This window comes from Pinus tabuliformis, chromosome 5_1 (assembly GCF_031772625.1).
Source record: "Pinus tabuliformis cultivar Carrire ecotype Pingquan chromosome 5_1, CPIR1, whole genome shotgun sequence".
NCBI lineage: Eukaryota > Viridiplantae > Streptophyta > Pinopsida > Pinales > Pinaceae > Pinus > Pinus tabuliformis.
In genome coordinates, this window is record NC_142305.1 from 254,438,877 (window position 1) to 254,510,965 (window position 72,089).

Sequence of the window (72,089 nt, forward strand, 5' to 3'; positions counted from 1 at the left end):
CACTGTTATTGATGGGTGCAACAGTTCTGTGGTTCCTGAAAATGGAGCAGAAAATCTAGTGGTCTCTGGAGAGAAGACCATGTTGTGGCATCAAAGGCTTTGACATATTGGAGAGAAGGGCCTTAGAATACTTCATGGTAAAGGTATGGTAGAAGGTATGAGTAATAGCTCTCTGAATTTTGATTTCTATGAAAATTGTGTATATGGGAAGCAGAATCGAGTGAGTTTCCCCTATGGTAGTAAGAGGGCGAAACAGATATTAGAACTTGTGCACAGTGATGTGTTTGGACCTGTGAAGGTTCCATCACTAGGTAAGTCTATGTACTATGTATCATTTATAGATGACTTCTCAAGGAATACATGGATATATTTCCTTAAGAAGAAATCTAAAGCCTTTGACAGGTTTAAAGAATTTAAGGCGCTTGTGGAAAATTAGACAGAGAAGAAGATAAAGGTGCTGAGGACAGATAATGGTGGAGAGTTTTGCAGCAAGGAATTTGAAGAATTCTGTAAGAAGTATGGTATAGCACGACAGAAGACTACTCCATATAAACCTCAGCAAAATGGAGTTGCAAAAAGAATGAATAAGACGTTGATGGAAAGGGCAAGAATCATGCTCAGTGGTGTCGAGTTAGGATAGGAATTCTGTGCAAAGGCAGTGGATACTGCATGTTACCTGGTCAACAAGTCACCTTCATCAGCGTTGGAGGATAAGACTCCACAAGAGGTATGGACTGGTAAGAAACCCTCTCTTTCACATCTGAGGGTATTTGAATGTGATGCATATGTACATTTTCCAAAGGAGAAACGAACCAAAGTGGATAGTAAATCTGAAAAGTGCATCTTTATTGGGTATAAGGATGGTTTCAAGGGTTATAAGCTTTGGAACCCAGTCACACGGAAGGTTGTGTAAAGCCAAGATGTGGTGTTCAAAGAGGTAAAAGATGCTATTAAACATGAATTCCAACCAAAGGAACCTGAGAAGATATAGTTTGAGCTTAAGGAGGAAGAATCAGACTCTACAGCAGAGGAGGAATCAAAAGATGAAGAGCCACAAACTCTGGGTGTGAGAAGATCAGTTCGAGAAAGAAGGCAGCTAGAAAGGTATAGTCCATCTACTTTGTGTTCAAATTTTTCTTTATCTATTACTAACGATAATCCCAGAACTGTGAAGGAAGCAGTAGATTCATAGGATGGCAAACTCTGGAAAGAGGCCATGGTTGATGAAATGGCATCTTTGCACAAAAATGAGGCTCGGGATCTGGTGGAGTTGTCGACTGGAAGGAAACCCATTGGTAGGAAATGGGTGTTCAAGAAGACAAATGCAGAAGGAAAGGTGGAGAAATACAAAGCTCGGTTGGTAGAAAAAGGTTATTCCTAGGTGTCGAGAATTGATTTTGGTGATATTTTTTCTCCTATTGCCAAGGTAACTTCTATTAGATTACTTTTATCTGTTGTTTCTACTTTTGATTTTGAGGTAGAATATATGGATGTGAAGATAGCATTTCTTCACAGGGATCTAGAAGAGTAAATATACATAAAGCAGCCTGAAGGATTTGCGATGAAGGGTAAGAAAGAACTGGTATGCAAGTTAAAGAAGTATATGTATGGGTTAAAATAGTCACCAAGGCTGTGGTATCAGAAATTTGATACATTTATATGGGGACTTGGCTTCAACAGAAGCAAAGCAGATCACTGTGTGTATTTTAAATTAATTGGTGACCGTGTTATTTATCTGGTCTTATATGTGGATGATATGTTGCTAGTTGGAAATGACAAAGAAATTATCCAGGATTTTAAGACCCAATTGTCCTCCAAATTCGACATGAAAGATCTTGGTGTTGAAAACTATATTTTGGGCATGGAAATTAAAAAAGATCGGGCAAAGAGGAAGCTCTGGTTAAACCAGAGGAAGTATGTTGAGACAATACTGTAGAGGTTTAATAGGCAGGATAATAAATCGATGAAGGTTCCTATTCTTGTAGGTGTGAGGTTATCTGTTGAACAGTGTCCCAAGACACAAGAAGAGGAAGAGGACATGTCATGTGTTCCATATGCAAGTGCAGTTGGTAGCCTGATGTATGCAATGGTCTGTACTAGACCAAACATTGCACATGTAGTGGGAGTATTGAGCAGGTTTATGTCAAAACCAAGGAAGGAGCACTGGACAGCAGTGAAGCAAGTTTTCAAGGACTTGCTTGGCACTAGTGATTATGGTTTGTGCTACCAAGGAAGATCAAGATTGGACAGAATGTTGGATATTCGTGGTTTTTTTTATGCAGACTGGGATGGAAATTTGGATCAGAGAAGATCTACAAGTGGGTATGTGTTTAACCTATTTTGAGGTGCAGTCAGTTGGATGAGTAAGAAACAATCTGTAGTGGCACTATCAACTACAGAGGCAGAATACATGGCAGCCACTCATGCAAGCAAGGAAGCAGTTTGGTTGCAGAGATTGTGTTCAAGTATGGGGTTAGTACTGGGAGCTATAAGGATAGACTATGACAGCCAAAGTGCAATTTTCTTGGCAAAGAACCCCGCATATCATTCAAAGACGAAGCACATTGATGTTCAGTATCACTTTGTGAGGGATATGATAGAAGACAAAAAGGTGTTGCTAGTAAAGGTGGACACTTTGAAGAATACTATAGATGCATTGACAAAATCTGTGAGCTCTGAGAAGTTCTCTTGGTGTAGAGAGACAATGGGCATTTCAGGGCTGGAAAAATGACTAAGCTTTCGTGCGTCCCCCTGTGGAAAGAAAACAACAAGTGGGAGAATGTTGGGTTGTGTTATATTCTTTCCATGAGTAGCCACGTAGTTAACCGCGAGGTTAGGGGGGGCGGAGCCCCCCTTCGTTGCGCCAATTGTGTAGGGGGGGGGGGGGGGGTCACAGGGGGTTTGAGGTGTACCCGTAACCTCACTTTATGGGTTCCGGGGCAACGCCCTAGAAAATTTTGGTTTTGGACCATATGTTAGGATGGGCGGACCCACCTATGGTTTTGTGCACGATTTTCGCACATGTTTTTGGACGCGGTGGTTTTCAGTCCATGGTATTGGATGCTTCGGCATGTATAAATATGTATTATAACATTGAAAGGAACATAATGAAAGATCAAGCTGGTAGTCCCGGTTTTGGGATCCATGGGAAAATCTTTGTGTATATGTGTTTTATGTGTTATGCTCTTGCATTGTTTATTTTATGTGTTTCAGAATTGGCATGCAAGTAATTTCTGTACAGGGTCAAAACCTACACTATGGCCACTATTATTCTAGAATAGATATGTCAATGCTTTCTACATTACATACAGAGTATCTTTCTCGTGGATATTTGAGACAATATGGTCACTCCCTCTAATATGATTCTCTTCACCTTGGCTACACACTTCTTCCATTCTACTAGATCCTTAGCATCAGATGTTACTAGTTTCAGGATATCATTATCAATGAATTCCTTCAGTCAATTATCTTCTAGCACTGTCTCCATTTGGTCCTTCCAAGCAACATATTCGAGCTTCCCTTAAGGAAATAGTTGATCCTTAGCCCATAGAAATACATCCTTCTAGCTCTAAAGAATTGATCCTGCAAATCTGATCCTCCTACAATAACAACTTTGAAATCTCTACTCTATAGTGAATCTGACTCTGATACCATGTAGAAATTAATGTGTAATTTTAAAACTTCTCATGAAATTTACTAAACCACAAGACTTGAAGCTATTCTATTGATCTGCGAAAGTTAATTCACCATCTAGAACACATATAACAGACATGCAAAAGGAAAAATCACTCATGCACAAATATTTATCTAGGGGAAAACAACTGCTCAAAACCCCTTCCTATCTATATTGCATTAATCAGAGAATAGAGAAGAAATTAATATGCTTGCTCAAGCCTGAGCACACCCTGAAAGTGTATAGTTTATCCCTTTGCCTGACTGACTGACTCTGGCCAACACTTAGCCAATTTTCAATCCCTCTAAGCTCCTACTTCCTTGTGTTGTTCCTCCAGGAAAGCAGCCCCTATTATTTAGGAATTTCCCACTATTTAATTACGCAATTCCTCTAGGTCCTTCCTCTCACTGCATGCACCACCTATACACATGGTAATATGCTACAATTGATAGTACACTACCTTGGAATCTCCATCTCAACTGGGTAACTTGAATTCTCTGCATGAAAAAATTATTTTGGGTTTATTGATCAGTTAACTGGTTGATCACTAAGTGTAATTGAAGTTCCACTTCCACAACTTGACCTCCACTAGTTCTTCTAACAGTTAGAACTAGTTTAACTAAAATAGATTGCTACAAATTAGCAATCAATCATATTGAGTTGAACCAAGTTTCCCCAACTCAATATAACGGAGTTAATTGAGTGACAATTTCCATGTCACCTCATTTAACTACCTCCAGGATTTCTGTTGAAATGGAAATTTGAATTTTCTCTCGTTTGACCAAGGTAAATTCAAACTGAGATTTTCTTGTTGCATTTTCAACAGGGGGAATTTCCTTATTAAATTATGGTTTAGGAGGAAAATTTTGTCGAGCTCCTCTTTCCTTTTCCAACATTGAGATTTTTCTCATTGTGGCCATTTTCCCTTACATTAGCTTAGTGGTAACTTTATCAATTTTTTAGGCAAAGTGCTGCAAAGAAAAAGTTAATCTAGGTGCCAAGATTAGCTTTGACCTTGACTTTAGCCCTTAGATACGCAAGCATGTCAATCTTTTATGAGCTTATATTATGTTCATTTTTTATAGCTAGGACCTTGGCTTCATCCATGGTTTGAGGTCCCTTATCTTTTAAAGTGTAATACAAGTTTCCAGAGAATGATTTTATGTATCTCTCAAGGATGGTCTAATCAGTTGGCCTATATAGGAGAGGGACTTCCTTAAGTAATTTATTAAATATTTGTGTAAATTCTCTAACAATTATGATTCTTGTTTTATTTGATCATTGGAAATTATCCAGAGGTCGTATTCCTTATTTTACCATGGCCCATATTTTTTCAAATGCTTAATGGAAATGGTCCTAGTTTTTAAGACTCCCTACATGTAAATCTAGGTACCAATCCCTAAAACTTCCTTATAAGGACACGGAAAACAATATCATCACTATATATTCTCTTCAACTAAATTTCCACTCACAGCCCAGTAAAATTCATGCATATGTTTTTCAGTTTTGATAACATCAATTCCATTGAATTTGGGTTACCACTCTTCATACTTGTCAAGAAATTTACGAGGAGCATCAAGGAATCCACTCATATCCAATGGTTTAAATGTTGTAGTGAGTCATGGCCTAGCCATGGTGTCAGATGTGGATGAAGTGTCGAAGAGGCTCCTAACCACAAAAATTTTAGGAACTATAGGGGAAGTGGAAGTATTAATAGTTGTATTACATGTAGTTCTTTCCTTCCTTGGATCTATGGCTTTGTCAAATGAGCTATTAGGGAAATGAGTGCTTCATATTTTGGAGTCGCCAATGTTGGCATTGATGTTGTGGTGTAGTGTTATTTGTTGGCATTGATGTCAACCTACTTGTAGTGGCTCTCATGATGCATATTTTTGATATTCTACTAGAGTTGAGTTCATGCAGAGGTGGTTGGTCCACTAATTCCTCATGATTCATGCAGTGGTTTGCTCATCTGGTTGATTATAGAGATATTGATGTTCTTGGTACTTGTAGGTGTATGGAACAATGTTTCAATTTTATTATCCGAATCTGAGTTGTAATGAAGCTTCATAATGAGTTGAAGAAGCCCGTGTTATGAGATGCCATAGATGTCTAGTTGAAGAAGGTTTGTTGAGGTGAACAATTATTGTTGAGGTGTTTTTGAAACTTGTCATGGTTTGAACAGATCTTAAGTCTAATGAGTCTAATGATGATTAAACAATGGGAGAAGATTGGGTAGGTTCTGATCAAGAAAAAATTGATTTTTCCCATCCTTTGCCCCAACTGTACCCATGCATGTTTGTGCATGCGGTTAAAAGGCTCCAACCGCATGGAGACAAGCTTGTGCGTGTGGTTTTAGCCCTGATCAGGAAAAAAAATTCATGCATTTGTGGATTGAAATTGAAATACCTATGGATTCCTTGTACATCTTAGTAATTCTCCATGTTTGACACCAAAGTACTTTCTTGTGGTTTTGTAAAGAAGTTTATATTGACTTAATCAACAGCAAAAATAAGTGTTTAAGGTGTGAATGCTTTGATGGAGTGAGTAGTGAAGATGACAAATTGATATGTTTAAATAGGGGAGAAAGAGAATAGTTTGGTGTCAAATAGTAATCCCAGTGACATGCAGAGGTAATGTGGAAGTTACAGGTCGAGCTTCTAAAAGGGTATAAACTCACATAAGCATATAGCAAAAATCATGGAGTGAGGAGACTCATTGAGAGGGCAACTATTGTTTTAGTGAGAAGGAATTTATTTTTCTAATTGTGATAGAGTTTCCAGATCCTACAGTAGAGGATCTTCAAAGGGAAAATATTCATTTGATTGTGTTGGTGCAGCAAAATTATTAGTGTAAATTTATAAGTGATGGCCTATTCTATGTAGTAGCTAACATGTTGTGATCGCAGAAACTCAAAGCTTGATGGAAGAGGAGATGAGAAGAGTGTAGCTTCTTGGTTATATGGTTGACTTACTTGTATTTGCAGGGAAGAGAATTTAGATGTATGGTTGCAGCGATGTTTCATGTTTCATATGGCTATTTCAGATTGCATGATTGAGTTTTTGCATCTAGATTATTTGCAGCTAATGTATTGAGGCAGTGTGAGTTGAGGATGGTGTGTGGTGTTGAGAATTGTAGCAAACAAGGCTCAATTTGGCTTAGCCTTGGTCAAATTGAGAAAATTCAAAATTTCCACATCAATGAAAAACTTGGAGGCAGTTAACTGAGGTGACATGGCTCTTGTCACTTAGTTAGCTCAGTAAATTCGAGTTAGAGGGCTCGGAGTTCAGTTATGCATGTGTGGTTGCTAATTTATAGCAATCCAATTTAGCTATTTCCAATAGTACTCAGTTAAACTAGTTCTGACAGTCAATAGAATTAGATGGAGGTCAGTTGTGCAATGGGAAAATAGCCTAACTCAAAGATCATCTAGTTAACTGATCAATCAACCAAAAATAGCTCATGCATGAAAGGAATTTGAATTTCTCAGTTGTGGTAGAGATTCCAAAGTAGTGTAACATCAATTGTAAACTAGTGTTGAGTGTACAAGTGTTCCATGCAATCAATGATCAATCCTTGGGAATTGCACAATCATTTTGGAGGAAGTTACTAAAAAATAGGGTCTAATTTCCTCAAGATTTGTGCAAGGAAATAGGAGGTTGATAGAGAAATAAAGTGGCTAAGTGTTGGCCAAAGGTCCTCAGTCAGTGAGAACAATTATTCTTTTGCAAGTTGAGATACGAGCTGAAGCTAGCAATTCTAATAGTTTATCTATTCAATTGATTAATGCAAATAGGCTTGAGGGGTTTTTCCCAATTAGGTTCCCCTAGAAATAACTGTGTATTTTTTGTTTGTCTTATTGCATGTCTATGCATGTTGTTCTAAATTGTGAATTTCATTCCGCAAATCAATAGAGTGGAATTGTGTCTCTTGATTTTAGATTAAATTTCTTGAGCAGTTGCAATTTCTCACCAAATTTCTACATGGTATCAAAGAAGGATTCACATTAGAACAAGAATTTTTAAGATGTTCCGCAGGAGGTTCGAATTTGTAGCTTCAGTGTAGTAGGATTTCCTCATAGTTGGGAGAATGGACTTCAATGGACTGAGATTAGAGTATGCCTTGGAAGGCAGCTTGAATTTCATTTCTTAGAAGGATCTCATGGAGGAAGTTCTTGATGACAATGGATTTCTAGATTATGTCAAGACAGAAATTCCAAAACCATGATCAGTTGGTGCCTAGAACCTAGCCTAATGGAAGAAATATGTAGCCAAGGCGAGGAGAATAATCCTGAAGGGAGTGAGAGACCATGTAGTCTCAAGTCTCCATGGGAAAGAAAATGCTTTCGAAATGTGGACATTAACTAAGATATTCGAGAATATAAGTGGCCATAGAAAATTGGCCCTAAAAGACAAACTTTGAAGCATTAAGATGCAGAAGAATGATACTATTCCGTAATATCTCTCTAGATTTACACAATTTCGGGATGAGTTTGGAGAGGTTGGTGTGAATTTTACAGAAGATGACTTGGTGATCCTATCTCTTCTAGGCCTTCCAAAATCTTGGCACTCTGTAAATGGAAGGGAGAAATTATCGAATTGGAACGGTTGGGGTTTGATTTGGTACAAGAAGAAATCATGAGAAATACCAGAGATGGAGTAACATCCATAGAAGAGGAAGAGGAATTTTCTCTAGTTGGAAAAGGATTGAAGGCCAAGGGCAAGAAGTCCCAAGGTGAGGTTGAATCCAGCCAAGGGGGAAAGAAGACAGACTTGTCCAAAAAATAACATTCTTCAATTATCATGAATTCGGGCATAATGCTACAATGTGTACACACAAGGAGCCTGCAATAGGAGCAACAAGTGAAGCATTAGCTTCACAATTTGAGTTATACTTCACCTTAATCGCATACATGACCAACACTCTAATGGGGAGTGTGTGGTACTTGGACTCAAGTGCCTCGTTTCATATGACAGGGTATAGAGACTTTTTCAGTGACCTGGAGGAGAAAGATCTCCATATGCATATTGAATTTGGGGACGACGAAAGGTATAGTGCTACCAGGATTGGTACAGTAACCTTTAAGAGGGAGTCAGACTCCCCTCTTCACCTCAAAGATGTTATATTTGTACCAGTCCTGAAGAAGAACACCATCTCTATAGAAATTTTGGAAGACCGTGCCTATGATGTGATCTTCAGTATAGGGAAAGCCTTTCTGAGACACATAGCTACCGGACAGGTGAAGCAAATAGGTGTTCAAGTCAAGAACCGGTATAAACTTGAGGTGGGAGAATGTGAAACCTTGAGGAGAAAGGCATAGATTAGAAATGTGGTGGTTGAGAGGGAGTAGGATAGACCTCTCAAAATGGATCCTCAACTAGTTGGCAGTTAGACTGGCCAACAGGATGGGAGTTAGGCGAGGCTTGTTGGACATGGAGGCTTCCAGCAGATGGTAGTCCGTAGAGTCGTGATGAATATCAGAGTTGCTTATAGATAGTTGCTATTTGTATACTATGTAATTATTTCTTGAAAAATAATAAAATATATTGAGCAACGCAGTAGTAGCAAGGGTGGTTTTTTTACCCAAAGGGGGTTTTCCATCAGATATCCTAGACATATGTGATGAGATTATTTTTTTTCATTATGCATGTTTAATTTATATGTTATGGATCTTATGTGTTGATCCTTATTGAATTTGAATGTTCATATCTATTGCTTATATGATAGGTTATGAATTGTTTATAATATTGGAGAAATAGTTTTAAAGTTTAGTAATTGATATCACTATTGATTCACCGCCCCTCTCAAATAGTGACCCTAGTTTCCAACAGCCAAGTGCAAATATATGTTGTCGTTTTATAAGTTATTCTCACTGAGATTTTATTGAAGCTTAAACTTCATTTTTCGAGGAGGTTGACTCAACTCTTCCCCCACAATAGTGTCAGAAATGTTGCTACAAAATCTAGCAAGTCTTGTGAGGGGACTCGAGAGACAAGGGAAAGACCTTGTAGCAACAATGAGGGGCTACTATCACCCCAATAATCTTTCTCTTACTCTTTAGTGGAATATCACCACAAGGGAGGCTTCCTAGTACTCACCTATAAGGATATCCTAAGTTTTATGGTTCAAGTTGATGAAAATATAGGTTAGGTGAAGATGGAAAAAGGCCCAATTGTTCGTGATAAAGAAGCAACATACCATGCATCGAGGCTAGATAGAGACTTATATAATCTAGAGTTCCTTGATATGGAACAACAAAGGAATAACTAGACATAAAATTCAAACACATTAGGGGAATTTTGAGGTCTAAAATGGGCCTCCTAAGGAAATTATAAAAGAATAGTGGAAATAATAAAGTAAGATTATATGACATCATCAAATTTTAAAGGGAAAAAATAAAAAACTATTTTTTCAACTTGTATTTTCAACTTATCTCCCTATGGTTTTACTCAAATTTTGAGCAGAAACACTCGTTCGATGCAAACTTTGATTCATCATCCAAGGAGTACCCATGTTCCATGCTTTCGATGGATACTACTACACGAAAAATGAGAAATACATGAAAAATGTTATTGCAATCACGTTTTTTCATGTATTTCTCATTTTTCGCGTAGCAGGATCTATCAAAGGCATGCAACATGGGTACTCCTTGGATGAGGAATTAAATTTTGCATCCAATGAATAATCCCACTTGAAATTTGAGTAAAACCTTAGGGAGATAAGTTGAAAAAGTAGTTTTATTATTTTATTATTTTTTAATCTTTTTACTTCTTTTCTCCAAAAATGGTCAATCATCCCCCATGGTTGACATCATCATATTGAATCTTATTGGTTCTTATAAATTTTATTTTTGTTGTACATTTTTCTTAGGAGGCCCATTTTAGACCTCAAAATTCCCCTAATGAAAGGTTTTCTAAAAGATTAGGTCCACAAAACAATAGAGAAAACCATCAAATTAAGCCTCGAGTTGAATTTAAGCTAAGGTAAGGGTTTCTAAGGCACAAAATTGTCTCAACAAGGATGGTGTTAGCCCTCACAGGGGAAGATTTACCATCAATAAAATTAGACTTTGTGTTCAAAAGGATTATGGAGTTAAACCTTAGGTTTTTTATTCCACAAACATACATCCACAATGCTCTAAATCAATTCGACCCAAGGAAAAATCCCTAGCGTCTTACCTTAAAGGCCTGGGAAAAATAAAGAGAAGAGAAATATTTTATATTTTGGAGGTTTTTGACCAACATGAAATTTACCATTGCCTAATCCTACTTGGGTAATGGATTGTTAGGGTACGTTTTAGAGATAAATACCAACAAATGATTGGAGTAAGGGGGGGATTTGGTTTCCAATTTATAAAATCATGAATATATTTTTTGTGAGGGGAGAAATTAAATAGGAGATGCACAATAGGAGTTCCCTTATAGATTTCAAGGAAGTACTTTAACATGCAAAATCAACCAAGATTTCCCACAAAATATTATGATTTAATCATGGATCATAGAACAAACCCTAGCATTAATTCAATTACATGTAAAACAATGAAAAAATCAGCAATAAACTTACAATTCTTCCATGAAAATAGCTTCTTTCAATCCCAAATAGACATCTCCAATGCAAAAGAAAATCTCCAATAGAAAATACAAAAGTCACATCTCCATAAGTAGCGATTTAGATAAATGTTAAATCATGCCCTGGAAGAGGGGTCGAATCTTAAGTGTGATGATGAATAGAAAGAATGAAGGGATCCTCTATTTATATGAGGTCCATCCCTTCATTTTACTACAAAATATTAGCCTACAAGCCCCTACACAAGTTTAATTTTGAGTATTTTCCAAGCTAAGGGGTTACAAGCCAACCCCATAGCTCAAAATAACAAAATAATGCCATAAAATCCCACACATGTGGATCGAGATCCTCTAAAAGCATGATATCATGCACTTTTTGGACCATAAATGTTGTGAAAGTGCATGGATGGATTGGTAGGATGTTCCATGATCATAATCAACTTCAATCCTTGAGGGGAAACCCTCAAGAAGTGTAAATGTCTCCAAGTGTCAACATCATGCTCTAGGTGCCTTACATCACCCTCTCAAGGCTCGATGGGTGTCATGGCATCCACTCTTTCCAATGTTGGGGCTCCAAGTGCAAGTACAATCTCTCCCTTGTCATCCTGGGGATGAAAATCAGCATCTGGACTATGGATCAAGCAATGACCATCAAGTAGTTTCAAGGCCAGCCTAAGGGCATGTTGGATCTGTTGGGTACAACATCAAGAATATCCAACACCAAGAAAGAGGAGCTCAACATTTCAGCCTATGGGGCTACTCTGAGGTGTCAATCATCTGCTGAAGTCATCAAAGTGCCCAACACTCTACTCTGGAGGGGCAACAATGCATTTGCAAGGTCATCACTGCTCTCTAGAAGTGTAAAATGGCCTAGGCATGATGTGTAGTGGAGACATATAATGTGCCATCAAAGGCCTATGTTATTATGTGAAAGGCCACCTAGAATAACCATCACAAAATCAAGTGTTTCCTTCCTAGTTTTCTCTCTTTCACTTGGACGCAATGGTTAACTAGGGTACGTGACTAGTCTTGGGTAAGATACATTTTGCATTGGGAGACTTCTTTGGTTTGATGAAGTGATGATTGATTGAACGGTGTAAGATTAATGTTATTTTACTTCCATTTTGCATTGATTGTTGATCTTAGAGTTTATCTTGTGCCATATTAAAAATTGCAATATCTTTTACAAACCCTTGTTTCTTATTATGCAAAATGTATCATCAAGTATCTATCAAAAGAACTAGATTGCATCCTTTGACCTTAAATCTCCCTGAATTGAAAGTAGCTAAGGTTTGGTAGAGAAAATTGTCTCTACTCCCTCTCTATCCAAGAGACTCTTCCTTTGACCTCGTCCTATGACTCCAATGCCCCATTTGATTGAAGGCACTAGTCATTGTGTGTTGATCATCTTAAATTTTCCATTTTTCTTTTATTTTATGATAAACTAAGGTTAGGGTTAGGTAAAAATTGTAGTTTATAGTTTGACTTCACCCATATGATGTTGTCCAAAAATTAGGCATTGAATTTACAAATGTTAAAAAGGAAAACTCTTTTATGCATTTTGCACCCCTAATTTTAAGGCTAACATCTAGGGTTTGTATGTTGTTTTGTGCATTTTCAGTGATTAAAAACCTAGTGTTTAGCTACCTCTTGTTTACCTCTTCAATAACCTTGGACCTATTGTTGATAATGCCCTTAATAGGCTACTTTAAATTGTTGTTGTAAGTTTTGCATGATGTAAAAGTGCACTCCTCTAAAACCCTAATTTATAACAACAATTTATAAATTGATGGTGGTTAGTGGGATACCTAACTTGAAAATCTACATAACTTATCTCAACCTCCTAGGCTTAGCCAGTAGTTTCCTTCAATCCACCATCTCTTTGTCTTACCCTGAGCCTTTCTTCATTTAAGACCTCTCTATGGTGTATAATTTAACAAGGTTCTTAGAGAGTCATTTCGCTTAGGACTCCTTATTCATCTAACCTAAGTCTTATTGGGGAAACCTCCCTTGTGGAGATAGTATCCAACCACAAAACAAGAAGGAAGAGGCCACTAAAGTGACAATGGTGGTTGATCTCATTGTTGCCCTAGAACTAGAATGCCTAGTGAAACTTTGCACTAGGGTGCTAGATTTTGTGGTAACAATCCCTAAAGGAGTTTTGGAGCAAATAAGGAGAGTTGTTTTAGGTTTTTTTGGTCATGGGGTAATGAAAAGAGAGTGATCCCTTTGGTGAAGTGGTAGAAGATATCCCTACCAAAGGAAAAGGGTGGATGGAGTTTAAAAAATATTTTATCCTTCTCAAAAGCTTTGGCAACTAAGAGTCTAAGGAGATTGTGTGGAAATACATTTTCACTGGGATAATGAAGGAGTGGCTCAAGAGGCCTGTGAAGAAAACACGTAATGTTTCCCTTACATGGAAAGTTGTCATGTTGTCATTTCCATGATAGGGAGATGATTAGTGTCGAAGGTTGGTGATGGAAGCATAGTCAAATTAGAGGAAGATCTATGGATAGGATGTAATGACATTTTACAATTGCCTAAATACATGATAGCTTTCTTGAAGGGTAGGGGACATTTCAAGCTCAATCATTTTGCCAACCCTAAACTTATTAACCCTACAAAAGCAAGAGTGGAGGTCTATTGGATGGATTGGATTTTGGGTAAATGATGCCAAGGTATGGAAAGTATTTATTAGGAGTCTTAAGGTGAGTTGTGTAAGGATAGAAGAGGAAGACTACCTCATCTAAGTCAAGAATCCCACTAGTGAATATACACCAATAATGGGATATAAGGCTATTTGTTACCAGGAAGACTTCTTTTTTGATAGTGGAAGGAAGCATGGAAACTTAAATGTCCATCTAAAGCTAGCATTTTTATATGACTTCTTCTATATAACTAAGCTATCACTCGGGAAAACTTGCAAGGAAAAAAATTCCCAAGGCCTTGGTAAAGGCCCTGACAAATTCTTGTCTAATAATGTCTTGTATGTATACAAGGCAGTTCTAAAAGGAAGTGGAAGGACTGGATGGGTTGTTAAGTAGATTAAAGTCCGGGGTTGTAGTGTGAGAACATGGAAGTAAAGACAATTAGGGCCCTACTTTGGATTCTTAAATGGGGAATGTATCTTGCAACCAATGCTAACCTATTTAAATAGATCATTATTTATTTAATATGCTTCCCAAAGGTTCAATATACTAAACCATTAAAGGCAAATCAAATAACAAAAACCAAGGACAAGTTGGTGAAGAGATCATACATGTAAATTTATAGTCTACGCTTGCTTTGTTGGAGCTGCACAAAATAACCCACCAGATTTGTCGTTGAGGGGTTATCTTTCTAGAAGAAGCCCACTCTTTGAAGTTTAAAGCTAGACTAGGTCAAGGAAAAATAACTACACAGAGCAAATGGCCTTAAAGCTGCTGGGAGTCACTGCAAATTTTTGAAAAAATTATTATTGTGATTAATGTTAGGTAAGTTTGTTTTATCAAATTACTTCAGAACTTATACTCGATGAAATCAAACACATATTAGATAGTTTAAAAATTCTTCTTTCCATCCTGTCTACAAGGAAAAAGTTACAGATGCTTTGTCAAAAGAATGTTTTCAATTGGCTTCTGGACAGTGGATTATCCAGGAGCATGGACAAGACGAGGAATATTAACATCCTTTTCATGAATCTTTTCTAGTTGCTCAAAATGTTGGACCTATTTGATTTTAGTCTTTGAACTTAATTTTCTATATGATCTGATCTTTTCCTGAATATTTCAAAAAATATATATATACATATATAAAAGGATGTGTAGAGGCTACTACCTGTCAAATAATTTTTTGGACCTGTTATCTTTGGTAGATAGAAAGTATGGACTTTATATTTCCTATTTTTGAGGAATATAATCCCTTGGTTGATAAGGATATGAAAACGTATCAAACAGTGATGTAACTTTTGCCATGCAACCATGCTATCGGCTTATAAACAATGTAATTTTGTTTCGTAAAAGGGAAAAAATTCAAATTATTCATTTCTTATCAAAAATACTTTCACCGAACAAAAATAAAAATAAGAAAGAAAATAAAATCCATTCACTCTTCATATATAAACACCCCTTAATGTGCGAATAGGGATGGTACTGAAATGAGACCCACAGCATTGATCACCACAGGTTATCCATCCGCATACTTCGATGGAGCTGCACAACATGGAATATGCTCATGTGGCGTATATATTAAAATAGCAGGGGACCAGGCCATTGAAATTTATTGGAGCGCTGGTCCGGGGTCTAATAATAGAGCCGAGGCAGTGGCATTAGCAGGGCTCCTATTTTTCTGCAACTTTCTTGACATTTCGTTTTTGCAAATCTATGGGGACTTGAGGATAATAATTGATAATGTTTTATCAAAACACAACATAAAAAATATACATCTTGCTGGATGGCTGGACAGGATTGCAGCTATATGGAAAAACAAGAAGGCCTATAAGATCTCACACATTGACAGGAACAAAAACAAAAAAACAGATGCATTATCCAAAAAGGGCTTTACTTCTCCCCAAGGCGTTTGGCGGATGCAGATCAAAATGGACAACAACTACATCCAAATACAGGACTTTTGTTTTCCGGGTATATAATCTATTAACTATGGAAAAATTTCTGGTATGTTTTCCAACTCATGCTCATATCTATGGCTACCTCATAAGCAATGGTATGCATATACTGCCTCGCAGCCCTGGTTATCCTTTTGCTTCCCTATATCGGTAGATCATAATATCTATAATCTTCTCGAATCTTTGTATGGTATATATAGGACTGCTATCAAATGTTTCTTTTTGCTTTATAGATGGGGCATCATCTCATGGAATTATTATCCGCATTATGTATTGTCTATACTGGAAAATAATAGAAATATACAGCATTTTTTTCATGCTGAAAAAAAAAGTCATGGGACAATAGTATCTTAAAAGAAAAGTGGTTAATAATAGAGAATATGAAAAAAGGAAAAGGCAAAACATTAATGTGTAATGAAATCCTCTCATAGAGATAAGAATAATTTATATTTACAAAGATCTTACAAATAAGGATTATAAACTAAAAAGAGGGCTCAGAAAACTTGAAGTCTATTCTAAATTTTACAAAACCATGTACATTGCATTATCCAATAGAGAACAAGTGAAAATTTAGCAGAAAGGAACAAACTCACATAATATTCATGATACAAGAGGACTTCCACAAATATAACAAAATAACTTTCCCATTTAGCTTTGAAATAATCGAAGCAATACCATCATAGCTTTGAAATTAACGCATCTACATAAAAATCATGTAAGGACCATGTTCCTTCTAACATAAATGCAACAACATAGGAACAAGATCCTTCTTACAATTTCCCAAGGGGGAAAGGAATAGAAGTTCAAGTGCAAGAAATTGACTCAGTTCAAATGACAAGAAGCCATCGAATATATTTTAATAAATCGGGAAACAAATAACATTCTGAAATGGCATGCCACATTTGCCTAATAGCCTGTAAGGGATTGAACCACATACTTTCCAGAGCTTCAAAAACAAAAAAAGGTCCGTGTTGCTTACTTATTCACAAGACTTGGCATAAAAGACTTAGGCAGCAGATCTTTTGATCTTCTATCTCAACTTACCATCAGCAAAATTTCAAATTTTCATACTAATTTAGCTTCTAACCCATTAAACTTAGGATACAGCTCCCATTTGATAGATGACTATGAACTGAATTGATTGAGAGCATGACAGATAACATTAGACTTAGCAATTCAAAGCCCAATCATAATTCTGGTATGTGATCTTCAGCTGATTACTATTCAATAATTCCAATAGCTGTTCTGACTTGGAGGGCTCCAGATAGTTTGCAACAAATTTCAAGACTTCTGTTTCGTTTTTACCAAAGTCCACACTGTACCTGCAAAATTTGAGATTCAGGTAAAAATTGAGAATCATATTATAAAAGCTAGTAGAAGACAATGAAACTGTTTTAAAGCTTTTACCAATTCAAAATCTTGCTAACTGAAGCAAGCTTGTTCTCCCCATCGATCAAAAAACCACCATCATCAAAAAATATCCTTCCAGCTAGCCTTAATTCTTCATCAATACTTCCTGGTGAATAGCATCTGATGGCAGGGCTTGATCTTGAACCAGACACTAAGGAAAAATGAACCAAAGGTTCTGGATCTCGCAAAGCAACCTGATTCAGCAAGTAGACCACCATTGCATCAAAACATTATTCGCAGGACTCAAACATAGTTATAAAACTTGGCTCGGCAAAAACCCTGGCAAGAAAAGAGTAAGAGTTCGACTTAGACCAAAAAAAACTTCAATTTTACAAAATTTAAAAGAAGAAACGTGTTATAAGCCTGGCAAATACACAGCTGACCCTTGTGTACCTACGAGTCAAACAAGAAGATGGCAAGCCAGAGTGGCCGGTAATCAGTTTGACTTACCACAAAAGGTGAATTTGGACTGTTTAATGGGCCAAGGCATGTTTGGCTTGCAGTCTGAATCAAACCCAACGAACTTTGTAACACAAGTCTCAAACAATAAATTAATTGTTAAGCCTACCAACGAATATACTTCCTTTTCCAAAAAATGGAAGTTCTAATACATAACAAACAGTTAATGCTAATAAGATATTTTTATTCAGTATATCGATGTGCAGCAACATATACATATGCAGGAAAACGTATAATCTGATTTCTAATTTCACGGTTTGTTTTAAAATAATGTGAAGACTTATGTATAGCAGTGCTTCCCTTCATAAATAATGCTAGAGCTATGGTCGTTAGATTTTCACATTCCTTATAGAAAGCATCCTTAAAATCAAGTTGCTTTTGGTTTACAGGGAAACTAATGGCCATTAAATAATGCAAGAACTGGCTATATAAGTTAGATTTTCACATTGCTTATAGAAGACATCATTAAAATCAAGTTGTCGTTTTTGGTTTGCAGGGAATCTAATGGCCTTTAACAAACATGAAGTCTTCAATTCATTCCATAGCAGGAAGTTTATCCCCTGATGAGTATTCTTTCACTTCTGTCTTGCCTTGAGAATGATACCCCACATTAGTCATGTTAACAGTTAGAACTTCTTGAGGAGATCTTAGGATGGGGAGTAAGGGGTTGGATGGTAAAGCAATTGAGATGAGATGAGATGAGATAATTTGATGAATGTCCACAAAGGTAGGCCAATGGCACAAGGAAGTACAATCAATGATACCAACCTGTACGCTATAGAGATTGGAGTTTCCAACCTGTTAAAAAGATCTTAAATATAGTACACAAAACCGCAGTGTAACGAGTTGGTACATGTATTTTATCGGCTGCAAGTCGCACTCAATAGCAGTCAGTTTGAAGTGACCATCAACTTGTTTTGCATAGGAATCAGATTACCATCATAAGGTACAGGACAAATTCAATATACAGATATATATATATATGGCAGAGTACATAAGCAAACAGAATGTGGTGATATTTCAGATTATTAAAGTTTTTTGGCTCCAGAATACCACACTTACTTGCTAATGTTTTTAAGGTCTATATTGTTTGGCTCCAGAAGACCACACTTGTTCATATTTGCTAATGTTGTTAAGGTCTACGTTGTTTAGTAAGGCTATGTGACAATACGAAAGAACATGTGATTACTTGTTGGCAATTGCCAACCCCTCCACCACAAGAAAATAACATCCACATCAAAAAAAATCAAGCCTGAAGAGGGCAGCACATGTCAGTTTCCAAAAGGAAACAACTTAACAAGCGTGACTAATTGGAAGAACTTGTGATTACTTGTTGGCAATTGCCAACCCCTCCACCACAAGAAAATAACATCCACAACAATTATTAAAACCTGAAGAAGGCTGCACATGTCATTTTCCATAAGGAAACAAGAAGTTAAAACAAATTCCAGAATTATTAACTGGAGCAGGAAGAAATAAAAACTTTACCTCGATGCGCTTGTCTTTTAACCCAAAAGGCTTTATCAAATTGTAAGGAGGTCTTTTGTTGCCACGCAAAACCCCATTTTGAATGGCCGAGAGTGAATAAGAATAGCCACCAATGAGATATTTAAAATCACCAAAAAATCTTCTCCGCTCGAGAGGTCCATCAGGGTAACCCCACAGCACAATTGCATGAATTGCCATCATATTATATAAATTGATGAAGAATGCAAGTTTTTCTTCTCTGGATAAGTCATGCAAATCAATTCTGTGAAGTTCCTCAATCACTTTCAAGTACCTGCAGTGGAGTAAAAACACCGATATAAAGAAATTAAGTATGAAAGTTTTACTTCAAGATATATTATAACATTGTAGAATGGTACAGTGCATAGGTCATCAAAATACATATGGCAGGACCATAAATATCACCTTATAAACTCCTCACTGCCACGAATGCTTCTGTAATCTACATGCTTGCCATCATCAGAGATATAAGCTTCATAAATTGCTTGGGTCAAGCTCCGCAGTCTAGCTGCAATTTCAGTTGGGGGTTTGGGCTTCATGTCATTTGTACATCCTGTAAAATTATAGCACTTGGCGGTAACAACTGGATCGTGTTCCATGAAACGATAAGGATGATTTCCATCTTCGAAGACATTCTCACTGGGATGGGAAACACCACATGATATCAGCAAAGAAAAAGGCATTTAGCCACCATATATAGGTCAAACATAAAACATTGCCATAAAAATTGAGCAGTCATTTAAACAGTTTTACGCTCATTAAAAGCTTTCAAATCGCTCTTTAGAATTTTTGGGTGAAGCAATAAAAGACATACTCTAGAACATGGTGGAAAAAGTGCTTTGAGGCAAGTTTTCTTCCGAATTCGACTGCCTGCATTGTCAAAGGAAAAAAAAAAGGGTTAACATGGTTATTATAATTTATGAAATTTTAATAGGAACTAATACAATTTTAATTTGTTCTACTGTTATTTTTAATTTAAGATAAATATATATATATATATATATATGCTTAAAATATTTTTATTAAATAATTTAAAAATAAATTTAATATCTATATAATCAAAAAAAATGTGTTTTAAAAATTACATTTAATATTGATATAACCAAAAATAATAATAAAGAAAAATATTTTCACTTTTCATCAACTAAAAAATAAGTTATAAAAGGAAATTGGGCCTGGAGTATGCCTAAAATTGCTTCTGTTTGGCAAAGAGGTAGTTTTCTGGGAAGCAAGGAAACAGAGTAATGTCTCAACCCAGAGACATCTGGCAAGAGTGAAAATCTGCCAGTTATAAGACATCTGGCAAGAGTAAAAGTCTACCAGTTATGGACTACCAACAAGTTACAACTACCAGCAAGTAATTCCAAATTGCATGATTTTTTTGAATAACAATAAAGCAACCAAATTTTACATCTATTTAGGCAATAATAACTGTCCCACTACTAATTTAACAAATGAATTATAATAAAACTTCCCGTGGAGAGAGAAAAAAAATCATCATCTCTATCATATAATACCATTTCAAATACCCAAGATTTTAATTTCGAAACATCATAAATATACCTAGATCATTATATATTAAAATATCATTAAAATAAAAACTGAGAAACGATTCCTACAGCTTCCAAAGTGATAGTAAAAAATCATTAGAACGGATCCACACTATTAAGGGGGAGTGGTAGGAGTCCACGCTATTTAGGGACAGTGGTACTCTCAAAGAAAGAATAAGACTGCAGTTACTGACACCCATGGTAGCAAATCTAAATCTGGATCACAAGTATATATATATATATATATATATATATATATATATATATATATATGTGGAGAAATTCAGAAGACGCATATATAGAAATTCAGAAGACGACCATACATGATGGACTGATCTCCATGTTCGGCAGCTGGGGAGTTCAATTCCATCAGGTTCCAGATCGCAATAACGAAGCTGGGAAAGAAGGTAACCTTTGGTCACCAGTGGGTATAGGGTACTCAAATTGTTCCATCTTTATCAGAATTCGGTGGATGCAAATTGTTGAGATGCCATTTAATTTTTATGGTTAAATTGCAATTTTAATATTTGGGTAGATCTAAAGCTCGCAGTTTTTAAGTCCTGAAATCATAGTTCTACATCGAATTAAAATTTCTGACTAGATTTTGATCAGAATGGAAAGGAAATACCAAGCAATGACCTTATATCCCATGCTTTGGTCACCATCAGATAAGCGTCGCCACAAATTTGATGGGGCTGTAAAAAACAGCTGTGGAAAAGCAGGTGGACAGCAACTATACAAATTGTAAATGGCAAAATTATTTTGATTTATCTTATGGGATTAGGAGAAATGTCTAACAAGAAGGCTGAATTGAGATCATCATGACTGGATTATATATCTGCTTCCAAAACGGTATGGATCAGCTGGGAGTTGAAGAGGATTCCAGCCTGGTCATTAACATATGTAAAGTTAATTGTTTAGTGGCCAAAGGCTACAACATTTCCACTAGTGCAAGGGCTTAGATTACATTCTACAGATTGAAGATGTTGAAAGAGATTTGAACTAACTCAAAGATGTTGCAACAAATATAGAATCAACTACCTTGATCACTGGTCAAAACGAAGAAAGAATGAAGGAACAAGAATTGCATTTAAAGAATTTAAACTACTAATTTATTTGGAATACAGAACTCTGTTCTCAATTGATATTTGGTTTTCTGATTGTACTTTCTCTGTAATAGTATCGGTTTTGATTCAGATCGATCTCCGAGTAGCAATAACCCCTTGGTATTTTTTCACTTTGCCCAGCTTCTTTCAAAATGTAATCGAAATTCTATTTTAAATAAGCAAAATAGTAAGGTTCAATGGCTTTTAAACTAAAAGAAATTCACAAAACAGCACCATAGGGAAAAAACGCACAAACCTCATCCCTCTCCAGTAACTGATCCTCTGACAAGAAATCCACTGCTTCCGATCCAACAAAGCACTTGGAGAACATCCGCATTTTATAAAACCTATCCTTGACAACCACTGCCTCCCTGAGTTTTGTGACAACATTAGCAAACTCATCCACCATCCCATTGTTTCCGAAATCATCTTCCCCTGCAGATGGTGGCAAAGGGGCCGTAGGAGGAGCCTCGGTTTCAATCAATACTTTGATCTTCTGATCGAATTCGCCAGACTCTTCCATGGCCCTAACCTCATTCATCCCTCCCAAGCACGATTCATTGAAGAAAATCTTAGGAACAGATGAAGAACCTGTTATTCTTTCTAGCTCTGCCTTCCTGCCAGGATAAACGTCAATGTTGATTTCGATAAATTTGAGGCCCTTTTGTCTCAAGAAAGATCTAGCTGCTCGGCACTGCTGACTCTCCGAAGATGAAAACAAAATGATCCTACCCTTAAAGGCGGGCTCTACAACTAAATCTTGTAATTGTTCACCCTGGCTCTGACTATTTTGTCTCTCTAAACTGTTCTTAACCAAAGTCAAGGGATTCCACGCACTCCAGTCCTTGAGAATTTTCCCGTCATTACTTTCTTTCTTATCTTCTGCTGAGATTTTGCCTTCTCCGGTGGCATTTTTACCCTCGGCGACTGCTGCGTTTAGATCGGCTTCATCTTTCTTCGTAAGGGAAAGACGACGTATAACATCCGGAATACCGCTTTTCTCGGAAAACTTCCGGATCATGACGCCGCGCTCCATGAAGAAGTTCTTTAGAGCCGTAGCCTTTTCCGGCCAAGCAGCGCCTCTCACGCCGAAATCAGATTCTGGAGATCGTCCAATCTCGGCTTCAGGATTTTCAGTTCCGTAGAAAACAGGCTCGTTTTCTTTTTCTTCGCCTGGAACATCGCATACATATAAGGTTCGATCGACGGTGGCTCCATCCTCTTTATCAGCTTCATTCTTCTCTACATCAGTGCTCTCTTTTTCAATATTTGAACTCTTTTCTTCGACACTGTTTTTCTTATGGTCTTCACTATCAACATGTTTTTCGGAAGTCAATTTCTCATCTGGAACTGAAACGTTTCCCTGAGATTGCACCTCCTTTAAATCCTTGTTTTCCATTTTGATTTCTACGAAGAAAGTAACAATGAAAGATTAATATATATAGTTCAAAATTCTATAATGCCAAGCTTGATTTCCTCAGCAGAAATTGTTTTTTCTGCAAATCCAGAACGAAATACCAAGACTTCTCTTAATAAACACGCCTTCTACCAAAATAGATCCTCACTGAATCATTCTTCCTCTGAAAACGCATAAATCTAATACCAATGAAGGAATTTAACAACGACTGTAGCTTTTACTAAACTAAAAACAGACCGAAACAAAACTGAATCAAAAGGATAATGAAAGAAACAATCAAATGGAATCCTAAAAACAATAAATCGATCCTTCTGTCAACTGATTACATGTTTCAAACCTAAAAATCGAGCCAGGTCTAGATATTACACTAGTAAAACCTAAATGGATTCTCCACCTGGATAAACTATTTTTTCCATGGAGCAAAATAAAACAAAAATGTCTAGAAAGGAAATTAAGATAAAAACTACCCCAGATCAATCGGGATGTTTAAAAATGACTTACACGTTTTAGCTGCCGCGATTTGTAGAATCCGAAGCTGTTGCAGGAATGACAATTCGTTTCGAGATAGTCCGTTAAATGGCCGCTGGCGGTCCGCAAGTCTTGCGCGACTAAGTCGTATTTATACAAATTTGGCACAAAATGATGCACACGGACCGGGACAAAGTCTTCCAGGCGGGAAAAGTTCATGCCATCCGCTTAGAATTCCGCGGGATCCGAACCTTGGACCTCAACAAAGCAACACCTATTTTTAAATAAATGAATCAATGATTCATCGGAGATTGTGAAACATAATCTCCGGAAGTGCATCTTCTAATTTGGTTGTCATAAGGCTTAGGCTTATTGACTGTACCCATGTTCTAACTAAATTCCTGGTGGTTACGTTTGCTTCCTGAATTCCTTTTACCATGTTCTGGATCATGGAATTAATGAAGTGTTTTGAAATTCAGAGTAATTATTAAAAATTAAGAATTTCCCTCTTTTTATAAAATTTACAAGGTATTTTATTTATTTAAAATAAATATTAAAATTATTAACAAATTTACAAGGTATTTTATTTATTTAAAATGAATATTAAAATTATTAACAAATTTACAAGGTATTTTTTTATTTAAAATAAATATTAAAATTATTAACCCGAAATAGTTTTAAGCAAAGAGAAAAATTGCCAAATGAGGAAGAGGGATCAGTCATCACTAATTACAATTCCTAAATACAAGCTGTTATTAATTGAAATTGTTTTTACTTTTACCATATGTCTTTCTAGTATTCTAATTAAATTATTAAAATTGCTTTTATTTTTATTTTGTGTTTTCAATTAATTTAATTAAAATTATTTTACTGTAAAAAAAATTTAACATTATGGGAAAACCTATTATTACTCAGTGGTCAAACTAGCAATGAGGACAACCATCAACGTTATTTAAGGGAACCAGCAATGAGGACAATCATCACCGTTATTCAAGGAAACCAGCGATGAGGACAACCATCACCCTTATTCAAGGAAACCCACACCGCTCAGTTGTCAAACCAGCGATGAGGACAACCATCACGGTTATTCAAGGAAACCCACGCCACCTCGAATAACTCATTTGTGGTCCATAAGAGGACATGTTTTCACTCCTACCATATGCCTATGAGTCTTGAGTGGTTAGCATGTTTTCTTACGTCCCAAAAAGACAAACACAAACAGTTTTAAGACATATTTAAGGACCATATTTTACTAAAATCATTTAATAAACCATTAACTTATTATTTTATATAAAAATAAACTTTGATTTAAGACATATTTAAGGACCATATTTTCCTAAAATCATTTAATAAACTATTAACTTATTATTTTATATAAAAATAAACTTTCAAAATATTATTTAAGTTTCAAAATTATTTAAAAATAATAAAATATTATTTAAATTTTAAAACTATTTAAAAATAATAATAATAAACTATTCCCCGGATGCGGGTGATGACTTGTCAAGGGGGGGCGTGCCACATGCCCAGCATGTGCCGCCCCGTGGTAACCTTAATACGCCTAGTTAAACCGCCGTCAAGGTATAATGGCTCAGCAGCGAAGCGATGGGTATTCAATGCAAGGCAGAGGTTCTCGATGGTGGCGCAGAATGCAGTTAATGCTCGACTGCAGAGAAGGAATGGAACACGATATCAACGAAGGATGTGGGTGCATAGGCATATTGAGGTTCGAAGGGTGCAAGAGCAGAGAAACTGCGAGACGGTGGATGTTGCGGCCTCTTGCTGCTGCAATTCAAGCCGTGGATGTAGGAAGGGGGGGCAATTCGAGGGATTTCTGGTTCAATTGGAGGCGAGAAGGGTTAACTCTAGTGCAGGAGGAGGGTGCTCAGAAATCGTCTCACCAGTGTGGGGATTGGGGCAAAATCTGCACAGTGCCTATTCCTACCTATTCTCTCAGGCATACGCGGGTGGCAGCGAAGAAGACATGGCCAAATTACGGGAGCGACAGCCTAGCAGACGAGGACCAGGGAGAGGTTCCTCTTCTAGAACCCCTGCAGCAGATGAACACCACCATTGTTGTTGCTGCTACTGTCATAGGCGAGCAAGAGCCACACAACTCCCAGTCGGGCAATTCGTGGAGGTCGGTAGCTCTAGCGAGGGAGGACCATTGCTTCCGGCATTCGGCTCCGTGGTGTTCACTCTGGGTAGCTCAATGGACAATGCAGGAGTCAATGCCCACATTTCAGTTCTTTTCACCAAAATCCCTGAAGAATTTGGAGCCGGAAATCCTCTGGGCACGTCGGAGAAACCTCCAGAAGGCTCTGGTGTGGACGCGCTGGAGAAGCCTCCAGGAAGCTCTGGTAAGGACAGCCCTGATAAGGAAAGCCCTGAGGTGTTGCCACCGAACGAGGCAGGCAATTCGGGGAAGGAGACGGTGCATGGCACCTCACACCCAATGGGGCCGGCACCTCAGGGCATTGATGAGAAAAAGTGGAAGGCGATGTGGGAAGGAGTCCCAGAGGGACGGGGGTGGTGCTACGTGGTGGAAGACAAAAGCCTCTGCGAGGACCAGGACACTGAACCCCGGCTCAACGCATGTCCTCCTCTCCCAGCCCAAAACCAGGATTAAAGCTTCTGCGGGTATGTCGGTTCTGGATTTCACTATGCTTGTTGGCTGGCAATGTATGCGTCTGTCTGTCTGGTCTATGTATGTCAGGTCTATTGTCAATTTTCTATTGTCTGTCGGGTTTATGTATGTCGAAAGCCCCTGCGTGGGCAGTCATGGGTCTGATCAACACAATGAGGCCCCTTAGCAAGCTGATTCTCACGTCTTTTGGGCCTCCAGCAGCAATTAGATTTTGGAGGGACTCTGTCAGTCTGGAAGGTGATTTTGGAAGTTATGTAGGTGCTGCCCCTGCGAGGGAGCTTTTTGTTTCAAAGTTAAGCTATCCAAGGTGCAACTGCTGGCCCTGGAAAGCCTGTCTCACTGTTTGTAAAGTTTACTTGTAAATATAATACAATAGTCTAGATAGTCTTTTAACGATAAAAAAAAAATAATAATAAACTATTAATTCATTTCTATTTATTTAAAAAGGTGAAATACTAATTACTAATTAAAGGCATTCCCTCAAAATTAAATTGAGTAGTTGGGAATCACGTGACCCATTTCGATTCAAATCCTAAATAGTCCTGGCATATGGTAGGCTTTGTGAGAAAAAGATTGTATTATCAAAATATGGTAGGCTTTGTGAGAAAAAGATTGTATTATCAAAACTAAAAATTAATTTTGGATATAATAAATAAAATATATATATATTAATTAATTTTGATTTTAATATTTTAATATTATTTATTGTGTATAGAGTTGATGATTAAAAAGTGTTATGTTAAAATATTTTGTGGTGAAAAATTCAACCATATTAAGAGTTGGGTCACTATACTAAAAGTTAGGATGATCCAAACCAAGATTTCATTATCGAAATCATATATTATGCATGTTAATCATCTCAAAATCTACATTACCTAGTAAACAAAAAAATATTCATATATTCCCTCAAAAATAAATTGGAACTCACATGTTAATGTGACCACTTTGATTCAAATATTAAAGAGTTCAATGTGGCTCATTTTCATTCAAACCCTAATAGTCTCCGCATGTAATGATAAGCTTTGTGTAAAAAGAATTAGATGTTATAATGTAATCCATTTTGATTCAAATCCTAAATAGTCCCCACATGTGATGGCAGGTTTTGTGAAAAAAAATGAGCATTAATGACAATCTAATACTTAATCATGTTTTAAAAAATAAATTTTTTTTATTTTTTATTTTAATTTTAATTTACAATTAAAAAAGTTACTCGTTAAAAATTTAGTGGCCAAAAATATAATCATGCTAAAAATAGTAATAGCCCAAACTGTTTATGATAATTAAATGATTTTAATAACTTAAATACCTTAACTCTCAACAACACATTATCTTAAAAAATATATATATTCCCTCAAAATGAATGGACAAGTTCACGCTCACGTGTTAGTATGACCATTTTAATTAAAAACTAAAAATCTCAATATAACCTATTACCATTAAATCCGAAGTAGTCTCCATGTCTGATTAAGCTTTGTGCAAAAAAAGATAGATGTTATAATACAACTCATTTCGATTTAAATCCTGAAGAGTCAGGTTTTGTGCCCCAAAAAAAAAATTGAACGCTATAATGACAATCCAATAATTAACCATGTTTAACAAAACCAACATTTAATTTTAATGTAAAAAATATTAATTTTAATTTTAGCTTAAAAATTATCTTGATATCTTTGAATATTTAATATCAATTTTAATGGGATACTTAACTTTAGGTGCAAGGTTAAAATATTATTTTTAATATAATAAAATTTTTTATAAATATAATAAAAAATTATTTAAGATGGAGTTGATATATGGTGTTTATAAATAATATTTTTTTCTTTTGGGGTTAGTTTAATTGGTCAAGTCCTTATTGTTAAGTATCCGATGAGAGGTTACGGGATCAATTCTCCTTGATACTTTAAAAGATTCCCTTCGGGGTTGATCTACCTAGATTTTTAGGGGAAAAAATATTTTGAGAAGAATCTTCGGCAAAAATCACATAAAAAAAAAAAATTGCCAACGCGTTTGAACCAACCAGTGTGGTTCATCGTCAGGACAAGTTGAATGAGCAGATCTTGCTATGCATTATAAATAGATCCGGCAGAATGTCCAATGACCAAATTTCCAGATCAGGTAACGGGTAAAATGATAACAGCTAGATTGACCAGGGAACGGCTAGTTAGACAATGAAAGGCATAATTTATTTAATTAAGTTTAGTTATTAATTTCCTTATAAATGGACCATTTTTATAATTACAAATATATGTTAGAATAAGCGAGTTAATATATTATAATTATAAAATAAATCAAGTCACAGAGAATAATTGATGACATTTTAATTAAATATAAGTTAATTATATTTTAATTAAACACCATGTATCAACTCCATATTTAAAAATTTATTTATTAAATTCATATTAATTATTTATATTTTATATTTTATATTTTTTTTTGATGAGTGAGTCCCTTCAAAATTTATTTATTAAATCCATATTAATTATTTATATATTAATATAAATTTAAATTTTATATATTTTTTGATGAGCGAGTCCCCCACTTTATAGCATATGTTACACAGCATCTACAATATTTAATTTTCTTAATATTTATGAAAATTACGATTTTTCTTTTGGAAAAAAAAAAAAAAAATATATATATATATATATATATATATAGATATAGATATATTAAATTTTCTAAATATAATAATAATTCTTTTTTTTCCGATTCCTTTGAAACTAGATCCATTTACATAACTTATTATCCATAAAATATCAAGAAACACTCCAAAATTTCCCATATTATTTATATAGTAACATATTTTTTAATTTTTATAAATTACTTTAAAACGTTTTATAAAATAAAATGAATTTATATTATATTTTTTAATTGTTTTTATCTATTTATAAAATTGATTAAAGTATATATTAAATATTTATTTACTATTATTTTCCTTACAATGGTTTAGAGAATGATATTTCTAGCCTAAGGAATGAAGGCAATATCCTTTTAATGGGTGACTTTAATGCTCGAACTTCAAGCAACCAAGTTATTCTTCTAAGCAGTGATTCCAACCCTAATCCTCTTTGGTTAGACGAAGATCTTCCTCTCGCTAGCCGGTACAAAAGGAGCTCTGAAGACCTCGGAGAGAATTTGTTTGGGTCGGAGCTAGTCAAGCTTTGTAGTGTTCAGGATCTCATAATTTGCAACGGTCTAAAGAAGTGGCCCAATTCTAGCCAGATGACCCGCATCCATGGGCTTGGTAGCAGTGTGGTAGACTATGTTATCTCTGATCTCCCTCTATACAACGAAATAACAAATTTTTAAATGACCACGAGCCTGACTCTGATCATAGGCCTTTACTTATAACTCTCAATTTTGTCATGCATAGAGATCCCATAGAAGATAATCCTTATAGCCAAAAGAAGTTAATCTTTGATAGAAATAAAAAAGATCTCTTTCTAAATGAATTAAAAACTAATTTGCTTCCTTTATCTAGTATAGACAACATAGAAGATCTCTATCATAATTTTACTACAACACTCTCATATTCTATTAACAAGTTCTCAATTGAAGTTTCAAGTAATAAAAAAAATAACAAAACCAACCCATGATATGACAAAGATTGTAAAAGTGCGAGGAGAGAAATTAAGGAAGTTGTTGATGAATCTCTTAAAATTTGCAAGATAAAAATATACAAAGCCCTAACTAAAAGAAAAAAAGGCAGTATATTCGTAAAAGACAAGAGAATCTCTTACACCTCTCTAAGGTAGCTCCTAAGAAATTCTGGAGGCAGATTCTAACTAGGAAAACTAAAGATAATAATAAAATTGCTTTACATGACTAGAATTCATATCTTAAAAAGCTTTATGAATCTCCAAATGTCATGGATAAGTTTGAAACCCTGCTCACAACGAAAGAAGTTTTCTCATTAGAAGACATTGATTTTGGGGTTAATCGCTTGGCTAATGGGAAGGCTAAGGACATTGAAGGTTACCAGGCGGAAATCTTAAAAATTGGAAGTCATGTCCTTATCCCCCACATTCACAAGCTTTTCAATCAAGCGGTCAAGCAAGGGTTCCCTAAACCATTGACTCAAAGCCTCATTATCCCTATTTTTAAAAGTGGGGATACAAATAACCCCTCTAATTATTGGACAATTATGATTAGCCCTCTCCTAGCCAAGTTATATGGTATTATTTTGGAAAGGAAGTTGAGCATATGGCTTGAAAGTGAAGGTAAGCGGGCTAAAGGCCAAGCAGGTTTTAGAAAGCAGCACTCAACAATAGACCACCTCGTTATGCTTAGTATCATTGTGGAGGAATGTCGTAATGATAAATCCAATCTCTTTTGTTTCTTTGTGGACTTTAGAAAGGATTTCGATACGGTTCCTAGAAACAACCTTTGGAACATATTAGAAGAGCTAAAGGTTCCTTTTGATTTGAGAGCTGCCGCTATAAGGTTATACTAGAATGTAATTGCCAAGTTAAAGAGCAACGAGGGGTGGTCGAAAGATATCAAGTGTAATATCGGAGTTAAACAAGGTTGCCCCCTCTCCCCTACCCTATTTGGCATTTACATCGACAAGCTAGAAGGTTGTTTAGAGGAAGCAGGATGTGTTGGCACGATCTTAGCTGGGATAGTCATCATCCTTCTTCTCTACGCTAACGATATTGTTCTTCTCGCAAGGTGCCCATCTGATCTTGATAAGTAACTAATACTTCTTAAAGATTTCTACTCTACCATGGGTATGATTGTTAACACTGACAAAACAAAAGTTATGATTATCAAAACCAAGAAGGACACTTACGCTAATTTTATGTATGACAATAGTAACTTAGAGGAAGTTTCTTCCTATAAGTACCTAGGAATTGATATTCATCACAAGGTCAACTGGAACTATAGCATTGAGAAAATGATTAATGGGGGATGAAAAGCTTATTTTGGTCTTGAAAATAATTGTAAAACGGCAAACCTCGTAATGTGGGATAGAAAGAAGTTCCTCTTTGAAACTTTAGTCACTCCGGTTATCTTATATGGATGTGAGGTTTGGGGTTGTAGCATCTCTAGAGAATCCTGGAGAAAGATTGAGCAAATCCAGAAGTGTTTTATAACGTATAACCTCAAAATTAAAAGCAACACACCCTATCCTATTCTCCTTATAGAAGTGTGTCTTTCCCTTATCGAGAGCCTAGCTGTGACTAGGCTTTTGTTGTACAAGCACAAACTCAATAACATAGGAGATCATAGACTTCCTAAGCTAGCTTTAAATTCCAGCCAAAACCACCTAAGGCTCAAACGAGGTTGGTATAAAGACACCAAGGCCTGGTTAAACCATTGGAAGATCGGCGAGAATGTTGCATTGCAAAACATTAATAACATTAAAAATATTGTTACTTCTAAGTTCAAAGAAAAAATGTGGTGTGAGAAAGATTTAGCAGCTAAAAGAAAATTAAGATATTATAAGGAGGTCATCAACCCCACCTTAGAAGATCAAAAGTATCTCTCTGTTTTAACTAGCTCAAAGAAGAAAATTAATATAGCCAAGATTAGAACGAACTCTCATGAGCTCCATAGTGAAACGGGTCGTTGGGCAGTTCCTAAAACACCATGGATGGAAAGGTTCTGCCATCTCTGTGAGAATACGAACATCGAGGATGAAAATCACTTCCTCTTAGAGTGCCCCACGTACAACCACATTAGATCTCAGTTTCAAAATCTTTGTTGCAACACTGACCTTCCTAGCCTTTTACGTTGTCAAAATTACAGTGAGCTCGGGAGGCTTCTCTCCAAGCTTTTTGAGCATAGGAATAAAATCTTAAATCAAACTAAATAATTAGTTTCTTTAGGTGCGATAGACCAAAGTTTGGTCTCAGTGGACGTTAACCATCATTATCATCATCATCATATAAAATATATTTTTAAAAAATGAATTTTATTTTATTTTATTAATTTTAAAAATTAAATATAATTGTCAAAATCAAAATCAATATAAATATTTTAGTTTTTAACATATTTTTCAATATTTTTATAAAATTAAAATTTTAATATTTTAGTTGTTTAGACATAGTTTTTAATATTTTTTTAAACTAGTGCATATTCATCTTAATTTTGGATTTATCTAGCCTTAAGAAAAATCAAACCTTTCAAGATGCAAACTTGTTTTTTAGTGTAAAACTTGAGGAAAAGTTTGCACCTCAAGAGACTTGATTCTTCTCATCCCTCGATAGATCCTTAAGTAAGATGGATCTATGGTGATTCTTAATAATATTATTATATTATATAAATTTCACATCTTTATATAAAAAAGATTCACATTTTTAATTTTATTAAAACTTTAATTTAATCTCTATACAATATCCATGGAATATTTTAGCAGTAATAAGGATAGAGGGTTTAGATATATCTCAAAAGTAATTATAACTTGTTTGTTTTTAAACTTCATTTAAAAAGTTATAAAATTAAATTAAAATGTGATTTATAGTTTTTGGACATGTGGTATTGATAAGTCATGGTATTGGGCTATGATATTGTAACAAAGCCTATTTATAAATTAATAATATCCATGGTGAAATGGGATGAAGATCCATAGTTAAGAATATTGTTTTATTATAAATTTATTGTAAGTATTAAGTTTTTATGTGTTTCAAAATGCAAACTTTTGTGATTCATAATGTTCATCGAGAGAACCCTTTTGATAAATCACATTCACATTTCAATTAATTTTGTCTAACGTTTAGAACCACTAAGTGTGGTTCATCATTAGGACTAGGATGAATGTACTCATCCAACCATACAATTCTATACTATTCTATATTGTAGAGATGCAAAAAGGCTAGAAAAATGAATGTTGAAAGAAATAATAAATTAATTAAAAATGAATGTTATATAATTTATAAAATAATCAATGTAAATGTTAAATCATTTATAAAATAATAATATAAAAAGGAATTACTAAATTTAAAATATTGTTTATAATAATAAGTTATTATAATTTTGATATTAAAAAAAATTGTTATATATATATATAGAATGTTATATATTTTATAAAATAATCAATGTAAAAGTTAAATCATTTATAAAATAATAATATAAATAGCAACTACTAAAGTTAAAATATTGTTTATAATAATAAATTATTATAATTTTGATATTAAAAAAAAATTGATAAAAAGTTGTTATTATATATATATTTAGCCCCACGGGGGTAGGCGAGTTGGTAATTACAATGCGGTGAAGTTCGTTAGAAAGGCGGGCTCCGTACTGAAGGTCACGAGTTCAAATCCCCCGTTTTGGCCCAGAAGCTGTGGAGAGGGGTGGGCGTAGGTTCCCAGGGGTTATAGTGGTAGCGGTCATAATCGACCTCGTGTAACGCAAGTTACGAGGCTGCTCTAGTTGTCGATTCCTATGTAATCAAAATATATATATATGTGTGTGTGTGTGTGTGTGTGTGTGTATAGTCACGTATAAATTAATTTATAAATAAGGAAACTTAATAAAAGATGGAGGGAACAATGGAAAAAAGAAAATCAAGAAAAAAGTGAAAAAACCTACGAGAATCAACCAAAAAGAAGGGAGAGCATCATAAAGAAAGAGAGGAGAAGGGGAGAGGCACTAATTCAAGGAAAAAGAGATAGGATCCAACAACTACTAATCTTCCATCCATCATCCCTATTCAGCATGATGGACTTTTTTTCAATTTCGATAACCTCCCCAAACTTCTGATGGTGGAAGTGGTCAATCCTTGCAAGGACTGGAGATTCTTCTAAACAAACATAGTGTTTAGTTTTATCAGCATGTTCTGCCAAAGTAGAGGAGTGTGTTCTACATTGTAACTTCCGATGATGGAAGTGGTCAATCCTTGCAAGGATTGGAGATTCTTCTAAACAAACATGGTTTTTAGTTTTGTTACCATGTTCCCCCAAAGTAAAGGAGTGTGTCTTCAATGTTTGGTATCAGTATTATTCTCAAGAATCCTTTGATTTATAGAACGATGTTTCTCCAATGTAGGGGTTCTACATGGACATGGGATTAAATAAACACCTTTCATGTCTTTGGGATCCAACAGGTCTTTGACGGATAGTTACTAATGGTGTTCAGGGGTCTAAAGGCAAAAGAGATCCTATGCTTCTTTAAGATCCGAGCAATATTGTTGGTGGTACCTTGGATAAGAGATCATGTGATTCCTTAATATTCGAGCAATCTTGTTGGTGGTACCTTGGATGAAGGGAAGTTGAACATTGGTAACTAATTCTCTTTGATCATTTATTAATTTTAGACCTTTGTTTGCATTCAAGAAAACTCTGAGACCTTGGAACCAACTATAACATGGATCATTAAATTACATTAATTAAATTTAAATATTGTTACAAATTAGTATTTAGGTGATATGATAAAATGGATCTTAATTTATAACTACTATTTATATGTTATATATTTTAATGTGAAATGTATATTATGATTTTCTTTAATTTAAGTAATTGTTCATAATTGTATTAATAAAAACAAAATTACAATGTAATAAATTAAATTTTATTATTTTTATTACTTTTAACTTTTTAGTATTAATTGAGTCAGCATTTAAATGTTTATACTCATTTATGAATACTATAACATCTCCCATATAGTGGGCTTTGTAGTTCCCAGGACCTGATCATTTGTAATGGTATTAATAAATGGCCTCTCTCCGGTCAAATGACCTGTTTCCATGGGTTGGGTAGCAGCGTTGTGGATTATGCGATCTTTGACATCCATGTCCTCAACCATATTACAAACTTTGAGCTTCTTAATGGGTGCAAGCCTGACTCTGACCACAGACCTTTGTCTTTATCCCTCAATCTTGTTATACATACCACCCACATGCGGGAGAACAATGAAAGCAAAAGTCACATCCACTTTGATAAAAGTGATGTCGACCTTTTCTTAAGGGGTTTGGAAAGGAATTTAGGCTCCCTGACTTATAATAATAGCATTGATCAAATCTATTACCATTTTACTACTACCCTTTCCACCACCATTAGCAAATTCTCTAATAAGACTTCGTATAAGAAGAATAATAGAACTTCCAATCCTTGGTATGACAAAGACTGTAAAATTGTCAGGAAACCAATCAGAGACACCCTAAGAAAATATTAAGCTCCAGAATATAAGTATATACAAAGCTCTCATTAAGAGGAAGAAGAGGTCATATATTAATAAGAGACAAGAACATCTTCTCCACCTTTCTAAAGTTGCGCCTAGAAAGTTTTGGCGGAATGTGCTTGTTCGTAAAACTAAAGATAATCATTCTATCCCCCTAGAAAATTGGGATAACTATCTTAAGAAGTTGTATGACTCTCCGAACACCATGGGCACCATCTTAAACACTCCTATTAAGGATGATATTTTTTTCTCTAGAAGATATTGAGTTTGGGATTAATAAGCTCGCTAATGGGAAAGCCAAAGATATTGAAGGTTACCAAGTTGAGATCTTTAAAATGGGAAAATCTATCCTCATTCCTCATCTCCACAAGATTCTTAATTTGGTTGTAAAGCATGGCTTCCCTAATATTTGGACACAAAGCCTTATTATGCCTATCGTCAAAAATGGGGGCAAAAGCATTCCCTCCAACTACATGACCATTATGGTTAACCACATCCTAGCCAAGCTTTATGGACTCATTTTGGAAGAAAAAAGCTTAGCCTTTGGCTTGAGAACTAGGGTAAAAGAGCTAAAGGGCAAGCTCGTTTTTTGAGACATCACTCAACCATCGACCACCTTGTCACCCTTAGGATCATCGCATAGGAATGTTGAAATAGTAAAACCAATCTCTTATGTTTTTTGTGGACTTTAGAAAAGCTTTCGACACTGTTCCCCGAGATAAGCTCTGGGAGAGGCTTGAAGAGATCATGATTCCTCATAAACTAAGGATTGTTGTGATCCACCTCTACAAGACTAGCATTGCCAAGCTTAAGGCCAATGAAGGGTGGTCTAAAGATATTAAATGTAATATCAAGGTTAAGCAAGGTTGTCCCCTTTCCCCTACCTTTTTTGGTATTTACATCGATAAGCTAGAGGAGTGTCTGGAAACTATGGGTTGCAAAGGCACCAAGCTTGCTGGTATTATCATTACTCTTCTCCTTTATGTTGATTATATCATTCTTCTTACAAGGAGCCACGATGACCTAGACAAGCAACTTAATATTCTTCATGTCTACTACTCCAAGATGGGTATGACAGTTAATACCGACAAGACTAAAGTCATGATCATTAAATCCAAAAAGATCACCCATGGTAGTTTCGTCTATGATAACCATTGTCTTGAGCATGTTTCTTCTTATAAATATTTGGGTATTGACTTTCCTCATCAACTCAACTGGAATTATAATATCGAGAAAATAATTATCAGAGGATAGAAAGCTTATTATGAGCTTGAAAACAATTGTAATTAAACCAATCTTTACATTTGGAGTAAAAAAAGGTTCATTTTTTAGATTCTCGTCACCCCTGTTATCTTATACAGATGTGAAGTTTGGGGGTGTAGTATATCTAGGGAGTCATGGAGAAATATTGAGATGATCCAAAAGCAATTCATAACCTATAACCTCAAGATCAAGGGTAATACTCCCTATCCTATCCTCTTGATCGAAGTTGGGTTGTCCCCCATTGAAAGTATGGCTATGTTTAGATATCTGATGTATAAGAAGAAGCTTCACAATATGGAATCCAAGAGGCTCCCAAAAATTGCTTCTAACTTTAGTCAAAACCCCCACCTGCACCTCAAGCGCGGGTGGCATCAAGATGCTCAGCCTTGGCTCAACCTTTGGGGGATTAAGGAGGAGATCATAATGGGAAGCAAGGACAATATCAAAGATATTATTACCTTCAATTTTAAGGACAAAATGTGGGATGCTAAGGAGCTGGAGGGTAAAAGGAAGCTAAGGTACTATAAGGAGGTGATCAACCCCACCCTCGATAACCAGAATTATCTCTCTATGTTGACTAGCACTAAGAAGAAAATGAACATCGTTAGGATTAGAACTAACTCTCATGAGCTTCGGAGTGAGACCGAGCGGTGGTCTACTCCCAAGACTCCCTGGGACGATAGAATTTGTCAGATTTGTGATACTAAGAAGGTGGAAGATGAAAAAGCACTTCCTTTTAGACTGCCCGACTCTTGCCCACATCCGCTCTCAATTCCCTATCATCAGCCACACCTCCAATCTTCTTGACTTATTAAGCCAACCCAACTATAGCAATCTTGGAACGCTTCTTTCCCTGCTCTTTGATCACAGAAACAAGATTTTGAAGAATGACAATTAGACTCTCTTTTCTTGAGGTCCGATAGACCACATTGGTCTTAGTGGATGTTAATCATCATCATCATTATTTTTAACCTTTTATTATATTTAATTAAGCAACATATAAATGTTTACAAACATTTACACCATTCCACCATAACCTTCATATTGGGTTGTAAAGCACCTATTAGAATATCACTCAAAATTGTATAAAATTTTAATTAAAAAAAATAAAAATTAATACATTTAAACTCTACTGGGATATAATAATTTTTTTATTGATTTTAATTAATTTGTAAAATACGTCTAGAGGGCCTTGGATAGACAGTGATTGGGTCTAGGGGATCTTAGATAGACGGTGATCAGGTGCTCTATTAAGACCTCCTTGATGTATAGTCACCGGTTTAATTCCCCACCCTAAATTAATATATTAGACATGATAAAAATATAGTTTTATCAAACTTATAATTTTTTTATAAAATACATCAATAATATCATTAAAAAAATAATAAACCTTACCAAATATAATTTTTTCAAAATACTTAATAAATTAAAATTTAAAATAAATTTACATTAATTTATTTATTTTATAAATATTGTACACATAAAATTACCTACTTATTTTGAAAAATGTTGTTTAGATATGGTACTTCATGAAAAATATTTGACCATGTGCCTTTTGAAAAGGTCAAACTATATTTTCACAATGCCATATAGGTTTAGTATCCTCTTTCATTCGCTATATTTTTATCTTCCTTTATTTTTTCTTTGCTAAATAATCTTTTCACCGATCTTTTATATAATTATAATATGATATTTATATGTATGCCCTAAACCATACACCCACGTCTCTTATATATTTATTTATTGTGTATGTCTTTTTTGGTGGCTAATCACCACCGAGGAAAACAAGCCGCCTTAATAAAATTAGTTCATAGTCAATAAGAACATGTGAATATTTCTAAGAATATATCCAGATTACCCTTTTAAATTAATGTCTCCTTATTCTAAATGGGAAGGTATTAGAACTTAGTGCACATGGTCTAAATGGATAAGGTTTTGAGGCTCTCAAACGGTCAATCGTTGTCAGGTTAGTTTTGTGGCTGGTGAAACGGTGGTTATGTTTGAATTAGCATTGTTTTGGGTTATTAAGATAATTTATTATCCACTTTTGGGGGAGTATGTTTTGGGTTATTAATATAATTTATTATCCACTTTTGGGGGAGTATAATACTTTAAATTAATTATTAGCAGGTGGTTTTATGTTACCAAGTTTTATAAGGTTGGAAGTAATTTGTATAAGTGTTTTAAGTTTTGGTTTTTAATTAAATTTAGTTATATATATATATATATGAGGGAGTGGTAATGAATACCATTCTTCATCGCGCGTTAAAGATCGAACATTTAGGCTATCCGATATTTCGCAGAGCCGTTTGATTTAGCAGCATGAAATGATGGTCAGATTTGAACGGTTTTGTGGGACCATTGGTCTTATCAGGCTTTTCGCGACAGAAACAGGGAGGGTTCTGAAGTTTTACATTAGGTTAATGAAGGGTAAAGTTCAACCTAAGGTATTATCTGAGAGATTAGCATTGTATGTTGTAAAAGGAAGGGTCATTTCTATGGCAGAATGCCCTTGATTTTCCTGAGTCCATGAGGAAGTCAGGTTTTTTGATATATGCTGTAATTTTATTTTTGATTTAATGAAATAGAAGGATCGACTCTTGCTTCAGCAAAAATATATATATATATTGGTAAAATTGTAATTATTATTTAAAATGTGTTTTTGAATATATAGATGAGATTAGCATTTTTTTTTAAAGCCTTTGGAATATGTAAACGACAAATTCTTACTAATTTTTAAATAAAATTAATAAAAAATGAGTAAAACATAAAATACTTAGACTACAATCTAATTTAAAACCTGTATCTAAATATTCAAGGCTTTGTCTTACTATATTTAATACGTGAAGTATCATAATATAATTCATTGATTTGTTTGCTTGTATTTTAGGTTGTTCTAGTGACCATGTAGAGATTCTAGGTGCATAATTTCTCAAGCATTGTAAACCTCAATATGGTATCAAACAAGCATGTTTGCTTTGATTTTTGAAACTATAATGTTTACTTATGAGATATGACATACAACTAATTTATTTCCATATTTGTAGATTCATTTTGCACCTCGAAAGATTTGATCCCTCTTGGAGCTTGATAGGTTCGAAGTTAAATGGATCTAGGCTCGTTTAATTATTAATAATTATAATTACTAATTTTATTTTATTTTTATTTTTATTTGTATAATGTCATAAAATTAAATCAAAATTATATATTTATAACTTATTTTGAGTGTAAAAAGAGAGATACTTTTTGGGCATGTGGTATTGATGAGCCATGGTATGGGTCCATGGTATTGTAACAAAGTTAATAATATCCATGGTAATGTAAGTTAATAACATTTCCCTGGTAGTGAGCTCTATATTACTTTTAACTTTTTAATAAATGTTTACAAATCCTTTACATGTTATAAATTCAACATATTAAGATGACATGTAAAAATATCTACAAACTTTCTTACATTACACCTACACATTTGCCCTATTCTGGGTGTAGAGCGCAAATCAAATAAAATATTTTGGTTGTGAAATGAGAGATGGTTTTTGGGCATGTGGTATTAATGAGCCATGGTATTATAACATAGCTTATTTACAAGTAATAATATATATGGTGAAGTTGGTGTGAATATAATGGTTAAAAATATTGTTATATAGTAAGTTTATTGTAAGTATTAAAGTTTTGATGTGCTTATTAATTAAATCTAAACATGGTTACAAAATCATTATTTTAATTTATAAGGTAAAAGGGATATTAACTCATAGTTACTACTATATGTATATTTTAGATAAATGTCTTTTGGATTAATCACATCATTAGGATTTGGTCGATGTTTTGAACAAACTAATGTGGTTCATCCTCGGGACAAGGTGAAAAAATCAATCAATCTTAAAAAATAAATAGCATGGATGCATCATTGCCCAGAATTAGGTGTTGAAAACTAGCCATTAGTGATTAGTTAATAAGGTAAATACAATGGGCAGTTAGGAGTTATTTATTAAAAATATTATATATTAAGTTATAAAGTAGCTATTAAGAATCACAATTATTAATTTTTAAATTTTTTCTATTAATATATTAAGAATAATTCTTAAATTAATTAAAATAATCCAATATGGGTTAAGAATTGGTTGCAAAATATTATCTATTTATAAAGTAGTTGTTATGAGTTTATTAATTTTAATAAAATAATTCCTAATAAAGTAAGAATATCCCTTAAGGATCACAAAAGTCTTAGATCTAACATATATATATTATATTATATTATTTTATTTTTATTAGACAAAATTACAATATAAAATATGAATTTTATTATTTGAATTACTTTTTTTTAGGATACTACAGCTCGATATTACTTTTAACTTTTTATTAAATGTGTTTACGAATCCTTTACATCTTTATAAATTCAACATATTCGTAGTGAGCTCTATATTACTTTTAACCTTTTATTAAATGTTTACAAATCATTTACATCTTATAAATTTAGCATATTAAGCCGAGATGAAAATATTTACAAATTTCTTACATTACACCTACACATGTGCCCTGGTACAAACTTTCTTACATTACCTCAGTGAAATGAGAGATGATTTTTCGACATGTGGTATTGATGAGCCATGGTATTGTAACAAAACTTATTTACAAGTAATAATGGCTATGGTAAAGTTGGTGTGAATATTATAGTTAAAAATATTGTTATATAGTAAGTTTATTGTAAATATTGAAGTTTTGATGTGCTTATTAGTTAAATTTAAATATATTACAAAATCATTATTTTAATTTATAAAGTACTGACTTATAACTACTACTATATGTATATTATTATTTTGTTTTTATTAAACAAAATTACAATATAAAATTGAAATAATTTATTTATTTTTATTTTTTTAGGATATTACAACATATCCCTAGTAGTGAGCTCTATACTTTTCACCTTTTATTAAATGTTTACATATTCTTTACATCTTAAAAAGTCCAACATATTAACCCGAAATGTAAAAATATTTGCAAACTTAAAATATTTTGATTGTGAAATGAGAGATGGTTTTTGGGCATGTGGTATTGATGAACCATAATATTGTAGTAAAGGTGGGCATGTAATAATATCTATGGTAAAGTTGGTGTGAATATCCATGGTCAAAAATATTGTTATATAGTAAGTTTATTTTAAGTACCCGAAATGTAAAAATATTTGCAAACTTAAAATATTTTGATTGTGAAATGAGAGATGGTTTTTGGGCATGTGGTATTGATGAACCATAATATTGTAGTAAAAGTGGGCATGTAATAATATCTATGGTAAAGTTGGTGTGAATATCCATGGTCAAAAATATTGTTATATAGTAAGTTTATTTTAAGTACCCGAAATGTAAAAATATTTGCAAACTTAAAATATTTTGATTGTGAAATGAGAGATGGTTTTTGGGCATGTGGTATTGATGAACCATAATATTGTAGTAAAGGTGGGCATGTAATAATATCTATGGTAAAGTTTGTGTGAATATCCATGGTCAAAAATATTGTTATATAGTAAGTTTATTTTAATTACCCAAAATGTAAAAATATTTGCAAACTTAAAATATTTTGATTGTGAAATGAGAGATGGTTTTTGGGCATGTGGTATTGATGAACCATAATATTGTAGTAAAGGTGGGCATGTAATAATATCTATGGTAAAGTTGGTGTAAATATCCATGGTCAAAAATATTGTTATATAGTAAGTTTATTTTAAGTATTAAAGTTTTGACATGCTTATTAATTAAATTTAAATATGGTTACAAAATCATTATTTTAATTTATAAGGTAAAAGGGATATTGACTTATAGCTATTATATTATTATTTTATTTTTATTAAACAAAATTACAATATAAAAATTGAATTTTTATTACTTTTAATTTTTTTAGGATACTACATCTCCCTCATAGTGGACTCTAAATTCAACATATTAATTTGACAAGTAAAAATATTTACAGACTTTATCACATTACACCTACACATTTGCCTCATACTGGGTTGTAGAGCACCTTTTTTTATGATAGATTTTTCGGCGAAAATCACATGAGAAACCATTTGTCGACGCGTTTCGAACCAACCAGTGTGGTTCATCTTGTAGAGCACCTCTCGGCACAATAATAGTCCAAAGTGTATTAAAGACATAACAATTTTTGAATTTAGGTTTCTGTGATCCATATCTTGATTTTGACATATCTTTTGGTAAAAATCACATTGCACAAATTTTGTAGTACGATTATGAAGAATTAGATCTAGGCACCAGATTAAATAGAGAAAGCATCAACTCTAATGGTTAGATTAAAACAACTAGTTTGAATCAAATAAAAATAATATTAAAAATAAGAATATATCATAAAATTCAATTAAAAATCTAAAAAATATAAGAATCAGGGTCAAATTTAACCAAAGAAATAGGGGAAGGAAGCCCCAAATAAATGATAAATAAATCAATATTAGGGTCAAAATTCAAAGTTAAAATTAACTCATATTAAATTAATTATATAATTAATCAATTTTGTTATCGTAATTATTCTAGTTACTATTACTATCAAAGACTGAGAAATAGAATATTGAAAGGAACAAGCTAAAATATTTAAAATGAGAATCCATAAATCACAAATAAAAAGATTGATCAAATATTTGATATAGAGGGAAAGAATTTAGGATGAAGAAATATTATCTCAAATGGATAGGATATCAAAATCATCATATTAATGTTGTACAAAAGCAAGATATCACATGAACCCAATACATATGTTCTAAGGAGAAGTGTAGGCTTTTGCAAGAGTGTCATGCTTCTTCAAGAGTGCATGCTTCTTCCATGATTCGAAAACTACATCCAAGAAGGGTTTAAGTTGTTTCATGATCAACATTTCGGGCTCTATAGATTCCATCTTTGAGGCACAATTTGTGATAATTTCTTACATTGATCTTAGCATTCCAACATGTAATTTCTCATTCTCTACTATATTTTTGAAAGTTAATTTTTTCTCCAAATCTAACATAATCATGTTCAAGGCTTACTATGCTTGGCTTTTTTTTGGGGTCTTGTTGATCCGAACTAAATCATTCTATAATTTGTCATATATCTTAATACTTTTTGGGTGGAAAATTTTAGGGATTTGGCTTCCATTGTCCATTTTAGTGGCAAGTCCTAGTGGAAAATTGTGGTCTGGAACCTTCTAGAACCATTTTGAGGCATCACATAATCTTTTGGGGTCATAAGTTTGCGAGCATAGCTCCCATCTCTTGACATTGTTCTACACTTTGAGACCTTTACAGTGATATGAAAATCACCTCAATTGGAGCTTGTATACAAAAGGTATGCCTCCTGCAAGTTGACTTACCATATTGACCATTGTTGTAACAACCCTACTTGCCCACTTTGTTGTAAATACCATGTGCATGTGAAGCTTAGGCTAGTGAGCCTAAACATATTAATTAGGTTGGGAGCCAAGAATTGTTTTTTGGGGCAATGTACTTGTGTGTATGTGTGTGCATATGTTTTGGGGCCAGTGTACCTGCGTGTATAAGTTTTCCTTTATATGCTATGAGGTTATAAAACCTAATGTTGTAAATATATTTAACTTGTGCATATCAATAAACACATAATGATTGTAGACCAAATAAAACGAAAAGAGTATGGGGGACCAATACACCATGGGAATATAAAAGGGGCTAATATGATTTAATAATCATTAAAAAAAGAGTACATGAATATAACATAAGTCAATTAAGTTGTAGAAATTCCTTCTAGATTCAAATTGCAAATTTTAATATGTTAAAACAATTGACTTGAAACTACTCTACTCATCAACGGAAACAAAAACAATCGATGAAATCACGAAGCATATAAGAGAAATAATTCAATCACACATAACACAATGATTTCCTGGGGAAAGCCACAACTAAAAACCCTTGCTATTTATATATTGCATTAGTCAAAAAATATGAGAAGATTACAATGCTTTTCTCAAACTCGAGCAACCTTTTCACTAACTCTATCTATCTCACTGCTTCCTAGGTTGACTTTAGCCAAAACTTGGCCAATTTCCTAGCCTTCCAAGTTCCAACTTCCTTGTGTTGTTCAATGAGGAATTAGGCTCCTATTTAATAAGAATTTTCCTGCCATGGATTGTACATTTCCTTTAGGTTCTTCCTCTGACTGTGTGCATCATACAATTTGGATGATTATACAACTGATAGTACACTTTCCATGAATTCCGATCTCAACTGGGTCTTTCTCTAATCTGACATGCATGAGTTATTTATGAGTGAATCTTTAGTTTACTGGTTGATCACTTCAACAGCACCACACTGCACTTTAGGCAGCACCACACTATACTTCAGGGAACACCACACTACACTTCAGGCAACAGCACATTGCACTTCAGACAACACCACATTGCACTTCAGGCAGCATCACATTGTACTTCAAGTAGCACCACACTGCATTTTAGGAAACACCACACTCGACTCTAACTCAGTTAGACTGAATTAATTAATTACAACTCAAAATAAACTCAACCAAGGCTCCTACAATGTCGGAGACACTCTACATGACTCTAGTTAGACCCTCAACTCAAATTAATTGAGCCAACTAAGTCAAATTAACTTAGTTAACTAATACAAGTTGTCATGAGATGATGAATTACAATTTTATTCCAAATTCAATTCAAGGACAAAATTAAATTAGGATTTTCTTGATGTTATTTTCAACATTTCTTGTTGCAATTTTCAACGCTCCCTCTCAACTTGAAAGGGATTCACATCTTTCCCAATCCAATACCTTTGTAATGTTCTTCATTAAAATTTTGTCATTGTTGTTGTAGCTACTGTAACATATGCAACCAAAAAGGCATCCAAACAAAATAAATTGAATCAACTATGTCTGCAATTGTCTACTAGGAAAACTTGTGTTGTTGTTGACTCTACTATTGAGCCTCCTGCTCTGTTTTCAACACTTCTCTGCACTCCTCAGTATCTGACTACCACTCATCCTCCTGCTACTAAATATTGTGAGCCCCTTTAACAAGGTAATGATCCATGAAACAAAAAACACCTCAATGGACCCTACCCAAATTTATGAACACTTGGGACTATTGTTTCACATCTACCCACCTCTCACCTAGAGGTGTGGATGTCTCCACTCGACCTCCTTTCTTCTTCTTCAATTGTGGTTGTTCCTTAGCTTGTTGAGGCTTCTTCCGAGGTTGCATGTCGAGAGGTCTAACATGCTCCCTCTCAACCACTAAAACTTTAGTCTATGCCTTGCTCCTCAAGTCTTTGCATACATGATCTAAATCTGATATACTCATACAGTTGTCGCTACTACTCTGCTATTTCTTTCGCACTGTTGCTACAACTACTGCAATAATGAGTATGATCTCCCCAGATCTTGAATTACTAGCTTCCGTAGGGTTTCTCCCTCTGAAACTAGACTCTCTCTGAGTCTCAATCTCCATGTGGGAAATCTCTCTGCTCCTTAATCTACCAATATCAATGATAAAAAATCATTTTTTGTAACTAAACATTGGCTCATTGATCTTCCCACTATCAACCTTCTTGCTCCATTAAGAAGTCTTCACATAGGGTCTTCTAGATTTGCCCTGAACTAGAGATTTATCAATTTGCACGAACAACTTCGAGTTCTTATATTCTATTGTGATTTCAGCTTCGATACCATGTAGAAATTTCTACAAATTTAGCTTTGATACCATGTAGAAATTCTCATAGATTCAAACTGCAAATTGTAATATGCTAAAACAATTGACTTGAATCTACTCTACTCATCAGCGGAAACAATAAACAATAAGGGAAATAATTCAATCACACATAACACAATGATTTCCAAGGGAAAGCACAGCTAAAAACATCTGCTATATGTATATTGCATTAGTCAGAAAATATGAGAAGATTACAATGCTTTTTTCAAGCCCGAGGAACCTCTGCACTATCTCTATCTGTCTCACTGCTTCCTAGGCTGACTCTGGCCAACACTTAGCCAATTTCCTAGCCTTCCAATCTCCTACTACCTTGCAATGTTCAATGAGGAATTAGGCTTCTATTTAATAAGAATTTTCCTCCATTGGATTGCGTAGTTCCTCTAGTATCTTCCTCTTACTACATGCACCATCTGTACAATTCGGATGATTATACAATTGATAGTACAGCGTCCCTAAACTCCAATCTCAACTGGGTCTTTCTCTGATCTAACATGCATGAGTTATTTATGGCTGAATATTCAATTTATTGGTTGATCACTTCAGGAAACACCACACTGCACTTTAGGCAACACCACACTGCACTTTAGGTAGCACCACACTATACTTTAGGCAACACCACACTACACTTCAGGAAACACCACACTACACTTCAGGTAACACCACACTGTACTTCAAGAAGCACCACATTGTACTTTAGGCAGCACCACACCGCACTTCATGCAACACCACACTCGACTGCAAACAACACCACACTACTAGACCTCCCACTAGTTCCTCCATCATTTAGAACTAGTTTAACTGACTTTAACTCAGTTAGACTGAATTAATGAATTACAACTCAAAATAAACTCAACCAATGTTCCTATAATGTAGGATACACTTTACATGACTCTAGTTAGAGTTCAACTCAAATTAACTAAGACAAACAAGTCAAATTAACTTAGTTAACTAATACAAGTTGTCATGAGATGTGATTTATTCCCAATTTAATTCAAGGAAAAAAATTAAATTAGGAATTTCTTGATGTTATTTTCAACATTTCTTGTTGCAATTTTCAACATAAGTGACTTTAGAGGGTGTCAAGTGAAAAAGGGAGGCCATGCACATAAAACAAGGAGGTTGGCACTATGAAGGAAGTTATCTACGGAGGAAATGAGGGGGGCTACTCAAGATGGCAATAGGAACTCTTGAGCCCTAGTGTTGAGAAAATTTTTGTCCAACCGGTTTGGGCACCCTAGAAGTGATGGCACATCCCAAGGGACTGCAAATGCAGAGAAATGTGTGCCCCGCTTGAGCGCAATCTAATGGGGGATGTGACCCTAGAGATTGGAGGTTGCTAGGGTTTGATACGAGGGACTGAAGGGTACCTGGAACCTCAAAGGGTAGTAGGAACTCATGGAGCCACGAGACTATGAGAAAATCCATGTCTAGCTAAGTAAGATTCCATAGAGGTGGTGGCATAGCTTGAGGGATTGCAAGTGCATATAAGGGTGTGCATTGCTAGGGTGCAAGGTGATGGGGGGCATGAGCCTGTATGTTAGAAGTTGTTGGGGTTTAGTACCTTGGACAAATGATGGTACTAGACATGTACCTGGATTTGGGCAATTTTTTTTTATTTATGGAGCTAAAGTCCCGGCTCGAGGGTGACCCATTGTTGAGACAAAATGAACATTATGGTCAATGGTTGGGAGGGGCCTCGAAGGTTTGCAACCAGTTGGTCGTTTTACAGATAAGTGTTATAGTAACATTCATTTAATTTATGTTGCAATTTCTTATATACACTTTTTGGTGTTATGTATGAATTTTAATAGTTACACATAAATTTATAATTTATTGTGTGTTAAAAATAGATAGTTAGGCATTTTCATTAAAATTCATTTAGTTTTGCATATCAACATGTTGTTTGGGGCATAGCAGGAGTTATTTTTTTTTAAGGAAAAATTGTTTATAACCCAATTTGCAAATGGGTATTGGGCATGGATATACCCCACAAACAACTAAAGTTTCCTAATAGTCAATTATGAGTGTTACAAGTAAAGTCGACAGTGAGTCGGGGATACTAAAAAGTGGTATCATAGTTATAGGTTACAAAACCTAGGCCATTTGGGGTCGAAAAATCATTTCAATAAAATTCATAGGTCATTGATGAATTGTTTGACATAACTTGCAAGGAATGGAGGTGGATGAAATTCTCAATTTGAGATGAGATCCACAAGAATGTAAATGTAAAGGATCAAATTTTGATTTCAAGATTAGAATTTGTGGAGCGACGAGCAAATTTTAGTAACGGAAATACTAAATTCACACAAACAAAAAAAAAAAAAAAAAATGAGTATTATTGACAAAAATAAAAGAAAATAAATAAATAAATAAATCATTATATATATAGATATATATATGTTGCCAATTGAGTTGGCAAGTGAGGAGGCCAGGAGGTAGAACCTAGTGTGACTGGGCACCATCAGGTAGTTGTAATATGCTAAAGTTCTATGCTTTTCAAAGTGCAACGTGCACCATGGTCATTGATCGCAGGAAATGTAATATGTTGAATCCATCGGGCACTCTCCTCCTCGTTAAACAATTGACATGTTGGAGTTTGATGTGTAATGTGGGCCATCGATCATGGTTGATCATAGCCATTGGATCTATTGAGAGTGTAAGTCTTTTTTATCCACCCCGCAAGTTAGAGTTCGACGTGTGATATGGACCATCAATCTCACTTGATCGTAACCATTAGATCTATTAAGGGTGCAACTTTGTTTTATTCCCCATGCAAGTTGGAGCATGATGTGGATTGTGGGTCATTGATGAAGGGAGATCATAATCATTAGATCTATCATGTGGGAAAATCATCATAAAACCTCGCATGTAATTCTCCCTCCCACCCCCTTAGAATTCCCAAGCCTAGTGGGAGGTGTTACCTTCAATTAACCCAATCTCCATGGTCTCATTATGAAGATGGGGTTAAAAAATTCCTTCTCACCCAAAGTGTGTGGAACTCAATTTGGATAACACCATCGCATTTAGCTCGTCGAGAGATTTCCAAAGATATAACTTTATCTCAATCCATCCTATGAATTGGAAGTTATGTCCATTTAAAGTAGCACATAAGCAGGGATTCACTTATATGAAGTCCATCGTGGCACCTACCATGTCATAACACCTTATTTCCATTGCACCCCATGCCACTTCTTTAGAATGCCACTCACTTCAAACCTTCATGGCACACCACACATTTTTCTCATCATTTGACTGGTATGATCATCGTTCCGTGGCTTTTGTCTACCCCACACCCCATGGTATAAATGCGCTACAACACCTCTGTGGTCTCAAGTTCCACAATGATGTGGCTTTCAAACATATGTTCTACCTCATTAGCACCACATAGCACCCCCACACTAGGTGGCATCATAAACTGCCACGTGTCATTTACACCACATCAACATCGGCCTCCACATCACACACCTCTACAACATCTTGCTGATTTCAGGATGACATCATCTTTCCATGTGGCATCCTCTTGTGGTGCCATGTGTCATCCACAAACTACCCACTTTGTCATCCAAAAGGGCCATATATGCATGCCATGTGTCACGTTTATAGTGTGCCACATCGCTAACCACGCGACATCATACATACACATCATTCATGTTCTATGTGACATCCACCACCTCAACTTAAGTCACATGTCCCACCAAGTCCCAGACCTCTTTGCAAAGCATCTCTTTTCCATTTAATGATAGAAAGTGCATTATGTCCCACCCTTTGTGAATAGCGCTAATGCGCCCACCATCTCTCCTTCTACATGGCACGATGGAAGGTCCTGGTGGTAGGTGACATACATTTTCTTGTATCGCACCCTCCGTTGGCCATGCCCACATCTCCACGAAGTCTCTTAGCAACCTTAGTGTAGTACGAAATGAATATCCACAACTAGAAATGGGAAATTTCTCTTCTCATACTTCCGTTAACTCTAAACCTCCTATTAGTTCGTGAATTTTTCCAAAAACACCAAGTTTCCCATCCCGCGGAGGCAAATCTTTGTTCCCTAGGATGTGAATGTATCCATATTGGAAGAGAATTTATTCGTTTCTATAGACCCAACTCGATTGTAAGTCTAACAATGTTTATCCATCTCAAGTGCAGGCCTATCGTTCAAAGACAACTAACAACAACTTATTACGAATTATTTTATTAAAATTAATAAACTTCTAACAACTACTTTATAAATGGATAATATTTTGCAACCAATTCTTAACCCTTATAGGGTTATTTTAATTAATTTAAGAATTATTCTTAATATATTAATAGAAAAATTAAAAAATTAAAAATTATGATTTTTAACAGCTACTTTATAACTTAATATATAATATTTTTAATAAATAACTCCTAACTGCCAATTTTAAGAATATTGAACCACATTAGTTGGTTCAAAACGCCGACCAACCTAATGATGTGATTAATGCGAAAGACATTTATTTACAATATGGATCACAAAAGTATTAGGTCTAACATATATGTATATTACTATTTTATTTTTATTAAACAAAATTATAATATAAAAATTGAATTTTATTATTTTTATTACTTTTAATTTTTTTTAGGATACTACAACATCTCCCTAGTAGTGGGCTCTATATTACTTTTAACCTTTTATTAAATGTTTACAAATCTTTTACATCTTATAAATTCAACATATTAACCCGATATGTAAAAATATCTACAAATTTTCTTACATTACACCTCCACATCTACCCAACCTACACATCTACCCTATACTAGTTGTACACATCTGCCCTATATTGGTTGTAGGCTAAAAAATCAAATAAAATATTTTGGTTGTGAAATGAGAGATGATTTTTGGGCATGTGGTATTGGGCCATGGCATTGTAACAAAGCTTATTTACAAGTAATAATATCTATGGTAAAGTTGGTGTGAATATCATGGTTAAATTGTTATATTTAAAATTTATTGTAAGTATTAAAGTTTTGGTGGCTTATTTAAATTTAAATATGGTTACAAAATCATTATTTTAATTTATAAGGTAAAAGGGATATTGACTTATAACTACTACTATATTAATATTAATATTATTATTTTTATTAAACAAAATTACAATATAAAAATTGAATTTTATTTTATTTTTTATTTTTTTTAGGATACTACAACATCTCCCTCGTAGTGGGCTCTAGTTTTAACCTTTTATTAAATGTTTACAAATCTTTTACATCTTATAAATTCAACATATTAATCTGACATGTAAAGTTTGTTGTAAGTATTAAAGTTTTAATGTGCTTATTAATTAAATTTAAATATGGTTACAAAATCATTATTTTAATTTATAAGGTAAAAGGGATATTGACTTATAGCTACTACTATATGCATATTATTATTTTATTTTTATTAAACAAAATTACAATATAAAAATGAAATTTTATTATTTTTAATTTTTTTAGGATGCTACAACATCTCCCTCTTAGTAGGCTCTAATATTAATGTGACATGTAAAAATATTTACAAACTTTCTTACATTACACCTACATATGTGCCCTATACTGGGTTGTAGAGGGCCTCTCGGCACAATAATAGTGCAAAGTTTTTTTGTTTTTTTTTTTTGTTTTTTTTTTTTTTTTTTTTTTTTGTTTTTTTTTTTTTTTTTGTTTTTTTTGTTTTTGTTTTTTTTTTTTTTTATGTAAGGCTAATTCTATTAATAAAAACAAAAAATATAATTACACTGAGGCCCCGCCTCAACTGTCGTTGCTAGAGTTCATCAAGAAGGTCTAAACTGCCCCAGATTGGGAAAACCAGTTTGACATGGAAAAAGACCAATCATATATCCTAGGACTGTCACCAAAGGAAACCCATACATAGGACTCGGGTCCATGTTTTGAAGCAAAACCCCGAAAAAGATTCAACACAGCACCACCAGAAGAGACAACAAAACGACAGACCTGCTGGTCAATCATACAAACAACAAAAACAAATATTATCAAATAACATGTAGAATACCGTCGGGTCCGCATCATCGCATCGCACATATGAAGGTGTAACGGATCCGCCCCTTGGTTTCCACCGATGCGATATTGCGATGCAATCCGATCGCAATCGCATATTGCTATATGTAAAGGCTCCGTCCCTTGGTTTCCTCCGATGCGATTTTGCGATGCGATCAGATCACAATCGCATATTGCTATAAGTAAAGGTTCCGCCCCTTGGTTTCCGCCGATGCGATATTGCGATGTGATCTGATCTGATCGCATATTGCTATATGTAAAGGCTCCGCCCCTTGGTTTCCGCTGATGCGATATTGCAATGCGATCCGATCGCAATTGCATATTGCTATAAGTAAAGGCTCTGCCCCTTGGTTCCGCCGATGCGATATTGTGATGTGATTTGTCGCAATCGCATATTGCTATATGTAAAGGCCTTGCCCTTTGGTCTCCCCATTCTGCGATCGCCGATGGTCCATTGGGTGGCCATTAATGTTCTTGGAGATCACCCGCCTCCGGGTGTGCTTCTTCCTCTTGAGCCATTTCATTCTTTACCAATTCCTGATATTCCAGCATCTGTTGTTCAGTGGCTAGAGTAGAGAGTGTACCTGTATGGAGATCTGTTCCGCTTTCCACTCCTATATTTGCCAATAGGTCAGCTACTTTGTTTCCCTCCCGGCGTATGTGCTTGAGATTGATCGCTTTGTGGGAGGAGAGCCAGATTTCAATATGTTTTAGTCGACTCTCCATTCTCCAGTTGTTGCTCACCTTACTTGAGGTTGTTCCCTGCAGCATTTTGGTGACCATATTTATGAGAATTTGCGAGTCTCCCTCTATAACAAGCGGGAATATACCTTGTTTTTGGGCTATAATGAGTCCCTGCCATAATCCTTCTAACTTTGCCGAGTTGTTGGTGTCCCATCTAGTTGAGCCTAAGTACGTTATAATAGGAGTTCCCTTATGATCTCTGAATATTCCTCCAAATCCAGCCTTTCCTGGATTTCCTTTCGAGGCTCCATCAAAGTTTAGCTGGAACATGTGACAGGGAGGAGGAATCCACTTATCTGGTGTCCTGCTTCTTACTTGAGTTTTTTCGTTGATTATCATTTCTTGGTTCCACTGTAGATTCCAATTTGTCCATATGGTTCGTTCCAACGGGAGAGAGGGAAAGTCTTCCTCAGACCACGTTTGAAGAAGTAGTGTTTCCTTGATATTTCAACATACTGTATTCCATAGAGATTCCAAGGGCATAGATTGGTCCTTAAAGATTCACTGGTTTCTCTCCTTCCATAGTGTCCACATGAGAAAACCCGGTATAAGCTTCCATAAGGAGTTTAAAAGCTTGCTCTTAAATGGGTTCCTTGCCCAGTTGCGAATAGTGGAAACTATATCTCCTTGTGTCCTTCCATCCTTTTGGCATCTAAAGCTGACCTGTTGCCAGAGCTTGTTAATGGACAAGAGTTCATAAGATGCTGAGTGGTTTCCTCTTCTTGCTTGCAGTTGGGACAGATGGAGGGGCCTTGGAAGCTTCTCTTCTCGAGATTGTCCCAAGCAAGGATTTTATTGTGACATAAGAGCCAAAGAAAGGTCGAGACTTTCGGCCAAATCTTGGGGTCCCATATTTTATTCCAGAGAGGGTCCTTGACAATGTGTTCCTTCATGATGATGTGATAGGCCTCCCTAGTTGTGAAGGATCCTTTTTCTTCATAGTTCCATCTAAGAATATCCTTTTCCTCTGAGTACTGAATTCTTCTCTTTGCTAATTCAGTACTGAGAATCTGTTGAGCTGAGTCCATTCCCTGTCTTATTATGTGGTCTGTGTTACACCATTGCCTGTGCCCTTGCAATGTGGAAGGAAGCCAGAAGTGCTTGAAAATATTATAGGTTTGCATTTCCTGTTCTGGGATTTGATGAGGTAAGATCAAATCCTTTAGTTTGGGTTGTTGCTACCAAGAGTCGTCCCAGAACCTTGTTGTATTGTCGTCCTTCACTTCCCAGAAGCTATGCTGCTGAATTAAGAGCTTGTGTTGCTTGGCCGCATTCCAGATTAGAGAACCTGGGTTGGCTTCTGAAATTTGGATTAATTCTTCGGTGGGTCGACTATTGGCATACTTTGCAGTCCATAGGGATGCCCAAGGGGTGGATGGCATAGTAAGCCATTTCCACCAGATGCGGGTGTCAATAGCCATATTGCTGTGGTAAGGATCCCTCAGACCCATTCCACCAGCAAGCTTTGGCCTGCAAACTGTGTCTCAATTGACTAGGGCCCATTTGCATTTTTGATCTGAGTTTCCCCACAGGAAGGATCTCTGTAGGTGTTTGATCTCTTTGAGAACCCATTTGGGTGCAGCTAGGATCGAGAAGAGATACAGCGGCATGGATTGCAGAACCGCTTTGATTAAGACAAGGCGACTAGCCATATTGAGAGCCCTATGAGTCCAAGAAGATAATCGAGCCTCCAGTTTTTCTAAGAGCATTCTCCAAGAGGAGTGTTTCATAGCTGAGTCAGTCATAGGAGCACCAAGATACTTGGAAGGGAGAACAACGTGCAAAGTTTATTAAACACATAACAATTTCCATATCTTGATTTTGAGACATATTTTGGTAAAAATCACATTGCAGAAATTTTGTGGATGTGTTTTGAGCCATCCAGTGTGGTTCATCATTAGATCTAGGCACCATATTAAATAGAGAAGGTGTCGACTCTAACGGTTAGGTTAAAACAACTAGTTTGAATCAAATAAAAATAAGATTAAAAATAGGAATATATCAAAAAATTTAATTAAATATCTCCAAAAATTTAAGAATTAGGGTCAAATTTAACCAAAGGAATAAGGGAAGGAAGCCCTAATTAAATGATAAATAAATCAATATTAGGGTCAAAATTCAAAGTTAAAATTAATTCATATTAAATTAGTTAAATAATTAATCAATTTTGTTATCCTAATTATTCTAGTTACTATTATTATCAAAGACTGAGAAATAGAATATTGAAAGGAACAAGCTAATATATTTAAAATGAGAATCCATAAATCACAAATAAAAGGATTGTTCCAATATTTGATATAGAGGGAAAGAAATTTGGGACGAAGAAATATTAGCTCAAAAGGATAGGATATCAAAATCATAATATTAATGTTGTACAAAAGCAAGATATCACATGAACATAGTACATATGTTCTAAGGAGAAGTGTAGGCTTTTGCAAGAGTGTCATGCTTCTTCCATGATTCAAAAACTACATCCAATAAGGGTTTAAGTTGTTTCATGGTCAACATTTAGGGCTCTATACATTCCATCTTTGAGGCACACATCATGATATTTCTTATATTGATCTTGGCATTCCACGTAATTTTCTCATCCTCTACTATATTTTTTAAAGTTAGTTTTTTCTTTAAATCTAACATAATCATGTTCAAGGCTTACCATGCTTTGCTTTGTTGGGTGTTATTGATCCGAACTAAATCATTTTATAATTTTTCATATATATTAATACTTTTTGGATGGAAAATTTTAGGGTTTGTCTTCCATTGTCCATTTTAGTGGCAGATCCTAGTGGGGAAAATTGGGGTCTAGAACCTTCTAGAACCATTTTGAGGCATCAAACATAATCTTTTGGGGTCAAAAGTTTGCGAGCATAGCTCCCATCTCTTGACATTGTTCTACACTTTGAGACCTTTATACTGATGTGAAAATCACCTCAATTGGAGCTTGTATACCAAAGGTATGCCTCTTGCAAGTTGACTTACCGTGTTGACCACTGTTGCAACAACCCTACTTGCCCATTATGTTGTAAATACCATTTGCATTGGAAGCTTAGGCTAGTGAGCCTAAACACATTAATTAGGTTGGGAGCCAAGAAATATTTTTTGGGGAAATGTACGTATGGGTATGTGTGTGCTTATGTTTTGGGGCCAGTGTACCCGTGTGTATAAGTTTTCCTTTATATGTTATGAGGCTATAAAACCTAATGTTGTAAATATATTTAACTTGTGAATATCAATAAACACATAATGATTGTAGACCAAATCAGACAAAAAGAGTATGGGGGACCAATACTCCATGGGAATATAAAAAGGGCCAATATGATTTAATAATCATTAAAAAAGAGTACATGAATATAACTAAAGTCAATTAAGTTGTAGAAATTCCTTGTAGATTCAAACTGCAAATTTTAATATTCTAAAACAACTGACTTGAATCTACTCTACTCATTAGCAGAAACAATAAACGATCAATGAAATCACGAAGCATATAAGAGAAAGAATTCAATCGCACATAATACAATGATTTCCTGGGGAAAGCCACAACTAAAAACCCTTGCTATCTATATATTGAATTAGTTAGAAAATATGAGAAGATTACAATGCTTTGCTCAAGCCCGAGCAAAATTTGCACTATCTTTATCTATCTCACTACTTCCTAGGTTGACTTTAACCAACACTTGGCCAATTTTCTAGCTTTCTAAGTTCCTACTTCCTTGTGTTGTTCAATGAGGAATTAGGCTCCTATTTAATAAGAATTTCACTCCATTGGATTGTATAGTTTCTTTAGGATATTCCTTTGACTGCATGCACCATCTATACAATTTGGATGATTATACAACTGATAGTACACTTTACTTGAACTCTAACCCAACTGGGTTTTTCTTTGATCTGAAATACATGAGTTATTTATGAGTGAATATTTAGTTTACTGGTTGACCACTTCGCGCAACACCACATTTCACTTTAGGCATCACCACATTGTACTTCAGGAAACACCACACTTCACTTTAGGCGACACCACACTGCACTTCATGTAGCACCACATTGTACTTCAGGCAACACCACACTGCACTTCAGGCAGCACCACTATTGGCTTAGTGGGGTCTGACCCAGGTTCAGAAGTGATTTAGCCAAGAAAATCCTGGTACTACTGGCCCTTTTGGCAACAGCCTGTGGAGCGCGGACTAAGGTCTCACCTGAAGTAGTGTTAGAGGGTGCTAGAACCAGGTTTCCACACCCTGGGGATGTCTGATATGAGGTTATTTGTATGCGGCCCAACCTTCGCACTTACTGCACTACGCGCACCTGTGGGCACCCCGTGCCCTGTGATACTATCTTCATGCAGTTCTAACCGCAACGCGACCCTTGTTATTTATCCAAGTCTTCCTTAATTAGGTTCTGTTAGCTGATTACTTAGATTCTTTTCATGTATAAGCATCCATACAAGTATACCAATTTGCGCGTAATAAATAAACAAAGTAAAAGTAATTCACAACATCAAAGTACAGATTCCAGAATAGATGCACAGAGTAAACTTCTCTTTATTATCTTTTAATCCATTTAGAGGCCCGACTCCGCCCTACGCACTCAGCTACAGGGGTCTGTGCACTCAGGTGCAGACTCTATTAGGCCTCAGCGTACTCAGCTGCAGAGCCTCTACCTACTACTATGACCCAGTACACTTCAGATCCAACCTTAACCTCGAACCATGCCTTCGCTATTCTATCTATTATTACTTTACTACCTTTACACTTAGAGCCTCACTCTATTTATACAATCCCATGGTTCGTGGACCATGGGTAGGCTAACACAACTTTACATTAAATTACAATATTTTAGGGCAGACAGCCCTATGACTCATCCTAGACTTCGCGCTCTGCGCCCGCAATTCGCAGAATCTTACAATCTAATTGACCAAAACTTGGGCTTTGGGCCCCAAAACATGTTGCGGGGGATCCCATGCCCAACAGGCCCCCAACACAACATCGTGACTCGTCTCGAGTCACTCTTCTAGTGCGGCGATCTTGGCACGAAGCCCCTCCAACTGTGCCTGTGCTACGCGGAGGTCCACAACACACTCTTTTGTCATCTGTTGGATCTGCTCTACTCTTTCGGCCGAACGCTCACTGTTAGGGGCAAATTCCTGACCTAAGGTATGCATCACCTTCATCTTTGCGAGCTTTCCTTCGATAGAGCCAGTGATGAGGAGGGCCTCATCAATCCAAGGCTGGACGCGCGCTTTAAGCACTGCCTCTTTCTGTCGCGCGACATCCACCTGTTCCTTCAATGCCTTCGCCTGTTGTAGTTTCTCTAACCGTTGGGTCAGGACAACTGTCTGCATTGTTCCACGCATACTATCATAATACACTTGAAGCTCCCATGCCTCTGTTTCCAGGCACTGTATGGTGGGGTCCTCTTGTAAGGAAGTGAGGACCACGAAGGATTCTTCTAACATAGTCGTACAGTTCTACACTGCCTGTCCTATTTCCTCCAACCCTTTTTGGATAGCGCCAACATGCTATTCCCTAATCTTCAGGGGCGTGGATGATTGCGCCTTCAATAACAATTTGGCAATCTGAAGGTTGAGGTCCAGCTGTACCCTTGTTGCTTCCTCCTTTGCCTCGCAGAATCCACTGTCCAATCTGTGAATTCACTCTCATACTGGTAGATCTGTTGGGACAGCTAATTCCGGGATAGTTCTATAAGCATCGTCCACCGCTTGCGCTAGTCCTTAAGTTTGTGCAACGAGTTCATCACGTTGCCAGCTGAGCTGTTCCATATTTATCTTTTGTTCGCTCAATACCTGTAGCGCACGGCCTTCTCTGGCGCGCAGCTCGGCTATGACCCCATCCTGTAACTGGTACAAGGTTTCTTGCGAAAGGGCAGCCAAGTTTATGCTCAACCCCTGAATCCTACCCACGTAGCTTGGTCAACTTTGTTTTCTGCCGCTAACACGCCCTCGGGGAGCATGAAAATGTTGGTCATGCGGGTACACAACATCTGTTCCGTCTCTGATGTACCTGTTGTGACATATGGGACCACCGTTCCTGTTTGAGGGGGCTACACCTGTAGTCCCTGTAACTGTGTTCGTAGCGTCCCCAACACAGTGTTTTGCTCCATCAACACTTCTGGAGCATGTCCTTAGTGACGTCGGGAGCCATCACGCCAATATCAAACAAATCACCTTCTGTAAGCATGATTGGGTCAATGGATGTCTTAGATGCCTTTGTCTTCTTTCAGGGGACCTATTTCTCTGGGACGCATGACCATTTCAATTGTTGCGAGGTACTTTCCAGATCTGCGCACTCGTCGTCCAGGTCGATGTCCTCAACCTCCTACCATGTGGACATTTCACGACCCCCTCTGCCTATTTAATTGGCGCTCTTGTTGTTTCTGCCATCTACACCGCTGCTACTACATCGACCGTCTTCTGTTGTGCGGCTACTTCTTGTCCCTAGCGCCTCTTTTTGGCCAGCTGCGATGCACAACTTGGTGTCCTTCTTCCTTTGTTGGGCTGCAGCCTTTTCCATTCTTGCTAAGTCCGGGGCGCGCCATTCTGGAGGCCATGTTTCCAGTGTTGTGAAGACGACATCATCCGTAGAAATAAATGGAAGCTTTGTCCATTCCTTTGCTGGATCCTTCGATGCCCGGACATGAATGTTGTGCATGTGCACTTTAAACTGGCGTACACTGTGGGAGACAATCATGGCCTTCTATTGATCCATATCTGAATGCTCGCCTCCATTAGCACCCAAAAAACCTTGACTGCGTGAATCCGCTTTGCGTCCTTCGTGGCCTAGAGCGAAGCGTACTTCGCGGCCTCAGGAACGTCCTGGTCGATTGTCGGGAACTGGCTATCTGCCAGTAGTTCACCTGCTACCAGCACAATGGATAAGAGCAACCACGCATAGTCAAAGGTCTTACACTGCTCTTGGGCCTCCTTGCAGTTTATCAAAAATTCCTCACAGAGGAACTCAGCCCAGTTGAACTTGACCCCCTCTGCACATTGCTCGGCCAACGCAACCACAGGCACTAGTACTTCGTTGGCATGGCACTTCCGCATTAGTTTTCCAGCTAGGAGCTGGGTGACTACGCACACGCCTTTGTCCTTGATACTTGCAATTGCATATCCACGCTTCTTCTTCTCCAGCTTGTACTTGGTTTTCATGGCTTCCGCGATAGCCAAATCATTGCTTTTACCAGCTATTTCCCCAGGGTCCCTTCCCTTACAGGGGAGCCGAGAAATCCTATGAATAAGTTTCGAGGTGATGGGAATAGGCTCCTCCAGCCATAGATACCCATCATGCACCAGGCACAACATCTTCCTGATGACGAAAATGGTAATGGGCGTGCAGTGAGAGTGGGGTATCCATTGCAAATGAAGTAACCCAACCTTCTCTACGCCGTGCAACCATTTTCATAGCTCAAACGTGATTAGTGATCCCCCCAACTTCTATTTCATCAAGCTTTCCATCGTTAGGTGCGGGAACTTCTCGTTGTCTGCGAGGTCCCAATCTTCGAATTTTAGGGTAGGCACCCGGCCGAGGGGCGGACCTTCAAAAGTAATGCCGTCAGGGAGGAGTAGGTCTGCAGTGCACTCTTCATGGTCTCCAGGTCTTTGGCCACCCTAACTTTCCCTTTCCATAGAGGGATGTACGTGGGTAACTTTGTTGCGGACGACATTGGTGGGACATCCTCCTCCCCATCATCTTGCACCTCTATTTGATCAATTAGAGCTTGTAAGTCTTCCTCCTCTTCCTTTGATTAAATGGTGATGGCTTTTCCTTTTTCTTCCATCGAAATTTTTTTGAACCGTGGGTTTCTTGGGGATATGTGGACTGGTCCCATCGTCTTCTTATCCTTCTTCAGTTGTGGTGTCCGTGGCGATTTTGGAACTTCTGGTGGAACCACCACATCTCCGGGCTCGGCGTGGATCATATGGGGCTCCACGACCTCATCAGTGGTATCTTCGGTGAATCACACTCCTGGTCTGGTAGCAGTCATCGTGTTTACACGGGATATGTTCTGTCACGTACTCAAAGGTCGTAAGAGTGCTTAATTCTCAATGCTCTGTAACTGCTCAAATCTCAAACAACCAAGTGTTGTCTCATGGCTAGCCCTAGGGGTTTTATAGCATCTTTTGAATTTGAATTCGACCCTTCCCCCCACTTATGAGTCATTAATGCCTTCTTGGCGGTAGATCGTCCCAAATATAGCTCTTAATTTGTGTCTTAATTGCCTGCTGCACCCTCCTCTTTGTCTTAAATTGAACCTCTTGTCATGAACAGTGACACCAACAGTCACTTCCCAGCCTACCCGCACGGCAGCGCAGCCCCCTTTGCGGGGGTGCGAACCTTGTGACATGCCGATCCTGCATGCAACCTCCGTATCGCGTAGCTCCCTTACATACTCTTTTATAGTCCTGCACCCTCTTTCAACTGTTTGGAGCGTTGAGACTATGCTCCCTACGACTAGTCAGGTGGTCGCACTGCCTATGCAAGACTTCAATTCACCTTCCAGCCTAGTCTGTGGGCACTCCTCAACTATCCTTGTGACAGTCAATGCCACACGCTCTTCCTTATGTGGTGTGCTCCCCTGGTTTCTTTGTTTGGTAAGGTGTGGTCGCAGCCATGGTAGCAGAGTCACAAATTCTCAGCGTCAATCTTCTAATGCAGTAGTATGGCTATCTGTATCTTGTCTTGTTTGTCGACGAGACACGCTTACACGATTTCATTTTCCAATGTTTTGATTTCCGTGTCCATTAACATTCTTTTCTTCCTTAGTCATAACCGACCTTTTTTCGAGTTCGCGAAGCTTAAGGTTCCCTCACCTAATGGCTTCCTGAATCCGCATATGTTCACCCTTGCTTAGCTGCATGATTCCTTCGTCCTAGTCTTTGCATATTGTCCCAACGGTGGGATCTATTGCATGAGGATTCCTTTCCTCCAGGATTATGGTCTTGAATTTGTTCCTCAGTTTCAAAATCATCTTCGCACTCAGGTTTTTTCACATGGCCCTATAGGCCCATCGAACCGCTGGCACACATAGATCCCATTCAGTTTGTCTCGCATGGTGAACCCTGTTCAGGACTCTGCATACCTTACTGAAGGCTTCCACGTGGAACGTTTGTGGTGCGTGTCGCCTTTATTGATGCTGCGTCCTGTTCCGATTTTCGATTCTGAGTTTGGGGTGTGCTTGTGTGGGCTGCACAGCACATGTCTATACCCATCGAGACAAGTGGGCACAATTTGCTCTGTCCTTGTTGGTTAACTCTTGTTCGAAGCTGGGGGCTTCCAAACCCTAGGCATATCATCCTTCTACATCCATGCCAGTCTTCAAAGTTCCCTTGATGTGTACCCCACCATCGTGTGGGTGTTGCGCGCAGTGCCCACTTCAACGCATCGAACCACTGTTGTTCTGGTACTGCGCTTTCAAATTTGCTCAGGAATTCATCCACCACTGTCAATCCATGATATGTCAGTAGCTCTCTTGCCTCTTTTGTCATGCAACACAATGATCTAACCATCATGTTACAATTTAGTGTCGTCACTTCGTGCAACCGATTCTGCCATCTCTCTACTTCTTTGTCTAAATTCGAAGTGCAGGAGCTTTCGCACTCCCACGAGATCCTCCCATCTGCAGTTGGATTCACCCAATCCCGGTCTCACACAATTATCTTGTAAATACAATCAATATCATTGTCGCGCATTGGTTCAGTGTAGCGCACTCCTTCTGCTGGATCCAGTGGGACTACTACGCGTAGTGACTTTTTCTCGAAGATCATTTTGCGCTTCTTCAGGTTGATAACTCTGTTCATATCAGTGGCCCAGTCTATTCCTAAAAATGAGGGATAGGGATTCACGTCATCGACAATCACTATTACTTCAAAATCTGCCTGCGCGCTTGCGCCTTCAATATCAACTGTTACCCCTTGCAACCTCCCCATGGGAAAAATCTTCTGTTGGTTCACCATTTGTAATTGAATAGGGGACCATTGTAACGCGGGCCTGCCCATGCGTTCCCATGTTTGCTTTGGTAATACATTTGCATCCGAACCCAGATCTAGGATTACCTGATCCATTTCATACTCACCAATCTGTGCAGTCAACCTCATTTCCCTTCCAGTGCGCAATGCATGCTTCCCCAATTTCTAGACTACACGCGGTTCTCTTGACCCCGTGCACCTAGTGATCAGTTCCTGTAGTCCTTTAACTGCCTTGTTGTCTCGCAATAGTTTCATGCATGTATCAGAAAGGTGGTGAGCATAGAAGGATCCATTCTTGGCTCTACTTGATCCTTACTACCTGAAGTGGAGGCCTTCGTGAAGCTATTCTTAGCTTCCATGAATGTCTCCTTTTCCGTGCTAACTCAAACTCGAGTTCCTTCGGAGGAGCCTTGCGAACCCATGTACTTTCCTCTGGCTGCTTCCCCATATCCTCTCCTATGTCCGTACCGCTTCTTAGCATCATGTTTACGTTCGGGTCCTCTTTGCGTTGTTCAGACCTCATCATTTGTATATTCTGAGTCGGAGGAGGCTGGAATACCCCTTTTTTGTGCATCCTTGTGATCAACGTAGAATAGTCTATTGTTTCATGATCAAACTGAGCACAATACGTATAGGATATCCTCGTCGGGTTGGTACAGTCGCGGGCATAGTGCCCTGGTCCTCCGCAATTGTAACAAATTAATTATCTATGACCCCTTCCTGGTCCCATTCCACCTCGTCGTCGACCTCTCCCCTGAAATCCAGCACGCGCCATCCTTGCATCTGGGTCGAGGGCTCACGTTTTGGTCTCCATCCTACAGGCAGGGGTCTGATCCATCATTAGCTCGTAATTGCAGCAAGTGTGCTCATCATGGCCTATTGACCTACAGAAATTACAAAACAATTTCCGGGGTGTCTGGGTATATTTATGCAACAAATGACAATTATTCGTCATGTGTTCCCTCCTATCTGACAGATCGCACACCATAAAGCGGGTGTCACGCTTGGTCCTGCTTGTGCCTCCGGCCTCAACGGCATTGTCCCTCCTCTTGCCAAGTAGTTCGTGAACACTGGACAATGATCCTTGTCATGGCCTCTGGCCGCGGCGCCCTATCCTACTTCAAAATTTATATTTCCAAACACAGATTCTGTAGCTGCGCGTGGATTTGTTGAACTCCCAACCCAGGGTCTTGTTTTGGGGTCTCATGTAATCTCATTTCCATTTCCAACTCTTTGGCCTGGGTAGAAAGTTTCTGCTGTGACAACACCGTCCTCAAGTGCGGTGTCAGAGATGCCACAAATCATGCACGATGTTGTCCATCTGTCAACATCATATTGGCTTCGCGGATCGTACTCTTCAGCCGTTGATCCAGATCCCAAGGAGTCTTGCCCGGGAGCATCATGATTTCTTTAAACTCAATGATTGAGTGTGTTTCTGAATTTGGCTTGCTAAATTCCTTGTTCAATGCGTTCTGGATCTCTGTGATCCCTATGTTTGGGTGGTCATTAGAGTGCTTGATAGACCATGTTAGTGCGCGATCCTGCAGCGCGCTCACCAATGTAACCTTCTTAATATTGTCATTCATGACACCTTGTGCTTCCCATACTGCTCTTACCACGAACCAGAATTGGTCCAGGTCTTCATTCCCTACCCCTCTAAATACTGGTAGTTTGATTGCGCTCGCCATACTGCACTGTGGAGGTGGAGTGGGTGGAGATGGAGGTGAGGGAGGTGAAGTGGGTGGTGGGGTGGGTGGAGGTGGTAACCGCGGGATGTGCTATCTTATCAAACTAACTGCGCTTCTCAGAGAGACCTTAGTGAACTCCTCCTCACTTTCTCGCAAGGGTGAAATTAAGGGACTATTTCCTAATTCTTTGCTACTTTTGTAGATTTTTCTGTTCCACGTAGTTGCAAACATTAATGTATTCGCATGACCCATTTTTCACATAATAGAATCTTAATCCAGGTGTTCAAAGATTTAATATACTTACCTCGCGGTCCCTTGAGGAAGCATCGCTCTGCCTCACTGTAGCTCACGGTCGTGTCTACCACAAACTCAGTGATAAATCCCCCTATTATCCGGTCGAGCCAATGGTCCACAGCTCGCGTGATCTTATCTCTTGATGCTTCTAGTCTGCGCACTAATTCCAGAGTCCACACTATCGATTGGTCAAGCCTACACCTTCCTTGGCTATCGGCTAAACTTGGAATCCACTCATATAGCTCAGATGGAAAGGATGCAAAGAAAATCTTGTGGATTTCCGTTTAGCCACTTTTCCTTAGATACTTGCGGAGTTCTGTTTTCCTGTGTCGCGAACTCATGAATCTTCTTGTCCAACCACTCTTTAATTTCCTTCTTTATTGGGTTCCAATGGCACGACATCGGACATCCCTTTTGTGGATCCTGGTCCCGACAACGAAACCATTTGTTGGCTTAATGGGGCCTGACCCAGGTTTAGAAGTGATTTAGCCAAGCAAATCCTGGTACTACTGGCCCTTTCGGCAATAGTCTGTGGAGTGCGGACTGAGGTCTCACCCAAAGTAGTATGGGAGGGTGCTAAAACCAAGTTTCCGCACCCTGGGGATGTCTGATATGAGGTGTTTTGTACGTGGCCCAACCTTTGCACTTACTGCACTACATGCACTTGCAGGCACCCTGCGCCCTGTGATACTATCTTCACGCAGTTCTAATTACAGCACGATCGGCGTTATTTATCCAAGTCTTCCTTAATTAGGTTATGTTAGCTAATTACTTAGATTCTTTTCACAGGTTTAGAGTGATTTAGCCAAGCAAATCTCGGTAATACTGGCCCTTTCGGCAACAGTCTGTGGAGCGTGGACTGAGGTCCCACCAAAAGTAGTATGGGAGGGTGCTAGAACCAGGTTTCTGCACCCTGGGGATGTCTGATATGAGGTGATTTTTACACGGCCCAACCTTCGCACTTACTACGCTACATTCACCTGTAGGCACCCCGCGCCCTATGATACTATCTTCACGCAGTTCTAACTGCAGCGCGACCCGTGTTATTTATCTAAGTCTTCCTTAATTAGGTTCTGTTAGATGATTACTTAGATTCTTTTCATGTATGAGCATCCATACAAGTATATATCAATTTGCGAGCAATAAATAAATAGAGTAAAAGTAATTCACAACATCAAAGTACAGATTCAAGGATAGATGCACAGAGTAAACTTCTCCTTATTATCTTTCAATCCATTTACAGACCCGACTCCGCCCTGTGCACTCAGCTGCAGGGGTATGCCACTCAGCTACAGACTCTATTAGGCCTCTACACACTTAGCTGCAGAGCCTCTACCTACTACTATGACCCAGTACACTTCAGATCCAACCTTAACCTCGAAACATGCCTTCGTTGTTCTATCTATTCTTACTTTACTACCTTTACAATTAGAGCCTCTCTCTATTTATACAATCCCATGGTCTGCGGACCATGGGTAGGCCGGCACAACTTTACATTAAATTACTATATTTTAGGGTAGACAACCCTATGAAAAATCCTAGACTTTGCGCTCTATGCCCACAATTCACGGAGTCTTATAATCTAATTGACCAAAACTTGGGCTTTGAGCCCCAAAACATGTTGTGGGGGATCCCATGCCCAACAAGCCCCCCAAAAAAATCATCGTGACTCATCCCAAGTCACTTTGCTGGTGCAGCGATCTTGGTACGGAGCCCCTTCAATTGTGCCTGTGCTACGCGAAGGTTCGTAGTTTACTGGTTTACCACTTCAAGCAGCACCACATTTCACTTTAGGCATCACCACATTATACTTCAAGAAACACCACACTTCACTTCAGGCAACACTACACTGCACTTCACGTAGCACCACATTGTACTTCAGGCAGCACCACACTGCACTTCAGGCAACACCACTGTTGGCTTAGTGGGGCCTGACCCAGGTTCAAAAGTGATTTAGCCAAGCAAATCCTGGTACTACTTTCCCTTTCGGTAATAGTATGTGGAGTGCTGACTGAGGTCTCACCCGAAGCAGTATGGGAGGGTGCTAGAACCAGGTTTCCGCACCCTGGGGATGTCTAATATGAGGTAATTTGTACGCGGCCCAACCTTCGCACTTACTGCACTACGCGCACCCCGTGCCTTGTGATACTATCTTCACGCAGTTCTAACCGTAGCGCGACCTGTGTTATTTATCCAAGTCTTCCTTAATTAGGTTCTGTTAGCTGATTACTTAGATTGTTTTCATGTATGAGCATCCATACAAATATATATCAATTTGCATACAATAAATAAACAGAGTAAAAGTAATTCACAACATCAAAGTACAGATTCAAGAATAGATGCACAAAGTAAACTTCTCTTTATTATCTTTCAATCCATTTACAGACCCGACTCTGCCCTGTGCACTCAGCTGCAGGGGTCCGCGCACTCAGTTGCGGACTCTATCAGGCCTCTGCGCACTCAGCTGCAGAGCCTCTACCTACTACTATGACCCATTACACTTCAGATCCAACCTTAACCTCAAACCATGCCTTCGCTATTCTATCTATTCTTACTTTACTACCTTTACAGTTAGAGCCTCGCCCTATTTATACAATCCCATGATCCACGGACCATGGGTAGGTCGACAGAACTTTACATTAAATTACAATATTTTAGGGCAGACAACCCTATGACTCATCCTAGACTTCGTGCTCCGCTCCCGTAATTCACGGAGTCTTACAATCTAATTGACCAAAACTTGGGCTTTGAGCCCTAAAACATGTTGCGGGGGATCCCATGCCCAACAACCACACTTGACTTTAACTCAGTTAGACTCAATTAATTAAATACAACTCAAAATAAACTCAAACAAGACTCCTATAATGTAGGAGACACTCTACATGGCTCTAGTTAGACCCTCAACTCGAACTAACTGAGCCAACTAAGTCAAATTAACTTAGTTAACTAATACAAGTTGTCATGAGATGTGGAATTACAATTTTATTCCCAATTTAATTCAAGGACATAATTAAATCATGGTTTTCTTGTTGTTATTTTCAACATTTCTTGTTGAAATTTTCAACATCCCCTCTCAACAAGAAATGGATTCACATATTTCCCAATCCAGTACCTTTGGAATCTTCTACATGCAACTTTTGTCACTATTGTTGTTCCTACTACAACATATGCAACCCAAAAAGCATCCAAACAAAATAAATTGAATCAATTGTGTTTGCAACTGTCTACTAGGAAAACTTATTCTGCTACAAACTCTGCTACTGAGCCTCCTACTCTGTTGTCAACACTTCTATGCACTCCTCACTATCCGACTGACACTGATCCTCCTCCTACTAAATATTGTGGGCCCCTTTAACAAGGTAACAATCCATGAGACAAAATAACAGCTCAATGGAACCTGCCCAAATTTCTGCACTCTTGGGACTATTTCTTCACATCTCCCCACCTTTCACCTAGAGGTATGGTTGTGTGTGTTCCCTCTACCCACTTGGATCAAAATCCCCTCCTACTGGAGGTCTCTTATTGAGTGGTTGTCTCCACTCGGCCTCCTTTCTTCTTCTCCATTTTTGGTTGCTCCATAACTTGTTGAGGCTTCTTTTGAGGCTTCATGTCAAGAGGTCTAGCATGCTCCCTTTCAACCACGAAATCTATAATCTATTCCTTTCCCCTCAAGGCTTTTAATGCATCAGCTAAATATGATATGCTCATACAGTTTCCGCTACTGCTTTGTTGTTGTTTTCGCACTGCTGCTGTAACTATTGCAATAATGAGTCTGATCTCCCTAGATCTTGAATTACTAGCTTCCATAGGGTTGCTCCCTTTGAAATTAGACTCCCTCTAAATCTCAATCTCCCTGTGGGAAATATCTATGCTCCTCGATCTACCAATATCGATTATCGAAGCTCATTTTTTTGTCACTCAACATTGGCTCATTGATCTGCCCACTAGCAGCCTTCTTGCTCCATTGAGAAGTCTATACATAGGCTCTTCTGGGTCTCCCTTGAACTAGAGCTCCATCAATCTGCATGGACAACTTCAAATTCTTCTCTTCTATTGTGATTTCATCTTCAATACCATGTAGAAGTTTCTACGAATTTAGCTTTGATACCATGTAGAAATTCTACAAATCTAGCTCTAATACCATGTAGAAATTCTTGGAGATTCAAACTGCAAATTGTAATATGCTAAAACAATTGACTTGAATCTACTCCACTCATCAGTGAAAACAATAAACAATTGATGAAATCACGAAGCATATAAGAGAAAGAATTCAATCACACATAACACAATGATTTCCTAGGGAAAGCACAGCTAAAAACCTCTGCTATTTGTATATTGCATTAGTCAGAAAATATGAGAAGATTACAATGTGTTTTTCAAGCCCGAGGAACCTTTGCGCTATCTCTATCTGTCTCACTACTTCCTAGGCTGACTCTGGCCAACACTTAGCCAATTTCCTAGCCTTCCAATCTCCTACTACCTTACGATGTTCAATGAGGAATTAGACTCCTATTTAATAAGAATTTTCCTCCATTGGATTGCGTAGTTCCTTTAGTATCTTCCTCTGACTGCATGCACCATTTGTACAATTCGGATGATTATACAACTGATAGTACAGTGTCCTTGAACTCCAATCTCAACTGGGTCTTTCTCTGATATGACATGCATGAGTTATTTATGAGAGAATCTTTAGTTTACTGGTTGATCACTTCAGGCTGCACCACACTGCACTTTAGGCAGCACCACACTATACTTCAAGAAACACCACATTGCACTTCAAGAAGCACCACACTTCACTTCAGGCAACACCACATTGTAATTCAGGCAACACCACACCACACTTCAGGCAACACCACACTCGACTGTAAGCAACACCACACTACTAGACCTCCCACTAATTCCTCCATCATTTAGAACTAGTTTAACTGACTTTAATTCAGTTAGACTAAATTAATGAATTACAACTCAAAATAAACTCAACCAAGGCTCCGATAATGTAGGATACACTCTACATGACTCTAGTTACATCCTCACTCGAATTAACTACGAAAACTAAGTCAAATTTACTTAGTTAACTAATACAAGTTGTCATAAGATGTGATTTATTCCCAATTCAATTCAAGGACAAAATTAAATCAGGAATTTCTTGATGTTATTTGAATAGTTCTTGTTGCAATTTTCAACATAAGTGACTTTAGAGGGCGTCAAATGGAAAAGAGAGGCCATGCACATAAAACAAGGAGGTTGGCACTATGAAGGACGTTCTCCAAGGAGGAAATGGGGGGGGGGGGGGGGGTACTCAAGATGGCAATAGGAACTCTTGAGCCCCAACGTTGAGAACATCTATGTCCAATCGATCTAGGCACCCTAGAAGTTGTGGCACAACCCAAGGGACTGCAAATGAAGAGAAATTTGTGCTCCTATTGAGTGCAACCTAATGGGGGATATGAGCCTAGAGTTTGGAGGTTGATAGGGTTTGATACGAGGGACTGAATGGTACCTGGAGACCTCAAAGGGTAGCAAGAACTCATGGAGCCATGAGACTCTGAGAACATCCATGTCTAGCTAAGTGAGATGCCATAGAGGTGTTGGCATAGCCTGAGGGATTGCAAGTGCATAGAAGGGTGTGCATTGCTTGGGTGGAAGGTGATGGGGGCATGAGCCTGTATGTTAGAAGTTGTTGTGATTTAGTACCTTGGACAAATGATGGTACTAGACATGTACCCGGGTTTGGGCAAGTTTTTTCTATCGAAGGAGTTAAATTCCTGGCTCGAGGGTGACCCATTGTTGAGAGAAAATTAACATCATGGTCAATGGTTGGGAGGGACCTCAAAGGTCTACAACCAACTGGTCATTTTACAGATAAGTGTTATAGTAACATTCATTTAATTTATGTTGCAATTTCTTATGTACATTTTTCACTGTTATGTATGAATTTTAATAGTTACACATATATTTATATTTTATTGTGTGTAAAAATTAGATAGCTAATCATTTGCATTAAAATGCATTTAGTTTTGCATATCAACATGTTGTTTGGGGCATATCAGGAGTTATTTTTTTTAAAGGAAAAATTGTTTATGACCCAATTTACAGATGGGCATTGGGCATGGGTATACCCCACAAACAACTAAAATGTCGTAATATTCGATTAGGAGTGTTACAGGTAAAGTCAACAGGGAGTCGGGGACATTAAAAGGTGGTATCATAGTTATAGGTTACAAAACCTAGGCCATTTGGGGTCAAAAGATCATTTCAAGAAAACTCATAGGTCATTGATGAATTGTTTGACATAACTTGCAAGGAATGGAGGTGGATGAAATTCTCAATTCGAGATGAGATCCACAAGAATGCAAATGTAAAGGATCAAATTTTGATTGTAAGATTAGAATTTGTGGAGCGACGAGCAAATTTTAGTAATGGAAATACTAAATTCACACAAACAAAAAATTCAAAAAAATGAGTATTCTTGATGGTGCCCAATTATACTAGGTTCTGCCTCCTGGCCTCCTCACTTGCCAACTCAAGTAGTTGTAATATGCTACATTTCTATGCTTTTCAAAGTGCGGCGTGTACCACGGTCATTGATCGCAAGAAATGTAATATGTTGAATCCATCAGGCACTCTCCTCCTTGTTAAAAAACCGACAAGTTGGAGTTTGATGTGTGATGTGGGCCATCAATATTGGTTGATCATAGCCATTGGATCTATTGAGAGTGTAAGTCTTTTTTATCCCTCGCGCAAGTTGGAGTTCGACATGCGATATGGACTGTCAATCTCACTTGATCGTAACCATTAGATCTATTAAGGGTGAAAATTTGTTTTATTCCCCATGTAGTTGGAGCACGAT

The 72,089-nt window shown here is 37.0% G+C and overlaps 1 protein-coding gene across 1 annotated transcript; it reads right to left on the minus strand.

Moving 5' to 3' along the window:
* Nucleotides 1-16,469: 16,469 nt before the first annotated feature.
* Nucleotides 16,470-24,062, minus strand: LOC149164365 (electron carrier/ protein disulfide oxidoreductase). Its single transcript, XM_089432079.1, has 7 exons — nt 23,791-24,062; nt 22,129-23,279; nt 20,031-20,086; nt 19,622-19,855; nt 19,199-19,490; nt 17,249-17,445; nt 16,470-17,163 (listed from the first exon to the last, which is right to left on the minus strand). Exons 2-7 carry the CDS (start codon nt 23,269-23,271, stop codon nt 17,010-17,012), a joined length of 2,076 nt encoding a protein of 691 aa, XP_089288205.1. The 5' UTR covers nt 23,272-23,279; nt 23,791-24,062; the 3' UTR covers nt 16,470-17,009.
* Nucleotides 24,063-72,089: the final 48,027 nt, after the last annotated feature.

What these genes read in the sequence shown, in the direction of transcription:
- LOC149164365 (XM_089432079.1), bottom strand. Translation starts at nt 23,271, where the DNA reads ATGGAAAACAAGGATTTAAAGGAGGTGCAATCTCAGGGAAACGTTTCA. An exon ending in AGTTACTGGAGAGGGATGAG is followed by an intron (nt 20,087 to 22,128) that starts GTTTGTGCGTTT and finishes TTGACAATGCAG; the next exon opens with GCAGTCGAATTCGGAAGAAA. An exon ending in GTTAGCAAGATTTTGAATTG is followed by an intron (nt 17,164 to 17,248) that starts GTAAAAGCTTTA and finishes CAAATTTTGCAG; the next exon opens with GTACAGTGTGGACTTTGGTA.